At 40.9% G+C, this 72089-nt stretch overlaps 2 protein-coding genes across 2 annotated transcripts; both read right to left on the bottom strand.

Annotated features, from left to right (window-relative positions):
• Nucleotides 1-16224: 16224 nt before the first annotated feature.
• fgf4 (fibroblast growth factor 4) lies at nt 16225-31553 on the bottom strand. Its single transcript, XM_047362522.1, has 3 exons — nt 28135-31553; nt 27033-27136; nt 16225-21181 (listed from the first exon to the last, which is right to left on the bottom strand). Exons 1-3 carry the CDS (start codon nt 28418-28420, stop codon nt 21005-21007), a joined length of 567 nt encoding a protein of 188 aa, XP_047218478.1. The 5' UTR covers nt 28421-31553; the 3' UTR covers nt 16225-21004.
• A 6651-nt stretch (nt 31554-38204) lies between these two features.
• On the bottom strand, nt 38205-42045 carry fgf3 (fibroblast growth factor 3). Its single transcript, XM_047363778.1, has 3 exons — nt 41634-42045; nt 40892-40995; nt 38205-40407 (listed from the first exon to the last, which is right to left on the bottom strand). The coding sequence occupies exons 1-3, from the start codon at nt 41875-41877 to the stop codon at nt 40015-40017; spliced, it is 741 nt and encodes a 246-aa protein (XP_047219734.1). The 5' UTR covers nt 41878-42045; the 3' UTR covers nt 38205-40014.
• Between the last annotated feature and the right edge of the window lie 30044 nt (nt 42046-72089).

Raw genomic sequence — 72089 nt, 5'->3', positions numbered from 1 at the left:
AATGGCAACGTGTAGTCAGGGTGTGGCAAGTGCGCAGCTTGAGATAAGTTTGTTTTGAGAGTGATAAAAGCTTCTTCAGCTTCTGTGGTCCATTCCAAGGGGGCAGTGAGATTTCTCATGCCCTGTTTTTTCACTAGGTCTCTAAGGGGAGCTGTGAGATCAGTGTAGCCGGGGACAAATTATCTACTGTATCTTGTAAGGCCCAGAAATGACAACATGTCTTTCACAAAGAGTGGTTTTGGATGAGAAAGTACTACAGATTGATGCGCTGGGGACATACCGGTCCCTGGCTGGGAGATCACCCTGCCCAAGAAGTCCACCTGTCTTCTGCAGATTTGAAGTTTGGCCTTACTGACTTTGTAGCCTGTCTTGGCCAGATGTGAAAGAACTACATCAGTAGCCTCCAAACATTCAGTGACAGTGGGTGTGGCCAAGAGAATGTCATCAACATACTGGATGAGTGTAGTATATGGTGGGAGTGGGCAGTCCTGTAAGGAGTCTTTAAGAACTTGGTTAAAGATTTCTGGGGAGAGAGCAAAACCCTGTGGCAAACGAGTGTATCGGTACCTATGTGAACTATAGGTGAAAGCAAAAATGTCCCTGCATTCTTCAGCTAAAGGCAGGCAAAAGAAAGCATTGGCCATGTCAATGCATGTAAACCATGCATGTTCAGGATTAAGATTAGTGAGAGCAACATAAGGATTTGGAACAGAGACAGTAGGAGTGGACAGTGCTGCATTAACGGCCCTCAAATCGTGTGCCATTCTCCATTTCCCTGTTCCTTTTTTCTGAACTGGTAAAATAGGTGTATTCCACGGGGAGGAGTCAGCCGACTCTAATACACCGGCATTCCACAGACCCTCAATTGTGTCCTTAATGCCCAGTTCAGCAGGGGGTTTATGAGGGTATTAGGACCTCCACATATCTCCACATTGGTTGATCAGAAGTAAGCTGAAAAGTAATGGGAGTACATTGTATGAGGCCCAAGTCCGTGGGACCTTCTGCCCAGAGTTTGGAGGGCATTGCTCTGTACAACTGCAGCTGCCAGTGGGTGATCTGATTTTTCTCTACCATGTTGTCTGTCTAACTGTACATGTTCCAGGGTGCCTACATCTGTGGAATGATTAAGAATGCGATAAGTGTTCCGTTCGTTTGTTCGTTCGTTCGTTCGTCGTCTTCCGCTTATCCAGGACCGGGTCGCGGGGGCAGCAGACTCAGCAGAGACGCCCAGACGTCCCTCTCTCCAGACACCTCCTCCAGCTCCTCCAGGGGGAGCCCAAGGCGTTCCCAGGCCAGCCGAGAGACATAGTCCCTCCAGCGTGTCCTGGGCCGTCCCCTGGGCCTCCTCCCGGTGGGACTTGCCTGGAACACCTCCCGAGGAAGGCGTCCAGGAGGCATCCGGTATAGATGCCCGAGCCACCTCAACTGGCTCCTCTCGATGTGGAGGAGCAGCGGCTCTACTCCGAGCTCCTCCCGGATGGCCGAGCTCCTCACCCTATCTCTAAGGGAGTGCCCGGCCACCCTACGGAGGAAGCTCAATTCAGCCGCTTGTATCCGTGATCTCGTTCTTTCGGTCATGACCCAAAGTTCATGGCCATAGGTGAGGGTAGGAACGTAGACCGACCAGTAAATTGAGAGCTTTGCTTTTCGGCTCAGCTCTCTCTTCACCACAATGGACCGGCACAGCGCCCCCATTACTGTGGCAGCCGCACCGATCCGTCTGTCGATCTCCCGCTCCATTCTTCCCTCACTCGTGAACAAGACCCCGAGATACTTAAACTCCTCCACTTGAGGCAGGAACTCCCCTCCAACCTGAAGAGGACAAGCCACCCTTTTCCGGTCGAGTCCCATGGCCTCGGACTTGGAGGAGCTGATCCTCATCCCAGCCGCTTCACACTCGGCTGCGAACCGCCACAGCGCATGCTGTAGGTCTTGGCTAGAGGGGGCCAGCAGGACCACGTCATCCGCAAAAAGAAGAGACGAAATCCACTGGTCCCCAAACCAGACCCCCTCCGGCACTTGGCTGCGTCTAGAAATCCTGTCCATAAGTTAATAAGTCATAAGTTATGAACAGGACCGGCGACAAAGGGCAGCCCTGCCGGAGTCCAACATGCATTGGGAACAGGTCCGACTTAGTGCCGGCAATGCGGACCAAACTCCTGCTCCGCTCGTACAGGGACCGGATGGCCCCTAATAAAGGGCCCCCGATTCCATACTCCTGGAGCACCCCCCCACAGGGGTCCACAAAACACATGTGAACCGGTTGGGCAAACTCCCATGAACCCTCGAGCACCCTGTAGAGGGTATAGAGCTGGTCCAGTGTTCCACGGCTGGGACGAAAACCACACTGTTCCTCCTGAAGCCGAGGTTCGACTATCGGTCGGACTCTCCTCTCCAATACCCTGGCGTAGGCCTTACCAGGGAGGCTGAATAGTGTGATCCCCCTGTAGTTGGAACACACCCTCCGGTCCCCCTTCTTATAAAGGGGGACCACCACCCCAGTCTGCCAGTCCAGAGGCACTGTCCCCGACCGCCACGCAATGTTGAAGAGGCGTGTCAACCATGACAGCCCTACAACATCCAGACACTTGAGGTACTCAGGGCGGATCTCATCCACCCCCGAAGCCTTGCCACCGCGGAGCTTTTTAACCACCTCGGTGACTTCAGCCTGGGTGATGAAAGAGTCCAACCCCGAGTCCCCAGCCTCTGTTTCCACCACGGAATGCGTGATGGCAGGATTGAGGAGATCCTCGAAGTACTCCTTCCACCGCCCGATAATGTCCTCAGTCGAGGTCAGCAGTCTCCCACCCCCACTATAAACAGTGTTGGCGAAGCACTGCTTCCCCCTCCTGAGGCACCGGATGATTTGCCAGAATCGCTTCGAGGCCAACCGGTAGTCCTTCTCCATGGCCTCACCGAACTCTTCCCAGGCCCGAGTTTTTGCCTCTGCCACAGCCCGGGCCGCAGCACGCTTGGCCTCACGGTACCCATCAGCCGCCTCAGGAGTCCCACAAGCCAACCACAGCCGATAGGACTCCTTCTTCAGCTTAACAGCATCCCTTACTGCCGGTGTCCACCACCGGGTTCTGGGATTGCCGCCACGACAGGCACCGCAGACCTTACGGCCGCAGCTACGGGCGGACGCATCGACAATAGATGGGGAGAACATGGTCCACTCGGACTCTATGTCTCCAACATCCCTCGGAATCTGGTCAAAGCTCTCCCGGAGGTGAGAGTTGAATACATCCCTGGCCAAGGGGTCCGCCAGACGTTCCCAGCAGACCCTCACTATGCGCTTGGGACTGCCAAGTCTGCCCGGCTTTCTCCTCCCCCAGCGGATCCAACTCACCACCAGGTGGTGATCAGTGGACAGCTCAGCCCCTCTCTTCACCCGAGTGTCCAAAACATGCTGCCGAAGGTCTGATGATACGACAACAAGGTCGATCATTGACCTCCTGCCTAGGATATTGAAGGAGTTGTTCCCAGAAACTCCTGCGTGCTCGTTTGTTTTGGAAAAACTAAGTCATATGCTATACTGTTTTAGTAAAACTAAATAATAAAAGGAAACACACAGTTTCTTTCGCCCTGGCCGGGGAAGAGATTCCAGCTGAGTCACCAGAACACTTCTCTGCTTCTCTCCCCAGACAGGGTTTTTATTCAAAAGCAAGGCGTGTACAATTACAAAGAAAAAACACATATTTTTAGCTGAGTGTCAGTTGAACTCTTACACCTGGCATTCAGCTGTCTGTTCGACCTTCACAACATTCCTGTTATTCTACTTTAACAAAACACCGTTGGGATTCAGATCGGGGAGGCCATTCCTCACGATCACGCCTCTCCAGGTGTCTCTGTCATTTCCTACGTGGGCGTTGAAGTCCCCCAGCAGAATAATGGAGTCCCCAGGAGGGGCACTATCCAGCAGCCACGACAGGGACACCAAGAAGGCCGTGTACTCCGCACTACCACACGGCCCGTAGGCTGAAATGATAGTCAGAGACCTCTCCCCAACCCGAAGGCGCAGGGATGCGACCCTCTCATTGGTTTTTATTCAGCAAATCATTCTTTGAAATATTATTTTCTTAAAATAATGTTTTATCCACTCTTCTGATTTTGCATTGTGATTGGGTGTTTGGAGGTATTCAAATTATTAGTGTTAGTTAGTTCTAAGATTAATATAACCTCATTTCCAGGTTCCTCAAGATAAACCTTGGTTCTCAAACACTAATAACATTGAATGGTTATATTGCTTCATCTTATTGGTCATGGTATTTTAACCATTTCTTATTGATTCCTTTGTTCCATTATTTGTATACAATTCATTCATTTCTTTGTTCCTTTATGTTACTTGGTTTTAGTTTAATTGTTCTAGTATAGTAAAGAGTTTGTTAACTGAAATATGTTTAACTTTGAATTGAATTAGTTTTGGTAATGAATTCTTGTACTCTAAGATATTGTGTGGATTTATTCCATGTGTGCAGAGTTTTGCTGCTCAGTAATGCCAGAGCTCGAATCACCCTTTTATCTATTGTCCTAATACCACATCCATATTGGGCTGGTATTCACAGGAATAACAGACCAAATTATTATTTGAATAATATAAGCGTAACAATAATTACAACAGCTGCTTTTTGAGTTATTATAGCCTACTTCCTGTTGTCTGACAAGGTATATTTTAAGTGATTTCTGTAACCTAGTGGTCAGGCAGTAATCTTTTGGTGTACATAGGTAGTGAAATTTAACTCGACTCAAGAAATTATGGTTAATTGCAGATAATCCATGATTTAAATGGGGGATGGGGCACCAGTTGAAACTGGTTTTGTTACTTACTGTGGATGTTTGTCTGATATTAAAATTTTTCTAATGACTTGAAACACTGAACAAACAGCGAGACAAAAAAAGCAAAAACAACATTTTACCCCTTACAAAAAGTTGTAAGGGTCTCTAAAAATGCATCTGTGTCCCAAAGGCTTCTTCCTTGCTGAGTGGTCTTTTACCCTATTCCATTAAAGAACTTGTTTCACTGTGTGTAATGACAGTCTCTTGCCACCTTCAAGACAGCATCTTCACAAAGTATTTCGCTAGTGATACACACTGTCAAAATAAGGTGAGATCTTGCCATGTAATCCATGCTACACATAGTGAATGCTGATAATTAACCCCATGGAAGTTATAACAAAAATATCCTTGTGTGTGGTGTGTGCAATGTTTTATAATCAAGCTGAGAAACTGGAGAGGCCTGTATGGAGCCATGAATTATCTGTCTTATGTTTTCTCATGCAAACGTATAACCAATTATATCTAAGGAATGATGTATGATGATTCTATATTTGTGTATGTAATAAATAAAGGTTAGTTGATGATTATACCTTTTACATGTAATGAATAAAGTTAGTAGATTTTGATTAACAAATCAAAAGATGTATGATAGAAATGTGGTTAAGAACTGGAAAATGAAGTGATGTGATGATTTTGAAACAATGTTTTAAAAGCTAAATATTGAAAGCTGAAAGATGACATGTATAACACTGAACAAGGTTACAACTGAGCAGAATAGGGGAAGAACTGTAGCCGTGAGCCAGATGACTAAAATCCCCGTAGGAGTATACAACAACTCAGTTTCCTAATAAGGGCTTGACTGAGGGGGACTGCAGGCACACTAAAGTTTCCTAATAAGGGCTTGACTGAGGAGGACTCCAAGCACTATAAAAGCAAGGGGAAAAAGAGGGAACAGGGTTGTTTTCCTCGCAGAAGACCAGCAAACAAGATCGGAGAGATGCCACAGAGGAATCAGACCAGAGACACAGCCCAGCTGCTCGACTGCATTTAACAGAGGATCAACCCGTTGCCTTTGAAGGACTGTGCCTCACAATTAGGAATCTGATTTCATCTGAAAGCTTTTTTATCCAGACAACAGAAGTGAACTTGATCGGTGAACAGCTGATTGCTCCAAGATTCAGGCATCTGGAAGTCCTGACTCAAACTCATTTGCGTCTCCAGTTTTCCCTCAACTCTTCAGCCCCTGGAAACCACTACCTTTGGGGACAAAGAACGACAAAGATCCAGTTTAACCATCAAGGTTTGGAGCATCAGTACATGCCACTTAAAGGAAGAAAACTGAAGATTAAGTCATATTTCCTTCAAGAAACCATTCGTTGTCACCTGAAGAATTCTTCTCCATCAGGTTCATGGATAAGTCTCCGTCTTCAAAAGCCTCTTTAAATCCACTAGTTTCAGCATCAGGGAAAGACAGGTTGAGTTGATTGATTCATTATTATTTTTGTGATAATTAATTGTATTGTTGGATTTAAGCTGTTACTGACTCCTGCCAAAGCGTTACTAATTAAAGCAAGTATATAAAATTCTAGTTCATTCGTGGACATTCAATCATTTGAGTCACTATACTGTTGGTTTATCAGTGGTGGTAAAAAGTCTTGTTGCCTGGTTCAGAGATGTATTAGGAGGTTTTTATTGGTTTTTATTGGTTGCCTTAGCCAAAGTTTGACAAAACAACGCCCTTGAAGCTTGTTCCGAGCTACTAAAATTAACCTAGCCCATATACCAAGTGCCAGTTGTAAATTAGGGAATGAGCAGCCGTGAACAAAAGTGACTGTCGAAGGAGTGCATGACTGCGAGAGGCTACTTGGTCACCCAGACCTCCAGTTGAAGAAGGGTGAGACTTTTGGATGTAGGCTGTCAGAGGCTAGGCGAGTCATTTCCCGACACCAGAACTTTCAGTAAACCTATTTAGTAAGACCTCTCAGGTTTAGGGAAGTCCGGACCCGTTGGATAGAGAGCTGGATTGAGCCATCCCTTTTTAGAATTAAGGAAGTAGGAGGGAGGGGTTGGCTCAGCGGACAACGGAAACACATTTCACGCCAATGTACTTCCATCTCTGGGACACATAAGCTGTCTGCTTCCTGAATGGTATGATGGCTGAACATTCCAATGGTGCAAACAATTATACCTCTAGGCATCTGGAAATTGCACCCAGGCTGTAACTACAATCTTTATCATTGTTAAAGCTTTCAGCCTAAGGCTGAGAATTGTCATTTATTCTATTTAAAAACAAAAGTTTAGCAGTGCTGTGACCTTATGGGTGCAGCTAAAGGGTGGGACCATAATAAATATTTAAAGAAGCTATGTGGACACCTGTCGTGGTCGGGGTAAGGTCAATGTGACACAGTAATACCAACTAAGTGTTGCAGAGTTTCAGACATTGGAGGTTTGATGTCAAAAGGCAAATGTATGAAAGTTAATAATGTTCAAATAACACATATTTAACATTGTGCCCCATTAGAAAAACAGCATGAACAATGCATGTAATTTGTATTTTATATGCATTGAATTTTTAATGATCAGTAATGACTATTTAAATGAATGGTGCAATAGAAATACTTATGGGGGCCAATCATCAACATGCAACCTGCACAAAGGTTTACTTCTAAATGTTTTTCAAGCAGGGGCCGCACGGTGACGCTGTTGGTAGCACTGTTGCTTTGTCGCAAAAGGGTCCTGGGACTCCCGGCCGGGGGTCTTTCTGCATGGCTGTTGCATGTTCTCCCCATGCATGCGTGGGTTCTCTCTGGGTACTCTGGCTTCCTCCTTCCAAAAACATGACTGTTAGGTTAATTGGTCTCTCTAAAATGTCCTTAGGTGTGAATGGGTGTGTTCTTGGTTGTTTGTCCTGTGTGTCTCTGTGTTGCCCTGTGATGGGCTAGCGACCTGTCCAGAGTGTACCCCGCCTCTCGCCTGCAGACCGCTGGAGATAGCCAGCTCCCCCTCAATCCTGTCAGGAAGAATTAGGTATAGAAAATGGATGGATTGATGGATGGATGTTTATCAAGCAGCTCAAACTCACTCTGAAGGCCTCATTTTATGTTCCGAATCATGAAAACAGACCACTAGCAACTGGTCAAAGAAACAGGGTTCCACAGCACAATAACTAAAAAAAACTCTTGTATATCAATCAGCTTGAAGCTAAACATGGAACATTTATCAGCTTGGAGTACCATCTTCTGCTCATCTTACAGTGTGGACTTCTAATTTACTTTGTGTATATGTGGTTGTGAACAAGCTGTGATGCAAGTTCAGACATGGTCTGACAATAAAAGCATTAGCGTATCTTATTAATTCAGATAGCATCATACATGAGATGAGTAGCAAGTAGCAGCAGGCTTAGAATTTTAGTCAGGGTCCAAATACATATATGTTTCCATATGTAAAAAAAAAAATTGTTTAATGTAAAGTAAACCATTCTGAGGCAGCTTTACCCATACTTAGCCTGGTTTTCAATCCATGAAAAGGTTCTTCTGGAAGTTTCTCTGTGTTAAAGGGTTGTGATTATTTTCAACTGTGTTTCAACTGATCTTGTAATGAAGCATTTGTTTTTCTTCAGGTGATCACTGTTCTTCAAGGTATTATTCATTGTTATTGCCAAACTCCTGCAGGCCTCTCATTCTCACACAGAGAAGTTGGAGTTTCAAATATTTTTTCTTCATCATGGCAGAGATCCACTATTATATATTAAGTGTATTTTGTGTTACTAGGTTTACCTGTTCATTGCACTGCTGGAAGATTAATTAAAACATGATGGCTTGTTTGTTTGGAATTGAAAATGCCTTTTAAAACATGTCATGGGGTGGCAGAACATCTATGCTAAAAAAACAAACAAACACAAAAATATAGGCCCAATGCAACTTCTGTCAAGAGGCTGTCAGACGAGTCAATTCAGTAAATCACTTGACTCTGCTCTAACTGTTATGCTGCTAGATTTAAACCACTGCTCTGTTTCAAAACTGCATATTGTTTTGCACAGTAAAACTTAAAATTATTACACCCAGATTTTGGGTTACACAAACCCACTATGTTGCATGTGACTAGAAGCAATAATAATTAAAACTGCATGCAGCATTGTGCAGCCCTCGTACCTCAGCGCCACTCTGGCACGTGTCATGACCGCAGGCATCCCATGTTGCCGCCTCAGCCTCTCTGGCAAGCCAGTCCCTCAGTTCTGCACATTGCCACTAAGCGGTAATGATAGTAATGTCACTTCCTGTTTGGCGGTGAAGAATTAAGAAAGACTTCCTGTAGTATTATGAACACATCATTTGAAATTATATGTTATTAATGTTATTAATTGATTCAAATTCTAATGTAATCCATTTGAGCTGTTTGTAGACTGACAAAGATCACTCATTTCTAGTTTGGAGCAAATCACATCATGTATGTGTGATTTACAGCCAGCCATGTGCAAACAGGCACATACTGAAATTCGCCACTCCACCACACCCACAAGTTCCAGCCAACAGTCATAGCTGGATTCGACATCACCTTTCTTTGTGTCAACAGACACTGCATGAAACTAGTATGAGTTAGAGTGCAAAAGGAAGACATCCACTAGCAAAACAAGTTCCACCATGTTTTAAGTGGGTGGAGCTTAAGTGATGTAATCAATTTACCATACCAATGTGTTAAACAGTGGTCCATTATGACACACAATATTTGGCGTGAATCATATAATGAATCAGGGAGAAATACCTGTTTGAAATATTCCAGGGGGCTGGCGGTGATTAAAATTTCATTGTAATCCAACTGATCTGTTTGTAGGTTGAAAAAGAATATTCATATCTAGTTTGGAGCAAATAACATCATGAATGTGTGACATAGAATCAACCGTATGCAAATAGTAAGATATCGACATCTGCCTCTCCTCCACGCCCACACAGTCCAACCAACAATCCCAGTTCAGAGTAAGATTCAACATCACCTTGTTCCATGACATTAGACACAGCTTGAAACTTAAATAACCATCCATCTTGTTTTGTGAACAAATGATGGGATTACAGCTTTCTCCAGTCTTGAACAGTGGAGAATAAAATGGAGCTAAGTAAATTACATGAAAGGCTAGATAGCGTTTGCAGGAGGAGGGCAGAAGGGTCTAAAAGACAATGGTTGGAGAAAGGACAGCAAAACGTCTCTTAGTTTTTGAAGTCAGAAAAATAATCATGAAAAACTGAATACAATCACTCATTAAAAAATAGAACAAGTGTTAAAAAACACCACATTATTTTTACCCAACTAAGAGACTTTATTAATGTAAGTCATATTTTTTGTGAAGCTGATGGAGCTTGGTTCATTTATTCTGGTATTGCTTATTTACAAACCATCTTCGGAGCAGACTTCCATGTTTTATTTCTGGTCATGTTTATCCTCATTTTTTCTTATGCTGGAAGATTGTCTTGTTTGATTACACAAATATTGACAGTAAACTTAATTCACACTTTTGTTAATAACCTGCCACTTGTACTGTCCAAATTCTAGATTCATATATCCAATCCATTCTTCAATAGTAACACAAATTTCACTGAATTACTTTTGCATATAAAGCATTATATTTTCTCAATCATGGACAGCAAGAATAAAATAACCTTGAAAACGTGTACCTTTTTTTTTACATTTTAATAATCCTTAATCAGAATGGAGATCATATTGCTCCTATTTTAGCTTCCCTTCATTGGCTCCCTGTTAACTCTAGAATACAATTTCAAATTCTCCTTCTCACATACACTCACCGGCCACTTTTTTAGGTACACCTGTCCAACTGCTTGTTAACACAAATAGCTAATCAGCCAATCACATGGCCGCAACTCAGTGCATTTAGGCATGTAGACATGGTCAAGACAATCTGCTGCAGTTCAAACCGAGCATCAGAATGGGGAAGAAACGTGATTTAAGTGACTTTGAACGTGACATGGTTGTTGGTGCCAGACAGGCTGGTCTGAGTATTTCAGAATCTACTGATCTACCGGGATTTCCACGCACTACCATCTTTAGGGTTTACAGAGAAGGGTCCGAAAAAGAGACAATAACCAGTGAGCGGGAGTTCTATGCCACAAAGGATTAAGGCAGATCTGAAGGCAAAAGGGGGTCCAACCCGGTACTGGCAAGGTGTACCTACTAAAGTGGCCGAAGAGTGTATAAAGCCCTTAATGATCTAGCTCCATCATACATCAGAGATCTGATTGTTCCATATATTCCTAACAGAGGACTTCGTTCTCATACTGCAGGCTCACTGGTGGTTCCTAGAGTCTCCAGATGTAGAATGGGAGGCAGATCCTCTCCTGTAGAACCAGCTCCCAGTTTTAGTCCATGAGGCAGTCTATTTTTAAGGCTAGGCTTAAAACATTCCTCTTTGATAAAACTTAGAGTGGCTTAGGTTATCCTGAGCTATCTTTGTAGTTATGCTGCTACAGGCTTCGACTGCTGGAGTACATAATGGCATTTTCACTTTCTCTGTTACATTCTCATACTACTCTCCAATTTTTCATTTTTTTCTGTTATTTCAGGTTTTAACTCTATGCTTTCTCTCCATTATTTCTCTTTCTAGAAGCTACACCTGACCTGGTACTGTGTTTAGCTGTGGCACCCTCCTGGAGGGGAAATCGACCAAGCTGCTGCCAACCTCTACAGATGATACACTTGGATGCAATGGAAACAGAAGGCACACACATTCCATGAGATTCCTTTTACCTGGGCAAAACATATCCTGGGGATTTCTGGTGGAAAAGGGGAAAATTGGTTTTTTCTGTAAAAAGTGTACTTTATTATTTGCAGGCTTCAAATTAAGGATCTGCTCTGCTATAGTGGGACTGCAGCTGGATACCCAAATGAGCTGGTGGGATTAGGGTCTGGCTCTAAGTCAGTTGAGGGCAGAAAGGAGTTCTACTGTAAACATGCTGCATATTAGGCAAACGTATGAGTCAGAGTGCCAAAGAGAGACATCCACCAGGCAATGAGGTTACCTGTTGTAAGTGGGTTGAGCTAAAGTGATGTCAGCAAATGTTCTTGTGGATCTGTTGAGTGCTACACTCAACAGAAAATTTGGCTCAGAAAATTTGGTACAGCTCCGAGATTGTTTGTGGGAGTTATTGCACCTTTGTATGGCGAGAAGTCAGATTTTGAGGCTTGAGCATGTCCAAATGCTTTGTTGCAGCAAAACGCTTTTCATAACGTTTGATCTCCAAGACTGTACTGAGCCATTTTTAAGTGGAAAGCTGTAGGAGGAGTTCTTAGATAAAACAAGCGTAAAAGAAACATAATGGTGGGTTTGATCCAAAATGGCAGACTTCCTGTGGGATTTGGACAATGACTCCATGAGACGTTTTTGTTAGTCTTGAGAAGTTACATATGTGTACCAAATTTCATAATCCTCAATTAAAGCAGATTGTTTTAATGGTTTTTTTGTAGGAGCTTTTACCCAGAAAGATCATTGGTGCTTCTTACCTGCAATTCCTACATACATAATCATGGTCTTCTTTGTAAATAACCATCCAGTGCAAACAAGATGAAAGGTAATGAAAAAGTGCTCAGATAAACTACTATGTCATTTTGAGACTAGAGGAGTTTTAAGAGGATAGACGTCCGAAGTTAGAAGTCAAATTTGGTCTTGTGCCCTCTTGAACTAACTCCAGGACCAACAAACCTGGATTTGTTCTAATATACGAGGCCAAGAAAGCTATCTACTGCAGGTAAGATTCAAACAGCCTACAATGTTTAAACATAACCCTTTTTTAAACATTTCTGAAGCATCTCTTTAACTGATAAGAAAATAAACAGTCAACACTCCATTTTCAGCAAACGGAATTTACATCCTAAATTAGTGACATAAAAAGGTAAGTAATTCCCTCACCTAATTCGAGAAGAACACCTCCAAGGCAAAGTGGCTCATATGCTTTTGATATCAACTTTTATTTCAGTATTTCTTCTAGATTGTTTTTCAATTCAATTTTATTTTATTTATATAGCACCATTTCACAACACATGTTGTCTCAAGGCACTTCACAAAGTCAATTCAATCAAACCATACAGATTTCAAGTCGGGCACATACATTCCAATTAATCCTAACTATCGAACAGTGCAGTTAAATTCAGTTATTAATTCAAATTGGTTAAAAGGTTTTCTAACTAAGGAAACCCAGCAGATTGCATAGAGTCAGTGACTTGTAGCATTAACTCCTGGATGAGCATGTAGCGACATCCTCATCAGATAAAATATTTGCAGATAAGATATAAAAAAGTGTGATTATGAATTTTAAACACAGACAACCTGCATGTTACACTTTGTGAAAGACATGTAGGAAGACAAGTTTTAATTTGAAAGATTTTTATTTTTTTACCGCATTAGTACATTTGTGCATAACTTTGTCACTTTTCTTAACTCAAAGACAACATTCTGACTGAAGTACATAAACAATGAGACAAACTATTAAGAGGAATATGTTTTAATTTTAGCCATGTGCTCAGCACATAAATAAGTACAGTTGGAGACCTGTATAAAACTACAGGACAACTTGATAAAAATAGAACATACAAAATTGCCATAAGGCCACTTAAGATAAAGAATCAGTTATCACTTTCCCTGAATGAAGGTCTCCAGGCAGCAGTGTTTTAAAGGCATAGAGTAGGCTATATAAACATTTTACAGTTCACAGATGTGAGAAAAAACAACTTCAAAAGAGAAATGCAGCCATTTATAATGATTTACGCAATGCACCCCTGATTGAACAAAAAAAGTTCAATTTGAAGCATTTGTAAAATTTTGAATAAAATATTTTTTTTTCTTTAAACATTCCCCTCCTGTTGAATCCTACTGTCAAATCTTTCTCTAAAAACAGGATATAAGACCTGATATAGGAGGTCACCTGTTGTAAGTGGGTTGAGCTAAAGTGATGTCAGTGATCTCACATATAAAGCCCTTTGATGATCTAGCTCCATCATACGTCAGAGATCTGATTGTTCCATATATTCTTAACACAGCACGTCGTTCTCATACTGCAGGTTTACTGGTGGTTCCTAGAGTCTCCAGAAGTAGAATGGGAGGCAGATCCTTTAGTTATCAGACTCCTCTCCTGTGGAACCAGCTCCCAGTTTTAGTCCATGAGGCAGACGCCCTGTCTACTTTTAAGGCTAGGCTTAAAACATAGGCTTAGGTTATCCTGAGCTATCTTTGTAGTTATGCTGCTACAGGCTTCGACTGCTGGAGTACATAGTGGCATTTTCACTTTCTCTGCTACATTCTCATACTACTCTCCAATTTTGCGTTTTTGTTGTTATTTCAGCTTTTAACTCAATATTTTCTCTCCATTTTTTCTCTTTCTAGAAGCTACACCTGACCTGGTACTATGTTTAGCTGTGGCTCCCTCCTGGAGGGGAAATCGGCCAAGCTGCTGCCAACTTCTACAGATGATACACTTGGATGGAATAGAAAAAGAAGGTACACAAATTCCCTGAGATTCCTTCTACCTGGGCAAAACAAATCCTGGGGATTTCTGGTGGAAATGGCTTTTTCTGTAAAAAGTGTGCTTCATTATATGTAGGCTGCAAATTAAGGATCTGCTCTGCTATAGTGGGACTGCAGTTGGATAACCAAATGAGCAGGTGGGATTAGGGTCTGGCTCTAGGTTGTTTGAGGGCAGAAAGGTGTTCTACTGTAAACATGCTTCACATCATGCAAAGCAGGGAGAGTGCAGAGCAGAGAGCCCAGCTGTGAGCCTCATAAACACCATGCAAACATTTGTATCACAGATCCAAGGGAAAGGATCCTTGAAATCTGTGCTGTAGCAAAGGGTGCTTTAGGAGGTGCACATAGTAATCTTAGTACTTGTTTTGAAAGCTGAACTTATATTTCACGGTTAGCCTGCAGAGCTTGGATCGCTCTGGATATCCTCACTGGTTTGTAGATTTGGCCTTCAGCCACTAAAGAAAAAGTTAGTTTTGCATGAGATTTGTTTGAGCCATTTGCACCTGAATAGCTAGCATGTGCATGCAGGGTGGCTGGGCCCCAGCCTAATTTATCATCACTAGTACTAGAAGCACTGTGGCTGACAGGAGAGAACATTGTAGTCCCTTACAAGAGCAGGGCTGATACTATTAACACCATTATAATGGAATGTTGAGAGAAACATTCTAAATGCCTAGTCAAAAAAATGCATGAAACTGAGGTAAACTGTCAGAGCTGGTGAGGCGGAGGACCCCAGAATGCAGACGACTAGACATCTTAACTGTAAGTTAAAAAGGTTTATTTTTAGCAAGGCAAATTACTCACAAAAGGGAGTACAAAACAAGTACAGGCATGGATGACAACAAGGAGTAGTAGAAACTGGGGAACGCTATGCTCTGGAGGAAATTCGGGAGTAACCCAGAACCCATAACTCAAAGGCCTGGGCAGTCGGCAACATCGGCAAAGACGAAGACCTGCAGGCTGACAGAGGCGTGGAGACCTTGGCGGCTGGTGGTGAAGATGAAGACCTGGAGGCCGGCAGAGGTGTGGAGACCTTGGCGGCTGGTGGTGAAGATGAAGACCTGGAGGCTGGCAGAGGTGTGGAAACATGGGCGGCCTTCGGCGGCTGAGTAGGAGTGTGGGCGGCTTGCGGCGGTGGCGAAGGCAAGGACCTGCAGACAAGTTGTCCTCGATCCTCACTGAAACAGCGCCTGGCGAACCCCCGGAGGCAGAGACGGCACCTGGCAAACCCTTTGAGACAGAAGCAGAGCCTGGCAAACCCTGGGAGGCAGAAGCAGAGCCGGCAGAACCCCCAGTGGTGAGACCAGGAACAACTCATGGAGCAACTCCTCCTTGAACCCCACAAGAGCAGGATCAGGCAGAGGTTCGCCCTCAAGCCGCTCAGGAACAGGATCAGACAGCGGTTCGTCCTCAAACCCCTTATCTCTGAGTTCAGGAACAAGGATGAGGACTGGTTTCTCCATGAACCCCTGGAAGGCCTTGGGACCAAGAGTTGGGACGTCTTCCATTCTTCCAGGGGCTTCCAGCTGCCCCACAAATGCTGGAGCAGTAGCTGGGGCGTCGAGCCGACCAACAGCGGAGACTGTGGCTGGGGTGTCGTGGCGACCAACGGCGGAGACTGTGGCGTCGAGCTGACAAACAGCGGAGACTGTGGCTGGAGCATCGAGCCGCCCAACAGCTGAGACTGGAGCTGGAGTGTTGAGCCGACCAACAGAAGCACAGAGGAGCTCAGCAAAGAAGCCACTCAGAAACCCATGAAAGAGTTCAGGAGCACAGAGTAACTCATGATCCGGAGTAAGAGCTGAGGTGTCAAGAAGACCTTCAGTGGTGTGAGCAGGAGCTGAGGCGTCGCCGAGACCCTCAGTGGCAGGAGCAGGACCTGAGACATCGCAGAGACCCTCAGTGGCAGGAAGAGGACCTGAGGCGTTGCAGAAACCCTAAGTGGCAAGTGCAGGACCAGAGGCGTTGCAGAGACCCTAAATGGCAGGAGCAGGATCAGAGGCGTTGCAGAGACCCTCAGTGGCAGGAGCAGGACCAGAGGCGTCCCTCTTATGATGCCTTCTGCAGCGTCTGCGACATGTAAAAGTGAGGTCTACTTTGTCACTGTGCAGCAGTGTTCTCAAGACCTGGCATGAGCTGTGCAGCAGCGCACTGGAGGCATGTTATGGGCTAAGCTGCAGCTTCGCTCTGGAGATCTGAGATGGATGAAGGTGGCCGGCAGTAAAACTGCCATTACTGCTGTCCTGTAATTTTCCTCCATTTCTCTGACTTTCTCCTCTAACAAAGGAGAAGGGTGTAAAATAACAGTCCTTCTAAAAAGCTCGAGTTTGCAAGCATGCATCCACAGCTGATCCTCCAGCTTGTTGCCCAGTAATATGGACCGGTTACAGCAGAGGCAGAGTCGCAGCAGGCCTGGGAGATGGTGCTGAGGCAGACGAAGGCTTGGGAAACATTGCTGCAACAGTCTCAGCAGTGGAAATGGGAACCTCATCCTCACTGGCTGAAAGGATGGGAATTGCTCCACGTCGGCTTTTCTTGCGGTGGGAGGAAGATGACGGCTTTGCTGCCGGATGAAAGAAAGGAGAAGATGAAAGGCGACTAAGGGGACCTGTCCCCAGACATGGAATCGCCAGCCTGGAACCATCATAATCCGGCTGCGGCACAGACAGACCCGCACCACGGCATGGTGTCTTCTCTGCCTCCCGGGATAGGTAGTTGAATAGGTTCACCGTACTGCGGCCAGACCAAGGACTTGCAGGTTTGAGCTCTGGCGCTCAGTGGCAACAAGGAGACGCTGGATCAGACAGAGAAAACTGGGGCAGAGGCAGAAGAAGGGGAGCGTCTTCTTGGCCATCACAGCGCTGGGCCACCTCATGCTCCTTCTCCTCCAGCAGAAGTGGAGAGGGCAGAACCTCCAGATCTTCAGGAAGAAGCCTCTTTGCCTCCTCAATCTGGTGCTGAACCCAGCGATCCATGGCAGCGTCCTGTCTAGCGTCCACGAGGTCTAGGTTTGCCAGAAACATTTTGTCAGGGCTGGTGAGCCAGAGGACCCCAAAATGCAGACGACTAGACATCTTAACCGTAAGTTAAAACGGCTTATTTTTAGCAAGGCAAAAGCGAGTACAAAACAAGTACAGGCATGGATGACAACAAGGAGTAGTATGTTTCTGCAAAGAGTGACAGAGTGATAGAGTATAAATGGAGCGAGATACAGGTGCAATGAGGAGACTGGTTTCGTGATGAAGGTGGACCGAATGAAGCTGAGTGCTATGACTCACAGATGTGGGGAGTGAAAACGAAACATGACTGGGACAAAATAGAAATCCTATGATACAAACTAAGAGGAACATAACTTGCAAAATATGAACTAGAAAACAATAAACAGAAGCATGATCCAAAAAATATGACTGAGATTAAGAAAACAGAAACCCCAAAACCCCCTCAAATCATGACAAAAACGGGGAGCAAAGAATACTAACTCACTATCTAGTATCTCACTGCAGCTGCTGTCATTAAATATGGACTTTAAATATTGATCAAACAAAGGTGAGAAAATTAAGCACCTTATGCTTTCAGACAACTACTTCTAACCAGCTCTGTTCATCTGAAACTGCCAGACCCTTTTGCACCTTCAGTTACAAAATATATAAAGACAAATATACAGCATATAATACAGTTCAACAGCTGTCTGTAAATATTTCCTCCATGATTATCTTTTCTAAAAGTATATTGCAGGGTAAAGATAGCCGGAACATGACAAAAAAATAACTAGGACAACATAGCCACCAGAGCTGAGCTGCAAAAAACTTCTAGGCGCCAGAGAGATGGAGACAAATGCTAGAAAGATGGAGGGTAGATGATGCAAAGTTAAAGTAAACATAACTAGGTCAAGACAGCAGTCCACACCGTTAAACCAAAGACTGGGATGATGTGGTGGTTGCGTAAAATCCAACGTTTTACAAACACGACTGGAAATACGATGCCTTAAAACTTTGCCAAGGTTTGTATTTAACAAAGAATATATTTGTGAATGTGTTGTCACAAAAAGGACAATTAGGAAAAACATAGTTAATTTTTAGGAAAGAAATAACAGCAATAACCTTTCTAATAGGAAAACATGTAAATTCACAGAAAAATGTCACTTTGTCATTATAGATGGAAATGGGAAAAAGGCTATTCTGGTAGTGTAAACAATTTGTTGAAAATTGTTGAAACCTGAATGTGAACATGACGTTTGGTTCTCTTTGCTTATTTCCAGCTCTATAATATTGATCGACTAAAATTCACTGTGAGCATTAGAGATTCTCTTTCATCAATAACTCTTTCAAAAGACATTGACAAGCTGGGATGCATTCATTTCGTATGTTATGAAAGCATGTTAACATGAACCCACTGCTGTTACACCTCAGAGCCACCAATAGGAGCAGTTACAGAGTTAAACTGGTGAGCACGTGTGAAGGGGCGGGGGCAGCGATCAACAGCGCTGTTGCCATTTTCTTGTTTAGTGATACTAGCTTTGTTGGCTTTGTTTCGGAAAGCACACATAATTGTGCCAAGATGAAGCCTTGAGTAATATGTTTTAAAGACCAGGAGACCTGTAAATGAGATGTTATAGTGGGCTGAAGGAGGCTAATGTGAAGAACTAAGTAGTTTATAGTATAGTATAGACAGCTCTGACAGACAAAATTTTATCTGCTGGTGGGTGATATGCAAACACTGAGTCCTCAAGGCCACCGTGTAACTAATATGTACATATCTGAACAAATGAGATTGCCTCTTTCTTTGTGTTTGACAGCTGCCTGACAATGATGCAGTACTTTAAAATAAGAAAAGTCTTATCCCAGGTCAAGGCCATTGCTTAACTGTTGCATGTCAGATCGTTGACCTTGCCTACAAACTCCCAAATTCTCCACTTATTTAATTTCAACAGGGTTCTTCTCTCCTGTTGGACACAGAGCTCTAACTGCATCCAGCAGTCAGAGACTGACAGCAGAAAAGTTCAGAGTTCACCCCCTGGCAGTGCTATAAACAGACACAGTGGAGGCTGTGGGGTTAACTCTCCCCTCCTCCCCTCTTGTTCATTTCCCTCGTTCTCCTTCATCCCTCTCTCTCAGTAAAGTGATACAATTTCAATTAGGCTGCAGAGCCACGCATGCTCCTTTTTGCCCAACTTTAATCAGGTGGTGTTATGCTGGACAATCCTCAGAGATTGCTGTAAGATACTTTTCCATTTTCAGACCTTTAAGGATTGGGTTTACTGCTCCAAAGCTCAGAGTGACCACAGAGTCATGACATTTTATCGCTGTAAAAGGTTTCTCCAGCTCCTGTTTTATGATATTTGAATCTCTCACTAGGGTGTTCAAAGTTTGCTTAAAGAACCACAGTACATCAAGACTTACTGCTATTCCATCTCTGTATGCAGTAGATTTCAAATACTAGAACTGTACAAACTGCCAAAACAATTAGACATTTAAAAGAAAGGAAAATCTTAGACAAGAAAACTCATGTTCCTAAAAGGCTGCTTTTACTTTAACATACTTCAAACTTTTGACCCTGGACAAGCCAGAGTTTGCTGGTTATCAAAAGGTCTTATGCTACCTTATTAATCATTCGAATCAAGCCCCTGCTATCTGGCCAAAGAAGCTATTCCATGTCAACTATTAAATAAGTGGCGCTGCTCTTTATTTTTGGGAAAATTCAAAGGCTTGGTATATCCTTAAACATGATATCTAATTAGAGGCTCCAGTACAACAGCAGTTTTGGTTCTACATCTAAAGCAAGGCTAAATAAACTGTTTAAGTTTCAGTCAAAATACAGCAGCAAAGATTAGAAAGAAGCTACGTGGGAAAACTCAATACATTAATACTAAGAGATGTCTGCATGGGAAAACAAATTAAAGTAAGAACAAGAGTTGCAATTAGAATGCTGATTATTTTGGTAGCATTGTGAGCATGCCTATTTCAGTTATAGTGAGTAACATTTAGAATTCCTGTTATACACAGGCATTAGAGTACATACATATTAATAAGAGGAAACACTGTTGATATGCATTACTAGCATGGGGTTTCTTTCTGGGGAAGTGCCATACGAAAGTTAAGAATAAAAGGTGAATACAAGGAGATGCTGTATCCGATGCTTAAGCATGAATCCATCTAACATTTAAGTTATGGGTAATGGCTCCCAAATACCTCCAGATCCACCTCAGATAAAAAGGAGAAGCATAAGGTTTAAAGTGTTGGGCAATATGTGTCACATTCATTTCATTCACAGAAATGACACATCTTATTTATAACATTCTGACAAGTGTTTGTTGCAAACCAATCTCAGTTTAAAAGTATACTTTTAAGTCATTTAAATTATTAGTTAATAATCTTTCCATCTGTGCAAAGAATACATTGAAAGACAGGGTTTCATTCAGTAGCAGTCAATGTCTGATTAATAAGAAATGAAAACATAAATAAAATGTTTAGTATATTGATTTTCCATCAGTGAAAAGGCTTGGAGAGAATCCTACAAAAATACAAAACAGATGTTAAACCTAAATACAAAAACTCCAAAATGTACATAGTGAAATATCAAATATGACACACTAACAAAATGCTTGTAGTGAAAGTGCATCATAGCTTGGACAACCCCTCCCCTAACTCCTACCCTATCAGCTCCCTCCTTTTTTCCATATTGTCTTGAGGTACATTTATTAGTTCACTAGATTCTTGGCAAGAAATGTGTCACTGTCATAGCTGGTGACACTCTGTTTCCTCTTTTTGTTTTGCCATTCTTACTCAGGCCGATGAACATCCTTGGGTAGGCCACCGATTCATAGGCATTGTAGTTGTTGGCGAGAAGCTTCTCTCTGAACTTGCACTCGTTGCTGTAGTGTAACTGCAAGAGAAAAGAGACTCTTGAAAATGCTAATTGTTTAAAGGCAGAAATAAAACAAAGATGCCAGGACATTTTTGTGGGGGGATTTCAAATCTGTATTGTTCATTCTGATTTCAATCAAACAATTGTGTTATTTCTAACTGCAGGGTTATTATTGTGAATGAGCATTTTCAGCCCCACTTTGCACATAAAATACGATTGTAAAATGATAAATGATGCAAGTGGGGCTGAACACTGGATTCTAAGTCTACAGAGCTTTTTGTCCCCAGTTTGAACAACAATAGCTTTTTGACATGCATTCACCGAACATTATGAGACTAAATTTAGCTATTAATTAATCTCCAGCTATTGTGCTGTTGTCTTTATGAAAAAGGCTTTAAACATACCAAATCTTTCAGTATTGTAGAACTGGACAAAGATGTGTCTGATATTCTTGAATCTGTCTCTGTCGTGTTACCTTTCAGTAGCTTGTTACATAAAACAGGTATGTGAGTTCTTAAAAAGTTGTAAACACAGTGCTCTGTTTTATCTTTTTTCAGTTTTTTATCCAAATGCTCGTTTAAAGGTAGTTGCAACCATACTATCGTTGTGAATACAGAGCCTTGCCAAAGCACTAATACACCTAAAACGTTTTCACATTTCGAAACATTACAACCCAAAGTTCAATATATTTTTTATTTGGATTTTATGTAATAGATCAATACAGGACAACTCATCAAGGTGAGGTGAAGAAACAACTCGGTTAAGAATGGAACAAGTAGCCTCAGTATTCATATCTGCCATCGCTCATCCGAATCAAGCCTGCAGGATCTTGAATCTTGGTCTTAGGGATATGTCTCTACCAGCTTTGGACATCTTGAGAATGAAATATTTTGCATATTCTTTTTAACAAAATATTTCAAGCTTGGTTAGATTGGATGGAGGGAAGCAGTGAACAACAATGTTCAAAGTGTTGCCACAGATTTTTTGCTCCATATTTAGCACCATTCATCTTCTCATCAAGTTCTACTTAAGAACCATATCCCCACAGCATGATGCTGCTACCACCATGTTTTACTGTGGGGATGGTGTATTTCCAGTGACATGCATTGTCCCCATGGTTAAAAAAAATAGACCATACACAGACTTTTAAATGTGGGCTAAATTGTCTCATCTCACCATAGCAACATCTTCTTCATTTAATGTTGTGTAATGTTACAAAATATGGAAAAGTTCCATGGGTACGAAAATTTTGCAAAACACATTAAGATATATAGAAACTGTAGTTTCAGAAGACTATGCTTCCTGTAAAATTTCATCTAGTGCCATTTCTGCTGTGAAGCTGTCTTATTTTCTGCTTAACAATGCCAAATATGTAGGAGAGGTAACTGCTATGAGTGTATTGTGTCTCAAGAGTTGGTCGAAAGGGCGACTTCTAAATGTTGTAAAAAACTGTCAACTAAGAGCTTTATAAAATAAACTAAATCTGTCTTTTTGAAAAAGACAAATTTAATTTAGACCTTTACAAAAAAGGCATGTAGAGGGTATTCAAATAAAGAATGAGAATAACCTAGGCTGACTTGTTATGGCAAATATCCAGTGGTCCTGGGTGTCATGTTGAAAATCTCTTAACAATCCCTTTATGTGCTCAAAAAGACTGCCTTCAGTGTGTATTTAGTAGCATAAGAAAGACTGCTGGTCTGCTACATCCCTGCTCATCACTGGTAAGGCCAATGTGATTGCAGGCATATTTCTAACAAAAAAAATAAAAGATGTAAGGTAACCATTCTGTAACATTTAAACCTTATGTTTAAGTCATAATTTCAAACTATTTTTCATCAATTGTTCAGTGACTTTGATCTTTTGATTGAGTAAAAATTAAGAACTGGTTTGCATTTCTCTCTCTTTTCTCTTCCTAGAAGCTACACCTGGCCTGACTCTGTGTCTACCTGTGACACCTTTCTGGAGAGAGGCATCGTTCAAGCTTCTGCTAGCAACAACTTAATGCTCACCTTCTACAGATGATCCACTTGGCCCTGTCTTTCAGTGTTTAACCCTTTCTCTTTCCTAGATATAGCAATTGACTGAGCTTTTACTGTAGCTAATTATATGTGCTCTCTTCCAGACTCTATCCTTGAAAACTGGCTCAAAGTTTATCTGTTCTTTCTTTCTAGATGAAACGACTAAAGGAGCTTCATCCACTAACATTTACTTTTCCTTCCCATAGAAAGTACTCCTGGATCAGTGCTTCTGTGTTCTTTGTGTGTCTCTGCTCTGTTCTCTCAAACCCCCAGTCGGTCATGGCAGATGGCTGCTCACACTGAGCCTGGTTCTGGTTCTGCTGGAGGTTTCTTCCTGTTAAAAGGGAGTTTTTCCTCTCCACTGTCGCTACATGCATGCTCAGTATGAGGGATTGCTGCAAAGTCAATGCCAGTGACTGTCCACTGTCTCTACATGCTCATCCAGGAGGAGTTACTGCTGCAAGTCACTGACTTGATGCAATCTGCTGGGTTTCGTTAGATAGAAAAACTTTTTATCTTATTTGAATAAATAACTGAATCTGACTGCACTGTTCAATGGTTAGGATTAATTAGAATGTATGTACCTGACTTTATGAAGTGCCTTGAGACGACATGTGTTGTGAATTGGCGCAAAATAGATAAACTGAATTGAAATTTTAATTTCTAATCTTCAAATTAAGGCAAAAATCTGTTAGAAGCCATCTAAATTCCCCAAAATGACCAGTGTTGTGCCAGTTCATCCTTCATCCTAAAATGAACTGATTAATGTTCATAGTTTTCCCATTTGTAAAATCTGTCTTTACTGAGATAAACTGTATTTTTTTAATTGCTTAATTCCCAAAACAGCTGCAACATTTTTATTAACAGAAAAGAAAACTGTAATTTTGAAGGAAAAGCTCTCCATTTCAACTAAGTTGTTACTATTAAGGATGCCCAATCAGGATTTTTTTTGCCATTTGAACTATTATTGTACAAGTGAAAACCCATGGTAATAATGAATAACTGTCAAATACTGGATGTTGAACTACACTTGTACAACAATATAATCAAGATAAATTCAGGTGGTCCATGTATAGTTTTGGTCATAGGGCAGTAAACCACCATGATGTTTCTCTTTAATGAAATCTTGCTTCTGTTTTACCATATGAGCTGACAAACATCTCTGGTGTTATCTCAGCTACTTACCTGCAGGATGGTCGCAGAGAGGAGTTCAAAGTTGCAGCTTCTCTGTGCGTCTTTGCTCCATCTCCCGTCAATAAAAAAAAAAATTAAAATCAGGCAGCAAAAAACTCTTAGTTTACCCTGGTAGTTTTAAGGGTTAGAGTTCGAGCCTTCAGTTAATATCCTTATGTATAATGTGAAGCTGAATGCAGCATAGTCAAGTTTAAAGCAATATATTTGTTCATCCCCAAATGGAGTGGCAGTAAATATCGTCAAAATGATCTGCGTTACCGTCATGTTTACCATTAAAAAAACGCATCGTTCAGTTTAAAATTCTTTAAAATGTGAGTGCCACTAGTAAATGCATTAATATAAACTCGTTCATGCACAACACTGAAAATCACCATAAACTAAGGAGGCAGTAATACAGTTTACATGGGTATAAAGAACTGGCACCCTAGCCTGCTTCCAAGTTAACCCAGCAACATTTTGTCAACATATCCCACAATTATCCTCAGTTTTGCACAGTTCTCCCTCTTTTCTCTTCCTAGAAGCTACACCTGGCCTGACTCTGTGTCTACCTGTGACACCTTTCTGGAGAGGGGCATCGTCCAAGCTTCTGCTGGCAACAACTTAATGCTCACCCTCTACCGATGATCCACATGGCCTGTCTTTCAGTGTTTAACCCTTTCTTTCTCCTAGATATGGCAATTGACCGAGCTTTTATTGTGACTAACTCTATGTGCTCTCTTTCAGACTCTAACCTTGAAAACCGGGTCAGTGTTTATCTGTTCATTCTTTCTAGGTGAAATGACTAAAGGAGCTACATCCATTAACATCTACTTTTCCTTCCCATAGAAAGGACTCCTGGATCAGTGCTTCTTTGTTCTCTTTGTGTCTCTGCTCTGTTCTCTCAAACCCCCAGTCAGTCGTGGCAGATGGCCGCTCACACTGTGCCTGGTTCTGCTGGAGGTTTCTTCCTTTTAAAAGGGAGTTTTTCCTCTCCGCTGTCGCTACATGCATGCTCAGTATGAGGGATTGCTGCAAAGTCAATGCCAGTGACTGTCCACTGTCTCTATATGCTCATCCAGGAGGAGTGAATGCTGCAAGTCACTGACTGGATGCAATCTTCTGGGTTTCCTTAGACAGAAAAACGTTTTATCCAATTTGAATAAATAACTGTATCTGACTGCACTGTTAAATGGTTAGGATTAATTGGAATGTATGTACCTGACTTTTGGGAAGTGCCTTGAGACAACATGTGTTGTGAATTGGCGCTATATAAATAAAACTGAATTGAATTGAATTATCCTCAAAATAAAAACAACATTTTAGTCTTATGTTTGCATTTTATTAGAGTTAACCAAGTTTAACAGTGGCTCTGTGCTATTTATCTGACAGGGGAGTTGGTGACATTCATGTTTCCAACATGGAAATATAAACTGTTGTCTTTCTACCTATAGTCATAGTAAAGCTATAAGCTATGAATTCTTTAAATTCTTATAATTTACAGATCATTACAAATTAAACACATCTGAAATTGTGAAATCTGTTGTGTGTTTTCTATATGTTGTTATTTAATTCTGTACAAGTTTGAAACTGATTAGAACAAATTATATTAGAACCTTGGGAAGGAAGAAGGGTTTCTTTTTTCTTTCTTTCTTTCTTTCTTTCTTTCATGTAGAAGAGTGGATATGACAGAGCCCATGTTGCTGGAGGTCCAGTACACGGTCAGCACGGCAATCTACGAGGAAATCTTAGAGCATGACCATGTGCCATCTAATTACTCTGCTTGATTAACTGACCAACTAGCCTGACCTAAACCCCCTAAAGAATCTATTGTGCATTGTCAAGAGGAAGATGAGGGGACACCGGAGAAAAGTTTGTGCACACAAACTAGAAATTTGATTTTGGTTCCACAAAGTAAATATGTATATATACAGTGTTGTTACAAAAGGAGAAGACAAGGTTTAATCAGTGCATTTATGCATAGCATTGATTCCTAGCAGAGTAGCTGGGCATTTTGTTCAACAGGTGTTTATCAGAGAGACAGCCTGGGCCACTTAGATGGGGCAAGGCAGGAATGTGGCTGACTAGAAAATCACTTTATATGTGCAGTCTATTTACCTTAAGGCAACTTAAGCTTCCTTAACACCTCAGCAGAGGTGTTGAAAAATATTTCTGGGAAATTCTAATATATTGAGATGCACCTTCTGGAATTAAATGGGTAGTGTAACTGTTCACCTGAATGCACTTGTAAGTCTTCCCGGTCTACTACTTCAGCATACAACAAAACTTGTTATATGCTGCAAGTAACCACCGTTGAGATTTTGGGGAAAAAAAATTTATTCCGCAAGTGTAATTTGACACATTACAGTTTGGTTTATGACTGAGTTGTTCTTTCTGTGGTTGCATGTTTGCTCTTGATTGTAATGCACCCCTTTTATTAACTAAAAGATTAACTTCACATTTTCACTGGCATCTTAACAAAATAGCAGTTTTGTGGGGACATTGTGGGGACAACTTCTGAGAACAGTCTGGGAAACTAACATTACATACATACGCAGCTGGTTGTTATACAATTAACAATATATATGTTACAGAGTTCCACATAGCATTTAATAATTGTTGTATTCTTAAAATCTGTGTCCATGAAATGAGCACTCAATAAATACATTAGGTACACTCACTGATCCATAAAGTTTTCCTCGTCGGTTCATGGCCACAAAGAGCCCACTGCGAACGCCAAGCAGAGTAACCACCCCTCTCTCCACGGGAGAGATCTGCAAGAGACCTTTAGAAATATAAAAAACACATACTGAAACCTAATGATTAGAAAACATTTCTCTTCTCACAATTCTATTTTTATTTGTCAGCGCTATATCTTACATGAAATACAATGTTGATCTGTGTGTGTTTCTTTTTAAATAAAATACAACTATAACGTGTCTTCAGTTCAGAAACCAATTAAGCAAAGTGCCAGTCCCAGTTCCATTTTTCAGAATAGCCTAGAAAGCAGTCCTAATTTATTGAAAGACCTCCAAAGTAACATAAATGTTTTTCTCTTTTTTATGCTTGGTTATGAGAATGTCAAAAATTACCGCGTTGACTAAATAAAACATTCTAGCTAGTAATTCTTTGCAGAATGTGGAGATAAATTGCACTGTAAATAAAGGAATGTTAGGTTTAACAAGTATGCATAAATCGCTTCTGCTAACCCTGCCTTAGAGTCGTCTCTGAGCTTTTGTATCATATGCTTTTTTTGAGTTTGTTTGTCTTGCCTTTAAATATGTTGTGATAACCTGACAATAATTTAAATGTGCGTTAGTAATCTGCGCAGGGCTCAATCTGTCCTCAGAGCAGAGCCTGTCCTAACTTTAGGGCTCTGGCTGGCTGCAGGCCCGGATTACAGCAAGGTCTGGTTACACGTCAGGCGCAAAAGTTTGCGCATATCTGTGTTGGTATGCGGAACCGAAGTGGGACTCCTGGTGTTTTCAAGTGGCGTGGAACAATATGAGCAGAGCAGCATCACCTCTTAGGGTTGTTGGGGCATTGATCAGGAGTAAAGTGGAGCTGAGGTTTTTTTTTTTTTTTTAATCAAACCTGAATAGGACGGGTTTGTGGTGAGTTAGTTCCTAAATTATATTTTATTAACTTAAAGCCGATTTAAAACACTTCAATATGCGTTATTTAGCAAAAAGCTAAACTTCTCTATTAGAAAACTAAATGAAGATCTCAGAATTGTTCAAGCCATTTTAACAATCGTCGCCAGTGAATGATAAGGCTACTTACTGTAACGATTCTCGCTGTGTACTCCTGTTATTCTACCATCGGTTAACACTTGTATATGAAACCCAATCCCTACGTTGCAGTAGAGCCGCCGCAACCGTTTAATGCCTAGGAGGTAGTCGCCGTCCCGACTGATCTCCTCCCGTTTCTCCCCCGGGATCCGTGCCAGAGAGCGGGAGTAGAGGGCCTCCCAGCGCTCCACTGTCCCGTTGAAACCGGGGGCGCATCCCACAATGGCCGTAACTAGGCTCAAGACTAGGAAGGTCCTTTGGGCCGACAAATAACCCATGTCAGGTTTGACTCGGAAAGCAGCCTCCGGTGTACACTTTCCCAGTGAGGTGACAGTAAAAGATAGTCGAAGCAGCAGCGCGACAGAGAGAAGCGTGTAAAAGTTGCGCTCATTCCCAGACCGACAGGCGCACTGACTTCAGCGCCGGGGCGACATTGATCTGCACAGACTCTGAGGAACCATGCCTCTATATTTATACCTGCAGACACATTACATCACAGCTCGACACTTATAAGAAATCTACAAACTAATACACTCACTGCACCAAAGCGTTACTGTGTTCAAATAATAGAGAACTTATCTCGGGGAAAAGTTCAGCTTTTCTCGGAAAATATACTAATAAAGGTTTTATTATTATAGAGAACAAATCTTTGTGTGCGACTTACATTATCAGCGACAGAATATCCTAATTTATGTATTGAAGGATGTAAAGGAAACAGCCAAGTTAACAGACTGTGCTGCCGAGACAAGAGACAGTTCTATAAATGAACAATAACAGGAAAAAACACACGTCCAATTTAGCTAAATAAAAAAAAAAGCGCACACTTAAGACTGGTGGAAGGGAAATCATGTCCCAGGCCCTTCCACAAAACAATGGTAAGACTAAATAGAGACTGTCAAACATGTCAAGTATTGTCACTGTCACCAAGCTTTCCTATAGTCCTTAGCTGTGTATTAATAAGATACACTTGTCATAATAAAATTAACATAGGTAATTGTTTTAGCACAAAAGAATTAATCTCAGTCCTAAAAATTAAAGTTAGACTTTTTTTGTTCTTTGAAATCCTCCTTATTGCCTGGTGATGTTCAACAGGTAATTAGTTGTTGGTTTAGTTGGTTCATAGTTGGTTCATTATCGAGGTTAGCTCTTTCTATCCATTTAACATTCGATGAAACTCATCCGAAACATTTTGGCTTGTATTATCATCACGGTTAGTTCAGGGATGAGTTCTTTCACAGCATCTCTGTAGTGTTTCATCCTCACCAGTCTTTCAACTTCATTGAACTGATGTGCCACTCTGAAAGACAGTTTATATTGTTTCACTGTTTCATTTAAGCCGTTAGAGTTGCTGGCTCTAATGGCTGCTTGATATCTACAGTCGTATTCAACAAATTAGAATATTACTGAAAGATTAATTTATTTCAGTAACTCAGTTCAATAAGTGAAATGCATTAATTATTATGATGATTTTCCACTTACAGCTAATAAAAACAGGACATTTAAGATTAGAATATTATATCAGACCCCATTTTTTAAATACAGATGTGTTGGCTTAATAAAAAGTATGTTTAATTACTGGTACTTTAAATATAACATACGAGCCATATCGGAACGTGTGTTTTAATTTATTGAATATGACTGTGGGGCTGAGTGCTGCCTTTTTTATATCTATGGTTTCAGCAACAGTCTGAGCAAGGCTTTACTTTCTGGTTTGGCTCTGTTCTGCTTCTCGTTTACCATACTGGAACTGTTTTCTCCAGGTTACAATTGACTGCTCCGAAAGGTATAAATGCACTGTTCTTTTGTGTGCTGCAAAATTGCTGTGTGTCTGACCTTGTGTTCTATGATGGCCTAGAAGTACCAGTAAACCAACCAGTACCCAGTATAGAGGACCAAAAGAAGTTTCAGGCTTTTACTTTTCTTGCTAGCACTAATGCAAAGGCTTGATCCTCCAGGTAACCTTCAGAACTGAAACCATTGCAATTCCATAACATGGACCACTTGACAACTAGAAGAGCTGATGGAGAGCTAAATCTCAAAAACAAGCATTTGGCCAATCTCCTGAGCTGCTCCAGTACCTGAAGGGTTGTTTGACCATTGCACCGAACATACAAACTTAATGATCTATCCCTCCAGGATAGCTGATGGAGTGCTTGACCCTTAGGACTGTGTGAGATGATTGGACAGATCTTTGGACAACAGAGCACTAGAATAGTCGCATAGCTACTGGACTATGTCATGTCAAGGAAAGCAAATGACATGTCATAAATCTCCCTGGAAAAGTTTTGGATCCACCGTCTGCTGCAACACCTGGCTAAAAAATCCATCAGGCCTCTGAGGGGTCCTGCATGTCAGATATTGAATCAATCATAAATGCCTCCTTGGTAAATGATGGAGTCCTGGCTGTATAAGAGTAATGTGTATTGATCTACTTCCAGAACTATGAAGACATTTTTCAGCCGTATCTACAAGCAGATATTTTGCAGTCGCTGTCCATGGTTCTGTAAGCTCTTTTATTAATGATGAAACAAAGTAGGTCAAGATATTGGCCTTTCAGCCATGCAAAGATTTGTAAATTATATCCAGCTTTGTTTTTTGTTCCTGTTGCACTAAAGTCATTGTGGTTTCAGATTGCAGGTACGCTATGAATTATGCTAGGGGTTAGTGGTTTTGAATTTCACAGGGTGGCAGCTGCAATTTGGAGCTTAAAATGTCTCAGCATTCAACGCATGCATTCATTCATTCTCTTGTTTGTTCATCACAAAAAGGAAGCTTGTACAAGGCAGATTTATGACAACTGGCTTCGGAATTTATATTTGTTCAAAAGTAAATATTTTGGAATAGCAGCTGTGCTTGGAATGACCAAAAGCATTCTTTTCCAAATCTTGGTTTGGATGTATTTAAATTATGTAATGTGTTAATTTTGGAAAAATAATCCATTACTGCATTGGTGGCCCAGATAGCCCTGCTGCATTTCAAGTTCCTATGTTCAAATTCTGGCCACGGTCATTCTGCTTGAAGGTTAAATGTTCACTTATATGTAAAATATTAGTGTTTTGTGTCTTCAATTAGATTAGTAAATTTTGTTCAAATTCACTGTTACTTGTGTAAAAACAAACGGTTTCTGCCTGTAGAGGTCAGTATTGACAAATCAATATTTCCATACTCAACTGCTGTACAGCATTTCTGATCACCAGGATAAGGTTATGTGTTTAAAATCGTTTTTTGATCATACATTTGAAAACAATCAGCATTTGAAAACAAACCCATTGTTATGGATCTAAAATAATAATAATGATGAAGTTGAAACTATGTTGTTCATGTTCACTATACAGTTGCCTAAAAGCTATTTTAATCAGAATCAGAATAAAAATCAACTTTATTGCCAAATTTGTACAGACAAACAATGAATTTGACTCCGGTGCACTTTGCTCTCAATAATAAAAAATATATTTTTAAATGTACATATATACACAATTGACTTTACGATAGAAGATAACGAGAGATCAGTCCAAGTATGCATGGTGTTGTTCTGGAACTCTGACTATCAAGTGTTCATCAGAGAAACACCCTGGAGGAAGAAACTGTCTCTGTGGCGGCTGGTTTTAGCAGACAACACTCTGTAGCGCCAACCTGGAGGTACACACGTGGACAAAATTGTCGGTACCCCTCTTTTAATGAAAGAAAAACCCACAATGGTCACAGAAATAACTTGAATCTGACAAATGTAATAATGAATAAAAATCATATGAAAATCAACACATGAAAATCAGACATTGCTTTTCAAACATGCTTCAACAGACATATTTAAAAAAATAAACTCATGAAACAGGCCTGGACAAAAATGATGGTACTCTTAATTTAATATTTTGTTGCACAACCTTTTGAGGCAATCACGGCAATCAAACTATTCCTATAACTGCCAATGAGACTTCTGCACCTCTCAGCAGGTATTTTGGCCCACTCCTCATGAGCAAACTGCTCCAGTTGTCTCAGGTTTGAAGGGTGCCTTTTCCATACGGCATGTTTCAGCTCCTTCCATGATGCTCAATAGGATTTAGGTCAGGGATCATAGAAGGCCACTTCAGAATAGTCATATGTTTTTCTCTTAGCCATTCTTGGGTGTTTTTAGCTATGTGTTTTGGGTCATTATCCTGTTGCAAGACCCATGACCTGTGACTGAGACCAAGCTTTCTGACACTAGGCAGCACATTCCTCTCTAGAATCCGTTGATAGTCTTGAGATTTCATTATACCCTGCAGAGATTCAAGACACCCTGTGCCAGATGCAGCAGAGCAGCCCCAGAACATTACAGAGCCTCCTCCATGTTTCACAGTAGGGACAGTGTTCTTTACATCATATGGTTCATTTTTCTGTCTACGAACATAGAACTGATGTGCCTTGCCAAAAAATTCAGTTTTTGTCTCATCTGTCGATAGGACATTCTCCCAGAAGCTTTGTGGCTTGTCAACATGTAGTTTTGTAAATTTCAGTCTGGCTTTTTTATTATTTGTTTTCAACAACGGTGTTCTCCTTGGCCGTCTCCCATTAAGTCCACTTTGCCTCAAACAATGTCGGATGGTGCGATCTGACACTGATGTTCCTTGAGCTTGAAATTTACCTTTAATCTCTTTAGAAGTTTTTCTGGGCTCTTTTGTTACCGTTTGTATTATCCATCTCTTTTTTTGGTCATCAATTTTCCTCCTGCGGCCACGTCCAGGGAGGTTGGCTACAGTCCCATGGATCTTAAATTTGAAATTAAAGTGAAAATTGAAGATGGTCTTATAACCTTTACCTTTATCATGCTTATCTATAATTTTCTTTCTAATCTCCTGAGACAACTCTTTCCTTCGCTTCCTCTGGTCCATTTTGAATGTGTTACACACCATATCACCAAACAGCACAGTGACTACCTGTAGCCCTATATTTAGGCCCACTGACTGATTACAAGAACGAAGACACCTGTGATGCTAATTAATGGACACACCTTGATTTAACATGTCCCTTTGGTCACATTATTTTCAGGGGTACCATCATTTTTGTCCAGGCCTGTTTCATGAGTTTATTTTTTTAAATAATTCTGTTGAAGCATGTTTGAAAAGCAATGTCTGACTTTCATTTGTTCATTTACAGAATTTTTATTCATTATTACCTTTGTCAGATTCAAGTTATTTCTGTGACCATTGTGGGTTTTTCTTTCATTAACAGAGGGGTACCGACAATTTTGTCCACGTGTGTACCTCCAGGTTGGCGCTACAGAGTGTTGTCTGCTAAAACCAGCCGCCACAGAGACAGTTTCTTCCTCCAGGGTGTTTCTCTGATGAACACTTGATAGTCAGAGTTCCAGAACAACACCATGCATACTTGGACTGATCTCTCGTTATCTTCTATTGTAAAGTCAATTGTGTATATACAGGTCCTTCTCAAAATATTAGCATATTGTGATAAAGTTCATTATTTTCCATAATGTAATGATGAAAATTTAACATTCATATATTTTAGATTCATTGCACACTAACTGAAATATTTCAGGTCTTTTATTGTCTTAATACGGATGATTTTGGCATACAGCTCATGAAAACCCAAAATCCCTATCTCACAAAATTAGCATATTTCATCCGACCAATAAAAGAAAAGTGTTTTTAATACAAAAAACGTCAACCTTCAAATAATCATGTACAGTTATGCACTCAATACTTGGTCGGGAATCCTTTTGCAGAAATGACTGCTTCAATGCGGCGTGGCATGGAGGCAATCAGCCTGTGGCACTGCTGAGGTCTTATGGAGGCCCAGGATGCTTCGATAGCGGCCTTTAGCTCATCCAGAGTGTTGGGTCTTGAGTCTCTCAACGTTCTCTTCACAATATCCCACAGATTCTCTATGAGGTTCAGGTCAGGAGAGTTGGCAGGCCAATTGAGCACAGTGATACCATGGTCAGTAAACCATTTACCAGTGGTTTTGGCACTGTGAGCAGGTGCCAGGTCGTGCTGAAAAATGAAATCTTCATCTCCATAATTTTCAGCAGATGGAAGCATGAAGTGCTCCAAAATCTCCTGATAGCTAGCTGCATTGACCCTGCCCTTGATAAAACACAGTGGACCAACACCAGCAGCTGACACGGCACCCCAGACCATCACTGACTGTGGGTACTTGACACTGGACTTCTGGCATTTTGGCATTTCCTTCTCCCCAGTCTTCCTCCAGACTCTAGTACCTTGATTTCCGAATGACATGCAGAATTTGCTTTCATCCGAAAAAAGTACTTTGGACCACTGAGCAACAGTCCAGTGCTGCTTCTCTGTAGCCCAGGTCAGGCACGTCTGCTGATGTTTCTGGTTCAAAAGTGGCTTGACCTGGGGAATGCGGCACCTGCAGCCCATTTCCTGCACACGCCTGTGCACGGTGGCTCTGGATGTTTCTACTCCAGACTCAGTCCACTGCTTCCGCAGGTCCCCCAAGGTCTGGAATCAGCCCTTCTCCATAGTCTTCCTCAGGGTCCGGTCACCTCTTCTCGTTGTGCAGCGTTTTCTGCCACACTTTTTCCTTCCCACAGACTTCCCACTGAGGTGCCTTGATACAGCACTCTGGGAACAGCCTATTCGTTCAGAAATTTCTTTCTGTGTCTTACCCTCTTGCTTGAGGGTGTCAATAGTGGCCTTCTGGACAGCAGTCAGGTCGGCATGGTATCACTGTGCTCAATTGGCCTGCCAACTCTCCTGACCTGAACCTCATAGAGAATCTGTGGGATATTGTGAAGAGAACGTTGAGAGACTCAAGACCCAACACTCTGGATGAGCTAAAGGCCGCTATCGAAGCATCCTGGGCCTCCATAAGACCTCAGCAGTGCCACAGGCTGATTGCCTCCATGCCACGCCGCATTGAAGCAGTCATTTCTGCAAAAGGATTCCCGACCAAGTATTGAGTGCATAACTGTACATGATTATTTGAAGGTTGACGTTTTTTGTATTAAAAACACTTTTCTTTTATTGGTCGGATGAAATATGCTAATTTTGTGAGATAGGGATTTTGGGTTTTCATGAGCTGTATGCCAAAATCATCCGTATTAAGACAATAAAAGACCTGAAATATTTCAGTTAGTGTGCAATGAATCTAAAATATATGAATGTTAAATTTTCATCATGACATTATGGAAAATAATGAACTTTATCACAATATGCTAATATTTTGAGAAGGACCTGTATGTACATTTAAAAACAGTCTAAACAGTTTATGTGCAGGATGTGTGGGGTCAGCAGAGATTTTAGCTGCCCTTTTCCAGACCCTAGACCTGTATAAGTCCTGGATGGAGGGAAGGTCAGCCCTGATGATTCTCTCTACAGACCTGATTGTTCGTTGTAGTCTGGACGTGTCCTGTTTTTTGGATGAGCCAAACCACACTGAGATGGACGAAGACAGGACAGACTGAATGATGGAAGTATAGAAGATGACCAGCAGCTCCTGTGGAAGTTGTACTTCTTGAGTTGCCTCAGGAAGTACAGTCTCTGCTGGTCCTTCTTCCAAACGTTGACCATGTGTGAAGACCATCTCAGGTTTCGACAAAGTGTGGTTCCAAGTAACCGGAAGTGGTCCGGAGCAGACGCAGTGTTGTTGAAGATGGGGCGGTGTTCTTAGAATGTCCACCATCATCTCCACTGTGGGTTAAGTTCCAGGTGGTTCTGACCACACCAGTAGACCATCCGATCCACCTCCTGTCTGTATACAGCCTCATCACTGTCCTGGAGCAGTCCAATTACAGTGGTGTCATCTGCAAACTTCAGGAGTTGCACAAACAGGCCTGCTACGGGGCAGTCATTTGTGTATAGGGAGAAGAGGAGTGGAGAGAGAACACACCCCTGGGGGCCTGCCGGTCCTTCAGGAAGCTGGTGATCCACTGACAGGTGGAGGCCAGGACTTTGAACTGGGTGAGCTTCTGGTGGAGGATTTCTGGGTTGAAGGCTGAGCCGAAGTCCACAAAAAGGATCCTGGCGTACATCCCTGGGTGGTCAAGGTGTTGCAGGGTGAAGTGTAGGCCTAAGTTGACTGCATTATCTGCCCACCTGTTTGCCCGGTAAGTAAACTGCAGGGGGTCCAGCAGGGGGCCTGTGATGTTCTGTGATGTCGCTCAAAGGATTTCATGACCATAGTTGTCAGGGCGACAAGCCTGTAGTCATTTAATCCTGTGATGGTGGGTTTCTTGGGTACTCGGATGATGGTAGAGCATTTGAAGCAGGAGGGAACCTCACGCAGCTCCAGTGACTTGTTGAAGATCTCAGTGAAGATGGGTGCCAGTGGGGAGACATTATTAGGTCCTGAGGCCTTCTTTGTTTTCAGGCGTTGAAAGATACTATTTACATCTTCCTCTGAGAACCTAAGTGCAGAGGAAGGTGTAAATAGGATCTTTCAGTGGCTGAAAACATAGAAGGCGCTGTCAGTGATCTATTTGACATTTTATTATGAACTTAAAAAGCATTATATTTATAAACCCACAGAATATAAAATAATTTAAGGAATTGTTTAAGTTTGCTTGTCTCAGAGCCTGGTCAAATAAAGAAATTCATTGAAGCTCCTGAAAAGCTTCTGCAAATACAAGGGTTGGACAATGAAACTGAAACACCTGGTTTTAGACCACAATAATTTATTAATATGGTGTAGGGTCTCCTTTTGCGGCCAATACAGCATCAATTCGTCTTGGGAATGACATATACAAGTCCTGCACAGTGGTCAGAGGGATTTTAAGCCATTCTTCTTGCAGGATAGTGGCCAGGTCACTAAGTGATACTGGTGGAGGAAAGTGTTTCCTGACTCGCTCCTCCAAAACACCCCAAAGTGGCTCAATCATATTTAGATCTGGTGACTGTGCAGGCCATGGGAGATGTTCAACTTCACTTTCATGTTCATCAAACCAATCTTTCACCAGTCTTGCTGTGTGTATTGGTGCAATGTCATCCTGATACATGGCACCGCCTTCAGGATACAATGTTTGAACCATTGGATGCACATGGTCCTCAAGAATGGTTCGGTAGTCCTTGGCCAATCTAGCACAAGTATTGGGCCAAGGGAATGCCATGATATGGCAGCCCAAACCATCATTGATCCACCCCCATGCTTCACTCTGGGCATGCAACAGTCTGGGTGGTACGCTTCTTTGGGGCTTCTCCACATCGTAACTCTCCCGGATGTGGGGAAAACAGTAAAGGGGGACTCATCAGAGAACAATATATGTTTCACATTGTCCACAGCCCAAGATTTGCGCTCCTTGCACCACTGAAACCGACGTTTGGCATTGGCATGAGTGACCAAAGGATTGGCTATAGCAGCCCGGCCGTGTATATTGACCCTGTGGAGCTCCCGACGGACAGTTCTGGTGGAAACAGGAGAGTTGAGGTGCACATTTAATTCTGCCGTGATTTGGGCAGCCGTGGTTTTATGTTTTTTGGATACAATCCGGGTTAGCACCCTAACATCCCTTTCAGACAGCTTCTTCTTGCGTCCACAGTTAATCCTGTTGGATGTGGTTCGTCCTTCTTGGTGGTATGCTGACATTACCCTGGATACCGTGGCTCTTGATACTTCACAAAGACTTGCTGTCTTGGTCACAGATGCGCCAGCAAAACGTGCACCAACAATTTGTCCTCTTTTGAACTCTGGTATGTCACCCATAATGTTGTGTGCATTTTAATATTTTGAGCAAAACTGTGCTCTTACCCTGCTAATTGAACCTTCACACTCTGCTCCTACTGGTGCAATGTGCAATCAATGAAGACTGGCTACCAGGCTGGTCCAATTTAGCCATGAAACCACCCACACTAAAATGACAAGTGTTTCAGTTTCATTGTCCAACCCCTCTATGTTCCACTAATTTCCTGCTTAGTGAAACAATGGCTTCATTTAATTCATTTTATGTCAATTCATTACTCTCTGAGATCTCTCTCAGCTCAAATAATAATACAGATGATTTTTATTTTATTGCATATTTATTGATGAATCTTAGTACGACAAATCACTCCTAATATGATAAATTAAGATTATTGCAGGAAGAGATTCAAAAGATAAATGTAACTGAAACAGATGGCTTTCGGACAGAGGCCACAAAAGGCCCTAACCTCTCTCAAATACTGCATTCCTGCTGAGTAATACTAGAGTGTGGCATTCATAACAAGGTGCAGCAAGGTGTAACACTTTGTATGATACCGTTTCTGCTTTCAGGAGGGCCAGCCTTGTTTATCAACTGCAGCTTTTGGTCGGCTTTTCAAAAAACTGCCTTAGTCTCAGACGGCATCGCTTCCCAGGCCCCCCTTGGGAGGAACTTTTGTTCTGGCCAGGAAGCCTCCCCTGCCTGCAGGTATAGGATGACAAGGCTTTATATGCTGCTACCTATAGATGGGAAAGAGGCAGGGTAAAACCTGAACTTCCAAATGCGTTGTGCTCCTGGTTGTGGTGGATTTCACACTGATGACCATCCCTACAGTTTGTGCTGAGCTGTCCTACAGCGACAGATTGGCTGTTGGAGGAGCTGGATGTTTGAATGAAGAAACTGAAAGAAAGTTGGGTGTCATCCTCATTATGCCCCATAACAGCAACAGATTTGTCCATTAGACAAAATTGATTATTTAGCACTACAGCTATTAATTGGTTTTCATATGCAGTTAAAAATGCATTAACATTGTGAATGATAATTCTAACAGATCAACAAACTTTTGCTTTCTGAATGTGTATACGTTTCATCAACTTTAAAGCTTAAGAAAGATGTAAAAGCACTAGTAGAAACTCTGCCTTTCACCAAAACCACAATAAACTATGAATGACTTATCAATTCAACATAAGTATAAATCAGAACCAGTGCTCTCGACAAACATTTAAAATACTTGAGGAAGACCACATACAGACACACACACACACACACACACGCACAAAAATTGTGTAAACAGTTGCATTCGTTCTGCTTTTAAAGAAAAAAGATTCATTCATTATGAAGACAAGTATGTGTAAGAGGACAGAGAAGTTGAAATAAAACACCCAGTGTTTCTTTTTTCTTTTTTGGGCAAGTACCATTAAGTTATTTATGTTGGAACCAAGTACCATTAAGTTATTTATGTTGGAACCAGGCAGAAGGAAAAACTGAAACAACATCCACACCGGAAAAATGCAGAAATTGTCTTATTAATAACTTACAACTCAGACAGCAAATAAATATTCATATCATTAGTGAAATATACAAAGTACTTATTTCAGTTTACACACAGTGGACTATCACATTATAAGAACATTGCAGATACTCCTGTCTCACTCTGATGTCCGTATGCTTCTTAATGTGAACCGACAAAAAGTGTCTTTTCATGTACAGCCGTCTCTTCAGCATCAAAAATGATTAATAGCACTCAACAATAGCAAAATATTACTTTAATGCTGACAGACGTAAAGCTTTGATGCTGCTGTGCAGGCCAACTAAATAATTGCTCTGTGGGTAGTTGATGGAAAATGCATATAAAGTGTGATGGACATTACAGCAATCTTAATACCATTGTTTACACGACAGTTGCATTTGTAAGAAATTGGACGTCAGTTAACAGAGGATTATACAGCTGTAGAGTTTTTTGTCTAAAGTCTCCAAAAGGTGGCAGGTTTTATAAAGGCGTAAATACCAAAAACACTTTGGTGGCCTTCCCTTCCTTATGTTTCCCTTCATGAAGTTTCTCTTCCTTAGTGGATTGAATCTCTGTCTATCTCTGTACACCAACAAAATCTTCCATCAATCCAGAATTTATGATCAAAGCCATATTCCCACATCCTCCATTGCAGTCAAGCCGCAGTATGTGCCAAGATCAAGGATCCATGTAGATAAGTCATAGCAGTGGGAGATTAAATCCAAACTCTAAATGTCAGCTGTGTCATCAGTCTGTCGACCTCGACTTTTTCTACCACGATGCCGGCGTCTACGGCGTTCACCACGCCACCCCTGCTGATGCACGTGCTGTGCACCTTGCGTGTCCCTCAGTTTCCTCACCATCTCATGGTCCTTGTTGCCCAGCACCCGAGGCAAAAAGAGTGAGGCTTTATCAGTGCTCCGGGTTTTAAAGCCTCGCCGCGGCCGCCCTTTGCCATTGATGGAAATGTACCACTGCCTCCTGATGGTGGCTCGACGCTTGCTGATGCTGCCTGTTCCCGGTGGCAAAGGTTGCTCTGTGAAGTGTTGTCGTGATGCATAGGTGTTATACCCTAACTCATGGATACGCTCCACAAATTCGCACTCTTTGTTGAAAAGCTCCTGGGGAAAGGAAGAGGAAAGAAGAAGTGACCAAGATATAATTTTTTTGAGGACACTAAAAGTGGTTTTGGCTTTTCTTCCTTTGTTTACGTTTCCTGTTACATACCAGACCTAACCCAAAATAAAATGAACTAGTTTGATTTTAACTTTATTACCGGTAACGTTTTAACTTGTGTGACAATGTTCTTTGAAATGTTATCCTAAATGTGTTCAAGTGAAGGTGAGATGATGGACTCAATGACTGGTGTGATAGAAAACTGAACAGGATGATTATGTGTACCGCATATCTAGATCTTTATTAATCGGAGGTAATCAAAAGGGCAATTAGAGCTGTGGTAACTTTCAGTTTTTAGTTATTTTTGTACAGCAGATGTAATTCAACCAGCTACATTGGGTGCAAAACATTGCGCATAAAGTTCTGGTGTATGGTCTCTGACAAAAAGAACATGAACAGTATGAATACAGGCTGTAATTGCTTACTGACCGAGGCGTACAGCCTTCCCTTTTCGTTCATGGCTAGATATTTGCCGGAGAAAAGCCCTTTTATGGCCACGACACCCACGTCCACTGCTGTGATTTCCATGATGCCTGTAGAGAAACAGTTATTTAAGGAAAACTTAAGATAATATTTTTCGATACCTAAAAGTGCACATCTACCGGGATAAATAGACAAATACGTACTAACTAGAGCCATAAATGTTTTTATTCTATGTTATAGAGGATTAAAATTGATTTTGCAGCCTATACAAAGAGGTCAGCTTATTTATTGCCTGTTTTGATCGCAGAGAGGATTTAACAGTCTCTCGTTGGATAAATACAATATATCCGCGCCCGGGTGTTGATGCTCCTGCTTGATACTCGGAGACTACTTTGCGTGTCGGCAGATTTCAGACAAGGAGGCTTCAGCTTGCCAATCAAGTCCTGACCAAAGAGATCCGAGGGGCACATACATACTCAATCACACTAATAATTTGAGTAAATAATGCAACTAGAAGCTTAAAATCAGTAAATAATAAACTAACAAACAAAAACAGCATAAGCAGGCGTCTATTATAGCCCAAAGAAAATGTGATTCTTAATTTGCCCCAAATCTAACACTGCGCGTTTTAAAACACATTTTCTAAAGTTCTTTTTACACATGAACCCAGGTCCCCTTGGGTTTGTATTTCCATACAAGTTTCCTAAATGTTCTGTTTATTTTCTAAAAACAGAAAGTAGCTACTCACTGAACGGGTTGTTTTCCTCCAGTGATCCATCTATTTTCCCATTAGGATGGATCTGTAAATGATATTTAGTTGCGCAGTACAATTTTCTGCGCCGAGGTGCTCCACCGAGGTGCTCATACACTCCTCCGCGACCCCCGGCATCCCTCCGCAGCCGGGGGTCGCAAGCCTGGCTCAGCGAGCAACGGGCCCGGGGCCAAACGGGATCCAACAGGCTCGCCAATACCAGCAGAGGAATTATCAGCATTGTGGCATGGTCGGCGGGGAACAATTGTTGCAAAATTTCGGATAATACCCGGCCACGGCTCCGGGTCCCATGAAAGTTTCGGGCCCCTAAAGCTGGAGAGCTCCAGCCCCAGTGTAAATCCAATCCCCACGGGCAGCTCTGACAGCACAGCCGGCCACCGGTTTGGGATCCGCCTCTCTAGCAGGAAAGACCTCCTGTGAAGCTGACTGAGAGCCTCCTCAGAGTGAGCGGAGATATAAAAGAAGCTTGTGGTGACAATAGGCTGAACTTCGACCAATTGATACAAAGAAGAGGGGAGGCAAATGGTATTAGCCCCGTGTGAAGTGAGACACAGCGGCATGGATAAAATTACATAGTGGCAAAGTGCGGAACAGCTCTCCTCTCTGAACTCCCCTTCTGAAATATCCTAAAAGAGCAAATTAGACATCCCAAATTATACAGGCGGTCAGAGCCTGCGCCAGCCACCGCAGCAGGTGAGGAATAACACTGCTGCTTGAATCTTCTTTCATCTTAAAACTCAGGAAACTGAAAATATACTTTTTTTTTTTTTTTTTTGTATTTCCTGGTTGTTCTTTCACTAAGCCTCAATTCTAACTTCTTTATTTCAGAATGTTAAACATTCTAAAATCTAGCAATTGTTCATCCTAAGCAAGCATTTATCAGTTGCTCATTAAGCAAGCAGAATAAAAGCATCATTACAGGTTGAGCTACACTGAGTTTCTGTTTGTTATAATTTTCCTTACACGTGGGCTCTTGCTGGCAGTTGGTGCAGAGATCCTTAGTGAGCTTCCAGACTTGAAGAGCTGACAGCTTTGTAAAGTTTTCAGCCTTCTTTTCTCCTTAATATGTATAGGCTCCTCCTGATCTGTTACCTTTTATTGGCATTACTAAAGACTGTTTTCGTGAAGACAAATTCTTTTTGTGTCACAGGGTTCCCAGTCTGCTCTTCACTGTGCAGAACCTCTTCCCCAAGCATTATTCGTTATCCTTTACCAACAGCATCTCACAGACGTTTCCCAACTTAATGCCCCAGCTATGGCTAGGCAGCAGCCGGTGGGCGGAAGAGCAGCAGGCTAAATGACTACTGCCTAAATTGCTTCCATCTTGGTCACATTATGGTTTGCATTCTGGTAATTAGCACCATCTACTACAAATCTCTCTGCCCCTTGGCGCTACTCCACTGCTGCTATGAAGGCCTTTGCTGAGAATCCCCCAGAGAGTCGACTGTTAATTTGTCTTCCCCTCCCATATATCACCCAGCCAGTTGCCTCTGTCACTTAATTTATCCCAGTGATGAGTAAAAATTTCAACTCTTTTAATTTCAAATGGGCTTTATGCCTCCAAAACCCCTCACAAGTCAGACAACACACCAAAACATCAACCAGGCAGTGTGTATCGGTGGTTGTTCTGGTGGCCATTTCTAAGCGAGATGCCCTTGATGTGGCCAAATGCTGAAAAGGGAGGAACCTCAGATGTGGTGTGCTGTTTCTCTCAAAAACTATGTTAATTATGCTCCCCTCCACACCGCCCACAAAGCCTCCCAGCAATAAGCAAGGCAAGTGCTCTCAATTTGTGAAGCACACACTCACGTGTATATCTTTCTTTTTACATCAGGAAGAGTGTGTGTGTTAGAAAAAACTCAGTAGTAGGCTAAGGCCTTAAATACCTCTTGTAATCAGATTTACAGCAACAAAACAGCAAATTAAGCACAACTTTTTAACATCCGCCGTCATACATTGAAAAAAAGCATGGAATAAAAGCCAAATCCTTAAGGCTAGGACATTAGATTTTCTCACTTTTTGTCAGGCCTTTGCATATGGACCACCATGCAATATGAGTGTGGTGCTGACCAGGGGGGCATGAGAAACCTAACAGACAGGAAATTATAAAATCGGCAGAGCAAAGGGACCTGAAGCCTACAGCCTGAGTTGCTGGTTAATTTCTCAGGTAATTGAAGTTGATCCTCTATCACTCCCTCCTGTTGGAATTATTTTATATATATCGACAAAATTTGTTCCAAATTATAAATATCACCATTTTATTGAAACACATGATAATTCAGGAAAGGGGCTAGGTAAATATTAGGGCTTACAAGTACAAGTAGAACAACATTTTGCAAATATATCTTTGCTACTAGATGCACATCTGAGGAGAGAAAAATAAAATCATCACACTCCCCCAGGGTATGAAAAGGAATGGGGCAGATGTTTGATTCCTTGACCTCTGCACAGATTTCCCAACCTTTAAAATTGTTTGCCAAAGACTAATTGGCCCTTTGTTAATGCCGGGACCCATTCGACTTCATATTACACTGCATACTTGCATTCCAGACCACCTCCCAACGACAGATCATATCCCAGCACATCATCAATGCATTTGATGTGCTTTTACACCTCTGTTCAGTAGAAAGATAAATACAAATATTCTAAAACCTCCAAAATATCCAGCTGAAATGTTTCCAACCACTTCCTTTGCCATTGCACAGTAAAAACATTAATCAAGGGTGGAGTGATGATGGTGCAGGGGGTTAAGCGTGCAACCCATATTCTGGGGCTTTAGTCCTCGATGCAGTTGTCCTGGGTTCCCGGCCCTGGCGACATTTGCAGCGTGTCTTCCCCTCTCTCTCTGCTCCCATATCCTGTCTAGCTACTGTCAAAAAAGTAATGGAAAAACTAAAGGCCACTAGTGGTGCAAAAAAAATCTTAAAAAGAAAAAAAAAAATATATATATATATAAATCAAAACTAAGTCACACAAAGTACTTCATCACAAAAGCATACATTTCAACTTTTCCTCCTTTTTTTCTCTAACCATGAATGGAAGCAAGGACTTTAAAGGTCTCCATTTTTAATTGACCTCCCTAAAATTCTCCTCTACCGCCACCTCTCAAAATCCCTCTTAGCACAAAAGGGTTTCTTTTCAGCAATAATACAAATGTTATTAGCCAAGTCCTTTTCGTGGCTCCTTCCTTTAACGGAGGGAAAAGTGGCTACCAGTAATCCAGAGCAAATCAAAATGACCTTTGAACCCTTTCTGCTGTACTTTTTCTCATGGGCAGATTTCTTTAGTGAAGCAGTGATCAGAGCCGCTGCCTCCTGTCTCCTGACAAATCGCTGCTGAGCCTCTTTTGTCGCTAGGACTTTGATCTCACCTGCTTGTCAGACGCTTTAGAAAGAAGTCTAGTACAGTTCCAGCACATAGCAAACAAATTGGCAACTATCTAAGTTACCCTCCTCTCTTTCTCCCTCGGTTTTATTTAGGCTCTCCTTTCCTCAGTTTGTAAAACTAGCATGTTGGTTTTCTCGTAATTCTACCTGTTTTAAACAATCAGAATTTGTTTTCTACAGTTTTAGTTTGGGGGTCTGGACAGTGGGTTAGTGGTTGGCACTGTGACACTACAATAAAAGGACTGCGGACTGAATCTCAGCTGGGGGCTTTTCTTTGTAGAGTTAACATGTTCTCCCTGTGTATGTGAGGGTTTTATAAAGGAAATCCATCTTTTTCCACACGGTTCAATAGCAAGCATGTTAGGTTAATTTGTGATTCTAAATTGCCCTTAGGACAGAGTGTGTGCTTGCAAGGATGTTGTTCTCATGTGTCTTTAGATAGGCTCTTTAACAGACTACCCTTTAATCCTGCAAGTTCATGAATATCTTTGAAAGGCTGATAAATGTTGGCCAGTCCTTGTCTTCATTAAGCCCAGTAAGATATGTTGAAAATCTGACCATTGAAGCCAAAAGGTTCTGTTGAACTTCATCCTAAAAGTGAGGCACAGTTTGCCTGTTTGTTCAACCCCAACCACCTCTTAACCACATATAGGCATTAATAGAAGCTTTATTTTTTACCCACATTTAGGTAGAAAGCAATGCTATCTTATTATGTCTGTTCAGTGAGTGTGGGGTACTTTTCCAAGGGTGATGCCGATGCTGACAACCAGAAAGAAAAATTGTTGCAGTTTCATGCAGGCACGTGTTGATCTGATTGCACGACATCACCTAAGCAGGCCTCTCAGTTAGACCTTGATAAAAAGCAGCACCAAATATCGAAATGAGAGGTTATGCGCCCAATGGAGAGGGCAGGGCTATCATAATGATAACAAGATGACTATAAATGCTGACAACAATCAAGACAAAACGGGTAGTTTGAACTTTTAATTGAAACTCAAATGATTTGAGAATTGTAGAACTCAGGCTGCCTATCTGTAGAAGATCTTTAGGTGAAAAGTTGGGAAGGTCTAAGGTTCTGGGGAAGGTGGTCCAAGACCTGAGACAGTGGAGAGTGGGCATGAGTAAGGTGGATCTGGCTCAGCATGACGACCAGAAATTTCTATGTCCCTTTGGTTGATTGTGAGCCTGTGAGAGGGAAGGTTCTAGCAGTCAGAATTTCAAGTGGGTTTTCTGGGAGCGTAGATACAGAAGAAAATTTTAGGAAAGTAGTAAACATTTACTTGGATTTTCCTGACGTCTAAAAACCAAAGTTTCCCCAGTGGTGATTATGAGAATCTGATGATGAAACTTTGTGAAGGCTGATCTTAAATAACAAACAACTGACAAGTAATTATAATCAGGTGTGAAAGCCGAACCCAGAAGCACAGAGAAAAGTTCCTGCCTTCAGCTATACCTAACATCCAACTGCGCCCAGATCCTCACAAGAGCTTTCTGAAACTGCTGCAGTCTCATTGGCCTTGACAAGCATAGGATAATAATGTATTTAGGTTGATATTGAGGGGGTATACTCTTGTAAGTACCTTGTTTCCCTCCTTCGAGTAATATCTATATGCATAATACGGTTTTGCATCTCTGGTCAGTGGCTGATACAATACGTATCTAAATACACCACAAACAATTAGATTTATTTTAGTTACATAAATGGGGGATAAAAAAAAACACACAATACAACATAATGCGATTCACCCCTCTATCCACATGCGGTTCAATTCCCTTATTTTAGGGGACACATTGTGATTCAATGCGATTCGGTTTGATTCAGTACAAGACAAAGCAAAAAATAGAATGATTCAGTTTAATATACCTAATTAATTACCTTAATAAAACAACAACTTTTCAAAACCAGGTTTTGTCAACCACTTTTATTGCAATTTTAAAAAACCTGACTTACAAGGAACAAAAACAGTTAAGCACATTTGCAGCCTTACAGGTTTTAGAATTCTTTAGTAACTCAGCGGTGAGCAAAAATATGCATTTTCTACATCATGAAAAATAAACCACAAAGCTAGTTTAATAAAATACATAACTTCTTGCTATGATCTATTAAACATTCAATGTTGCTTCAAACTAGCACCATAATCACTAATAAAAAGTAATTTTAATGACAGTTTGGAAGACCCATTTTAATTAAGTGGCCTGGTGTGAGCATTTTTATTGCCACTGCCATCTTTACCGTGTTGTTTGTGACACGCACCTTACTCAGACTCCGTCTTCTTAGCAGTGCCAATTACGGTCTACTTTCTGACAAAGAGTATACATTAGTTTGAGAATTAACCTCTCAAAATCCCAAAATGTTCTGCTTTCTCGTAAAGATTATACAGGTACAGTACTGTGCAAATGTTTTAGGTAGGTGTGAAAAAATGTTGTAAACAAAGAATGCTTTCAGAAATATAAATGATGATTGTTTATTTTTTATCAATTTACAAAATGTTAAGTGAGCGAAGCCAAACATACAGCCAAGTCTTTAAGAACTATCTTCAGGGTAAAGAAGAACAAGACTTACTGGAAGTGATGGTCTGGCCCCACAGAGCCCTGATCTCAACATCATGGAGTGTGTCTGGGATTTCATGAAGAGACAGAAGGATGTGAGAAAGCCTATATCCACAGAAGATCTGTGGTTTGTTCTCCAAGATGTTTGGAACAACCTACCAGCCGAGTTCCTTCAAACACTGTGTGCAAGTGTACCTAGAAGAATTGATGCTGTTTTGAAGGCAAAACCACCAAATATTGATTTGATTTAGATTTCTCTTTTGTTCATTCACTGCATTTTGTTGATTGATGAAAATAAATGATTAACACTTCCTTTTTTGAAAACATTCTTAGTTTGCAGCATGTTTTCACACCTGCCTAAACCTTTTGCACAGTACTGTAAATCTACGTAAATTAGAATATTATTGAAAAGTTCAATTATTTCATTTACTTGGTTCACCAAGTGAAATACCTTATATAGATTAATTAAATGCAGACTGATGTTTTGTATGGAAGCCAATCATTAGCATATTTCAAATGAAAAAGCATTTCCAGAAATGCTTTTTCATTTTAAGAATGTGGCTGCATTGTTTGACTCATAAATGAAATTAGTAAACAATAATCCTATTAGCATTTTAATTTTCGTCTTCAAAACTGCTCATTCTTTCACTTAATTAAAATGAAAAAGAAAGACATTTGAGATTTATTTTTCAAAATGTTCCCCAGCAAATAGATACCAAAATTCAATTTGAAATGTAAAATTTGAAAATGAAAAAGCATTTCCAGAAATGCTTTTTCATTTTAAGAATGTGGCTGCATTATTTGACCCATAAATAAAATTAGTAATCAATCATCCTATTTGCATTTGTATTTTCTTCTTCACGACTGCACATTTTATGCCATAATCAAAAAGAAAACAAAGCAGACATTGCTTTTACGTTTTCGTGGTCTGCCCGCAAAGTACTGCCCAGAACTCGAAAACGAAAAAGCATTCCGAGCGGCAGGCGCAGCAGACTGACGTCATTGCAGCAGGGCCAAGCTCAATATGTGGCAGTGGCAGGCAGAACTGGTAGTTCAGTGGCAGGCTGTGGCAGTTCCGCCACAGCCTGATACCGAAGCTGCCACCGGAACTGCCACAGCCTGCCGCAGGGTGGCAGGGGATTCCGCGAGGATGCCAGAAGGTGCCAGACCGGCCGTAAAAGCTTGCCAATGCGGTTGCGCTGTTTTTGTGGAAGCTAATGTTGATTATCGGCAAACGGGATGTCATTGTTGTTATAGCCTGTTACCGATGGACTGGCGATGTGTCCAGGGTGTACCCTGCCTCTCGCCCATAGACTGCTGGAGATAGGCACCAGCTCCCCCGCGACCCACTATGGAATAAGCGGTAGAAAATGACTGACTGACTGACCTTTAAATAATGATTTCATTATTGATTATTATTTAATAAACAGCTTTAGTCCCATAACATAAGGTGATTGTATTTACTTGACATGGAAAATAAATAGCACTATGTGTATGTATGAAGTGTTGAAAGGATGATGAAGATTTATTGCACAAACAGCCGGTTTATTATAGAGCACGAGCGGCTATTCTGAATTGTCACTCACAGAAAATTATAAATAAATGCTTAAAAACACGCTGGATGTCTCAGGCCATAAGGATGCCACAAGGATGCCACAGTCTGCCACCGAAACTACCAGTTCTGCCTGCCACTGCCACAAATTGAGCTCGGCCCTGCTGCAATTCAATCAATTTCTCGGCACGTTTGCAATGTAATGACATGCAGACGTGCACAGCGCCCCCTACCGAACAAGATGGGTAGCTCAGTCAGCAGGGAGCTGAGGAACAGCGGCTGCTGACGTCACTCTGCTGCGCCCGCCGCTCGGAATGCTTTTTCGTTTTCGAGTTCTGGGTAGTACTTTGCGGGCAGTCCACGAAAACGAAAAAGCAATGTCTGCTTTGTTTTCTTTTTGATTATGGCGTAAAATGTGCAGTCGTGAAGAAGAAAATGCAAATAGGATGATTGATTACTAGTTTTATTTATGGGTGAAATAATGCAGCCACATTCTTAAAATGAAAAAGCATTTCTGGAAATGCTTTTTCATTTTCAAATTTTACATTTCAAATTGAATTTTGGTATCTATTTGCTGGGATACATTTTGAAAAATAAATCTCAAATGTCTTTTTCTTTTTCATTTTAATTAAGTGAAAGAATGAGCAGTCTTGAAGAAGAAAATTAAAATGCAAATAGGATTATTGATTACTAATTTCATTTATGAGTCAAACAATGCAGCCACATTCTTAAAATGAAAAAGCATTTCTGGAAATGCTTTTTCATTTTCAAATTTTACATTTCAAATTGAATTTTGGTATCTATTTGCTGGGGCATATTTTGAACAATAAATCTCAAATGTCTTTTTCATTTTCATTTTAATTTAGTGAAAGAATGAGCAGTCTTGAAGAAGAAAATTAAAATGCAAATAGGATTATTGATTACTAATTTCATTTATGAGTCAAACAATGTAGCCACATTCTTAAAATGAAAAAGCATTTCTGAAAATGCTTTTTCATTTGAAATATGGTAACGATTTGCTTCCATAGTTTTGAAGCTTTTATTTCTGTTCTGAAAACACAACATTAAATTTCTTAGAAGTTCTAGGAAAATTATTATCAATTATTGTCCCTCAGTAGGGAAATTCATGTTGAAAGAGCATCACTTTTCTGACTCCAGTCCAATTTATTGTTTAGGTGAGAATCCAGGTACTTAAAAGAGTCCACTTTCTCAATGTCAGTTCCCTGGGTGTTCACCAGTGTCGGCGTGGTGAAACTGCAGCTGGAGAGATTCTCCACCAGCTCCTCGGTTTTCGCTGCATTGATCAGGAGGTGGTTTTGATTGCACCAGTCGATAAAGTCATGCGTCCACCATCTGTACTCTTAGTCGTCCTTACCTGTGATGAGGCCAACTGTTGTGGAGTCATCAGAGCACTAGAGAAATCAAAGAACACGATCCTTACAGTGCTTCCAGGCTTCTCCAGGTTGGTCAGAGTTTGGTGCAGGAGGTAGATGATGGCATCATACACATCGATGCCAGGCTGGTAGGCGGATACAACATAGTCATCACCAGGGAGTGAAGATGGTTGAGGACCAGCCTCTCAAGGGTCTTCATCAGTTAGTGCTACTGGCCTTTAGCTGCTGAGGTCCTTCGGATGTGTGGTCTTTGGCACCGGGACCACACAGGATGTCTTCCACAGCTGTGGTACTTTCTCCAGCTTCAGGCTCATGATGAACATTTGTATTTGCATGGATTGTCATGATATCAAGATTAGAATTTTACATCAGACAAAATAAAAAAAAAAACAGTTTTAAAACAAAAATGTGCGCTTAATGAAAAATATGTGTAATAGCTGCCCAAAGGTTGTTAGACAGACCGGACTCAGAATGCCATACCATTCGTTCTGGTAATAATTTCCAGAAACACACTTAATTTGGTGGACTATTTTTAAAGTGCATACCTTATTTCCCTGTGGTCAAACTGTATCAGTGCAGAAAGACAGTCTAGTATTTTCAAAAGATTGTTTTGGGAGGAGCTTTTCTGAAGTTGCATTTCACAGTCCAGTTATCACACCTTTTTAACAGTCAACACAGAAGTATTTAAAGAGCAGCAGCTTAAGAAACTACAATCATGGTTTTTCCTGTCACCTGCAATGGTTGTCGTCCTTCTGAGTATGGGGGTCAGAAAACAAAGCACAGGGTTTAACTATTTTTTCTTTGTATTCATTGTGGTTGAAATTGGTTCTCATGCAGGAAAGAGGAAATGTGAGTGAGAGGACAAACAGTGACTGAAATGAAAGATGGCTTGAGGGCCAAAGTATCGTAAGAAGTTGATTCCCCTTTTCTCTTTAAAAAGAAACTATATATTCCATCAGAAGTTGGATGAAAATGATCTCTGTAGTGTTTTTGTCCATTCCTCTTTCTTATATGCTTTCTCTTTCTTGCCACTCTCTCTTTTTCGCACTGTCACTCTTTGTCTCTCTTTCACTTGCTTTCTCTCTGTAACCAGATAGGTCTGTCCTATACTTTTACAGCTCTTTGATTGTTAGCTGCAGGTTTCAGATGCCTGCAGTCGTGCACCTTCCAACAGGCAAATGATTGTGGAAGGATGAAACTTTAGAGGCCATCAATGGCTGTGGCAGAAACACACAGTTCTCCCTCTCTCTCTCTCTCTCTCTCACACACACACACACACACACACATACATACACACACACACAAGGCTCTGACATTGTAAGCAGCCTTAAAAAACATACACACAAATGTGTAGATATAAGTATAAGCTCTACTCACAAGCGCCACACCAAGGTTTTGGTGTTTTTTTTTTTTGTGTTGTGGTCCTTTTCTTTCAATATTCAGTTCATTTCTCTGTGTTCATCATTGTTTTATAGGTCGTGCCATGTCAGTTTATTCTTTTGTGTTTAATTTCTTACCTATTGTTATTGTTTTCTGTTATCTGTGCATTTGATAACCTTTTGTTACCTTTTGATTTGTGGATCGTTTGTGTTTCAGTTAAGTCCATTCTGTGTGTGCTGTGTTAATTCATCTTCTTCCCTAAGTCTACCTGTTCAGCTCTCTCCCCCAGCTGTTCTTCATTCTCCAACTAACTACACATCAGACATATGATAACAAAACCCACCCACTCAGAGCAATGATATGATTGGCAGGTTTTACTGTCATTCATGAGACATTTCCTAAAGAGTTTGCATTGCCTGCTATATGATTCCAGAGGACATAACAATCACTAAGCAAACACTCTTTTATCTGCTTAGCAACAGAGAAGAGTGAATTATGTTTAAAGGTGACCTATTATACTTCCTTTTAAACATAAAACATGTTAATTACATTTTTCCAACAAAATCATTTTCAGGTAATGAGATTTCACCTCCTCAGTTTCCCCTTTTTAGAGCTCCTTTCAGAATGAGCTGTTTTAGGGCTCTGTGACTTTCACGCAAATTATCTGTATCTGGCCGCACCCCCAACCACCACTTTGTATATGTGAAAACAAAACCGAAACTTATGAGACACTACAATAAGTACTTACATTTCTGTCATCTGCAGATTTGCCACCAACAGTAGGGACTGAATTTTTCCTCAGTCTAAAGGGCAAAATATAGTTCCATTTACTTGACTCCACGGACGCGGATATGTCCGCGCAAAGCTCAATTTTTACGACTGCATACGCAGTGCCACATAATAAACTGTTCAGTGGGGAAAAGTCTCCAGATTGAACTGTTTTATATGTGATACACTGCTCCGAGCAGCAGACCATGTGTACGCAGCATCACTGCCACTCTCTGCCTTGCACTGAGAGGTGTATTCCTCTTCTTCATCCCTAGTCTGATTTAATGCCCTTTAACACCACCTTTCTTTCTTTTTGTTTTTCCAAAGCTACAGGGCTGATTAGTTCTGCCCCCGTGGCCGATAACGCCATGGCAGCAAGTGTGGGAAATTGTAGGAATTTGTCACCAGAAATATAGGAAATTGGTAAGTACTGGTATGAAGCCATGGACACAGCGCGTGGAGTCCGCTCTGCTCACAGGATACCCGTCCATGTTCTGCCCTTAAGTCTTTCTGCAAATACTGATGTGAGTTCTCAAAGCAGTCTGTGGTGAAGTGATTCACGCAAACTAGTACTGTCTTCGGCAATGTGACTGGAACATTGCCCTTAAAAATAAAATGAAGCCAAGAATCTCTGTCATCTGACAGCAGGAGCATGTTCATGGACACATGCCCAAGGTTTTTTCAGCCAACAGCAAAACATCTGCCTTTGAGAGTAGCCATTGTAAAGCATGTGTAAGGTAAATTTGTGATCCTCTACTGAAAATCAAGTAGGTGGAGCTCCGCTTCAGTTACTCTGGTAACGTTGCTAGGTGCCAGTGTAATTGTGACGTTACAATTACACAGCTTTTGAGAACCGTGTGTTGGGATCCACAGCCATGGAAACAACATTAAAACTCCGGGACAAACTTTTCTGGAACTGTCAAAATAAATTGCATTTAACTGACTTCCAGCAACTGAGGAAAGGGGGGTAGCAGCAGACTTCCCATGATGCCACTGGCTGTATAAAAGCACCCCCTTTCCAATGGTCCTATCTCTTTCCAATGCTCCTCTGCGGGACCAGGATAGGGGAGGCCCAGCGCGCTAATTTCTCTTTGCTGGCAAACAGACATAAACTCTTCAACTGGATCCAAGGGTGTCATAAGATCATGCGATCATATGCACAAGATAAGTAGAAATGAATCACTGTCTGCGTATCCAGTTATTTTCATTCATGAATGGGGTAGTCAAGGTACAAACATTGCTTGACTGTTCTCTCTGAGATCTGCAGAAGTGAACTGTTTCCAGAGAGTTCCCAGCACGACGCCGAGTGCAGCAGGTGTTGTCCTTTCCCAAGGAAGGACAACGGAGGCCGGATCACCGTGGTAACGTGCAGTTTGGTGGGCCCAACAGAGCAGCTGCACCTTCAAACCCCTCCGCAGCTAAGGAGGTTAGCTGTAGCTAACCATTGTTCACTGTGGATGCTTTCTTCAAACTTCGCCGCCCCGGACAGCTTTTCCTCAGCATGGTCAGAGGTTAGGTTTGGGCAGAACAATAATAGAAATGTTTAGATTGAAATGATCAAAACGATTTTCATTTTATGAAGTTTGGTTTTGTTTGTATTGAACTCAGCTATCTGGGTGCTAGCAGAATATTTGCAGCACACGTGTTCAGGTTGTGTTCTTTGTTTGTGTGTTTTTAAAATTAAGACAAACTTTATTTAAAGGGTGATTTTAAACAGAAAGTTGATCATAACGCACCTTTTATTAACCCTGGTATTTTAAAGGTATGTGTTTGATTCTGGTGCTAAGCTATCAGCTTCTTTTGTTAGCTCAACTACGAACCGTTCAGAAAACATGCTTGCTACTAAAGAGTATTTAACAGAAACATTGTTAGTTTTCAAGCTAGTGAATAATAGTCCGTAAACATCATTTTACTAAATTTGATAACTAAGTAAACACCACTAAGCCCCATTTTTCCAGAAAGATTTGGCTGTTTTCCAAAATACTCCCTTAATAATATTTCTTTAAATATTATTTTAATAAATAAAGGCAGCTAATTAGACACCATTGAGAAATTGTCATCCAGAAGGTTGGTTTTATTCAGCAGATCATTATTTAAAACATTATATTATTGAAATAATATTTTATCTGATCTTGCATTGTGAATGGTTGTCTAAACGTTTGCTGATTATTGCCTTAGTTGGTTCCAAGACTAACTTAACTTCATTTCCAGATTCTTCAAGATAATCCATGGTCCTCAAACATAAATAACATTGAAGGAGTAATGTCGCATCACTCCTTCAGTCATGGTTCTCAATAATCTTTAATCAACTTGTTTATATTGTACATAGCCCATTAGTCTTCCCTATTCTTTAATTTTGCTTGGGAGTTTAGTTGGATTGTTTTAGCATAGTAAAGAGTTTGTTGATTGAAATATGTTTGACTTTGAGTTGACTTATTTTTGTTAATAAATTCTTGTATTTTAAGAAATTGTGTGAATTCATTCCATGTGTGTGCAGAGTTTTTGCTGTTCAATAATGTCAGAGCTCGTCTCACACCTTTCTATTTTGTCCTAATACCATCACCTTACTGGACTGGTATTCACAGGATAACCCTTAACAGACCGAAATATTATTTGATAAAATATTAAAATATTAATATTAAATAATATTATCAGATTAATAATCCTAACACGTGCGTTTTCTAGAAAAAACATTCATTTATAGCCAAAAAACCGCTGAATGTTTTTTTTGCACTTGGACTGTTTGTAGAAGCATTAGAGACCCAAATGGCAGTACTAACATGATTAAAAAGTAAATTTTGAATAATAGGTCCCCTTTTAATTATAAATATAATTTGCACATTTTAGAATGAATTACAAATTGTGACCTGCATTGTGGAGTGGTTGGTAGCACTGTTACAAGAAGTTCATGATTTCAAATTCCAGCCTGGGGTATGTATGTAGTTTGAATGCTCTGCCCCAGCATGAGTTGGTGCTCTTCAGGTACTTGGCTCCCTTACACTCTCTCACAATCCACAAATCTGGATGTTAGATTAATTGGTCTCTATAATGCCTTAGGTTGTGTGTGTGTCTTCAAGGTTGTTTGTCTTGTGTGTGTCAGTGTTGCTTGCCGACGGACTACCAAACTGTCTAAATCTTTTGATAAGTGGTTCTAATGGTTCTAGAATGCTATTTTTACTTCATGAGACCAAGCTGTATCTATTGATCATTGGTTGTTGCTGGTAGTTTTGCCAAAATAAAAGTATTTTTTTACCCCATGCATCACATTTAAAATACTGAGATCATTGTGAAAGTCAAAAGAACTTAGTTAGATGTAGGGAGATGTGTAGATTTACACCAGCTGAGATAAACCCTTAAGGAGCCATTTCAAAACAGCTCTACATTTCAAAATCACAAGTTCTAATGATTCTAATTATAGGCATGTTATTTGTATGTTATTTAGATGTTTCGGGACTCTGAAAGAAGTCCCAGACAAAAATGTAAAGTCTGTCATGACATGGAAATGGCTGAAACAGCATCATCACTGTACACAGCAATGCCAGTTACACATTGCCTTGACCTGAGTGAATGCTTACCAAGATAGAAGCAGGTGCTCCAAACCCAGTCTGCAACAAATCGCATCAGGTTTTTGACAACAATGATAAGAAGTATGTTTATAGGAGTCAAACACTATGCCCCTTATCAAGCATGCTGGTGGTAGCATCATGCTGTGGGGATGTTTTGCTGCTAGTGGTGCTGATACTGGTACATTGCAAAAGGAGATCTTTAGCCTCACCTCAAACAAATACCTGGATTGTTAAAACCTTATACTAACCGATTGTTCCAAGAGGACAATGATCCCAAAAGCTTATCAGAATTGTTTGGGGTCTGGGGTTTTAGAATAGTTAGGCTAACATTAAGCCTACGGAACGACCTTCCTAAAATGTTCAATCCTGAAGAAAATACATGCATGTATAAGTATGTTTAAAAGTTTTGTTAATCCACAGTAAATTGCAACTTGCTGACTGTAGGATCATTCCACCATTAAAGAAAATAGGTCTTTAAATAGATCATTAAAATTAATAGGATATCCATGCCCACGATACGTTTATATTAATTTGGGGCCAGAACTGTTTGAAGGTGTTATAAAAAATTAGACTGCAGAAAAGAAACACTTTAGAGGTTGGTGGACATTTCAACTCAAAATACAAGATGCTTCAAGCCACTAAAGGCAAACAGTGCCTCATGGTCTGTGTCTTTCTTTTCATCAGTATGAAACTGTACCAACATCTGGAATGTTTGATGGATAGGTGGAAGCTCCCTCTGTGTGACAGTGATGTAGTGGCTGCCACAAGAACCTAATTTGAAACTCAATGTTGTTCCATTTCCCTGTTTACCTCTTGATTATTGACAGACTCTGGGTGCTCCACAGGGGGCACTGTGTGAAAAAGCTCTGGCTGAAGGACAGGAAGATGGATGACATGGCTCTGTTAAATACTTTAGTGGTGAACAATTGACACTGTCCCTGTAGGTAAGTGTAAGTTTTAAATCCTGGTCTAGATGTATTTAGGAATGAACACAACTGATTTACTGAAAAAGGATTTGATTTCAACAAATGATTTTTGCTGACTCAATGCCTGTGACCACTCCTATTACTGACTGAGCTAGTTGACCAGATGACAGAGATCTGTCTTGTAGACACTTCTGTTTTCTTTAGTCCTTCATGGTGCAGCATTGTTAATGGGCTAAAGGGATCTGCTCTACAAGCAATCTCCCACAGCTTGTATTTTACTTGCAAAGTGATCACACTTCCATAGAATAGTTTACGAATCTGGCTAAAGAAAATGCTGACATCCAAAATTTACCTTTCACCTTTGTAGTGATGAAAGTTTAAAAAACTATAAACTGGGAACGCATTATTTTTTAGTATATTTTTAGTTATATGTGCAGGTTTTCAACCAGTAACCTAAGTTCCTGGAAGGGAAGAATAAAGGAAAACAGGTTGCAAAAGAGGTACATAAGAGAGTTTGAGGTCAGTGAAGGCTGAGGGGGATTCAAAGGAGTTGGGCGGAAAGGGGGAAACAATGAGTCTGCAGAGAGGAGGGAGCTAGCGTGGGAAGCAAGAACTAATCGCCCGCATGGTTGGAACAGGTTTTTATATCCCCTGGACCAAAGCTCCTAATAGCCACATGATCTTTTCTAAAATGTACCATTTGAAGAAAGGCTTTCATTTAGCTAGACAATTATTAAAAAGAAAAGTCCCATGGTTTTAGTTTGTAACAAAAATAGTTAATTGTTTCCTGTCTTATCTTAATTTCTCAGATTGATGCTTGAAGTGGGATCAGAAGCTAGGATGCCAATTTTGTCAGAAAAAAAACAACTTTGCCTGACATTTATTAAGTACTAGGTGTTTCTGTGTAAATATCTTATTCTTAGGCATTCATGGAATTGCTCCAGTTTTTTTAATAACGTTTATATCCCTTCTATAGTTGTCGCTAAGCAATTATTACTTCTGTTTTTTATGCCTTTCATTGTGAGCATTGTGTTAAACACCTGTAACTACTGGTATGCTCTCAACTGCTTATGCTTACTTGGGTTGCAGCACATATATTTCCATCTTAAATCCTATAGAAGCAGCAAGTGTACTTGATTTTTCTTAGTTGTATTCATTAATATATTATTCATATTTTATAAAGTGAGTTGCATTATATTGCAACTACCCATAACTAATTTAATTTTGTGTGGATCAGTCTATACAGATACTTGTCTGGATGTTTTGTATCTGAAGGTTCTAAGGTTCCAAACTAACTAAAAAAGTTTCACAATGGTTAAAATCAAAAGTTGTTTAAAATAAATTCCAGAATTTTCAGGCCTGTGCCAGGAATTAAACTAAAGTCAGTCAGTCATTTTCTATGCCACTTCTTCCAGTAAGTAAAAAAGACTAATCTTTTTACCCTGTGGTTCAAACCAAAAACGGAAGATAGAAATGGGTTTCCGTCAGGGTAGATAAGCTTAAAAACACTATTTCATTTCAACTGTGTGACCATGTAAGTTAAATTGTCAATTTTGCCACAAGATATGTGTGTGTTGTTGGCAAACATGATGTACAATTATCACAGAGATGTGTCAGCAGATAGATGCCACACTCATGTTAATGAGGTCTACATGCACTGTGCAGCATGGTGGGCGTCTTAATGAAAAGCAGACCAGTGTGTGTGTCTTTGTGTGCATTCAGTGAGTTGCATACTTCAGAGAGGAGGTGTGAAACACTATAATGGGTTAGGGTTAGTGCTTTTCATGCTTTTAATACTTTTCAAGTTTGGCACTTCCTGTTGCCAAACTTGCTCCTAATAGGAAGCTTTAGGTAGAAATTGAATGTGGTGCTCTGATTATTTGAGGATTAATAGTGTGGGTTAACACAATTAAACTGAGCATCTCAAGGGGGGAAATGTGATTGTGTTTCCCTACGCTGATTCTGGGTTATTTGGTTACACTAACACTGCAGTTTTAAACCTTTACTTGTTCTGCACAGCTGGAAGAACATTTCAGTTTTCATTTCTGTATCTAGAAATTCACCTTTTCTATTATATATCTCATATAAGACTAATAGATATTAAAGTTTACTTGTTTAATCTTTCTACCTATTTATTTAAATGATCTATCTGAGACACACAAAAAATTCATCTCAAGACGAATGTTTTGCAAATATCATCCTGATCTTTGGAAAGCTTTGGTTTTTACAGTCTTTATCAGAAATGATTTAAGATATCTCAAATAGTTTTAGATTATAATTATTAGATTATATTTACTCCCTGTGCTGTTGTTGCAAAACCTTGTCACAAATATAAAGATTAGAGGCGAAAGAAGTAACTAAGAGGACGGCACTTAATTTTGACATATATGGAAATCCTCTAATCAGATAAACAGAACAATAAAACATTTCTTGTTTTGCATATTAAACAAGACTGACTAAGGTTTTGCAACAGATCCTACATTCAGACTGATGTTTGCATGAAATGCAAGATAATGTCAAACTGGGTTTGTTCACTTCCTATATGAACAAACTAAAGTGATGTCCATGCAGTGGTTAGAGAGTAAAAAGATAGAATGTGATATGAATTATTCTACATTAAAAAGAGACAAAACCATCAAGAATATTGATTGAACCCCCCACTAAATGTGACCACTTATCTAGTCAGATTTCAAGGTGGATTTTAGGATTCGAATACAGCAAACACAAGCTTCAAAATGTTTCCTATGAGATCAGCTTGACAGCAAATTTTTGGTTCCAAATGTTTCATAACAGCAGTGTGCAACAAGCAGAGGTATAAACAAGATGAAAAGGAAACAATCTTAAACTGCAAGACAGAAAACGTAATGAAATGCAACAGTATAATTGTGTGGAGAAATAGATATGTCCTCAGTTAAAGCATGTTTTCTAATCATTATGGGATGTCCTCCAGCAACCTGGGCCTTTAGTAGCAGAAATAAAGTATGGTTCATGGTCACCTGAGCCAGCTCTAATTTTAAGGCTTAACAAAAATAGAGAAAGTAATCTGGCCCAAAACTAAAGTTGTGAACTTCTTCACTGCAACAATTTGGATCAGTTGGATGTTTTTCACGCTGTTTTGAGAGATATGGATTGGGGAAAGTTGTAATTTTCCAGCAAGGAAATGATATACAGTACTGTGCAAAAGGTTTAGGCAGGTGTGAAAAAATGCTGTAAACAAAGAATGCTTTCAAAAATGGAAGTGTTAATTATTTATTTTCATCAATCAACAAAATGCAGTGAATGAACAAAAGAGAAATCTAAATCAAATCAATATTTGGTGTGACCACCCTTTGCCTTCTAAACAGCATAAATTCTTCTAGGTACACTTGCACACAGTTTTTGAAGGAACTCAGCTGGTAGGTTGTTCCAAACATCTTGGAGAACTAACCATCTTCTGTGGATGAAGGCTTTCTCACATCCTTCTGTCTCTTCATGTAATCCCAGACACACTCCATGATGTTGAGATGAGGGCTCTGTGGGGGCCATACCATCACTTCCAGTAAGTCTTGTTCTTCTTTACGATGAAGATTATTCTTAATGACTTTGGCTGTATGTTTGGGTTGCCTCTTTTGCTGTGTTACCTACTCCAAATATTGAAACAGACAGGGCTTTCAATGAGACTTGTGAAGACTAAGAAAGCCTGGTTTTATGAGTCCATGCAGGGCAATCCAACATTCCCGCCCCGATCGGCATGCCATTCATACTCTCTCCATCTCTGTTTTGCTTTTGATTGCTTAATCTGTGCAAGTATCCACAGTTGCAAAAAGGAGGGCTTAGGGTGTGACAATGACAGCTTGACATGTTTGGGAGCAGAACAATAAGTGGAGTCTCAAAAATCAAAGGCTTTAAAGACACAGGAACCAGGTCTAAGACATTGTCCTGCAATCTATGTGTGTGAGGTGTTGGTGACTGTGTGTGTTCTAGCATTTGTTACAGTGTAGGGCCCATTTTTCCAACATATACTACATTGTCAAGACCTGCTGATCATCATGGCTATCTGACATAATATGTGTGTGTGCACATGTGTTTGTGTGCGCGCGTGTGTGCATTAGTGATTGTCTTTGAGATGCTTGTGTGTCTCTGCTCTCACAGAGTACTTATATGCTCCAGATCTTCCTAACAATTTCCTCTGCAAGTGATTAGACTAAGCACAAACAGCCTCACAAAAACTGCCCTGTGTGGACTGGTGTTTACCATGTGAGCTAGGCCTTTTATATACAACTGATAGGAAAGGGATTATTAATTACTTGAGGCTATTCGTATAGCAAAGCTGACATAAATTAACACTGAAATGTATGCATGTTTAAAAGTGTGTAAGAGCTTCTGTAGCATATCTGATTATGTTGTTATCTTGTCTTTTCTCCATTTGAAATTCTGTTCATCCGTTGGGCCACACAAACACTGCACTTTATCAAAGTCACACATTGTTAAATGTTTTTTTTTATACTGTTATAATTTGGATTTTTTGGTATTTCTCAAACCCTGCCCTATACAATGACTTCTTAGCCATAAAGATAGCCATAAAGAAGATAGCCATAAAGATAATACTGCATATAACTGTGAGATCATGACAAGTACTCTGCAGTTAGAAAATGTATCGCAATCTACAAGCCACTTCATCACATTTTGTTATGTGACACAAGACTCTACCATCCATCACCAATTTGTGCCTAACTTTGTGGAAGGCATTGCTCTTGGAAGACGGTTTGATCTTGGACAAAATTGTTTGCAAGCCTACTCTTTCAGATGTGACACACACCCCACACATCCAACCCCACAAATGCACTCTCTCCCATCTTCTACCAATGTTGAGCAGGCTCTGCAGTGGTGGCAAAACAGTTATTTAGCACATTGCTTTTTAAAAGGATATTGTGGTACCTGGACAGTTTTCGATATCCTAAAACCTTGTTAACTGTAACTGATCCTCTCAACCTGAAACTGCCAGTGATCCAGCAACCTGTTGCTTTCAGGTGCAAAATTCTTAGCAGCACTTTTCTGGACGGTACAAAACAACAAACAGAAGTGGTTTTAGTGCTTTGCAATTTGGATGAGGAAAACTAAGGATTAAATATTCAAAAGTGATGTAGCTATTGATTGGTCTGGGATTAATCAATAAATCGGACTGAAAGATGGTTGCTACTCCTCCTCACCCAGTATTTCAAGGAATGTGAAAATTTTAATAATTAGTAGGAGTTGACTCATTTATAGTAACATAATCCTCTTGCTGCAGTCAGGTTTCTGTGAGGCAACATAAATCAATCTGATTGTCACAAATCAGGTCACTAACTAGCAAAGTCTTTGAAGAGAGAGATCTTATGTTCAGTAAGCAACATTTAATTGTTTTATTTTCCTTTTCGGTCTGAGTTGTGTTTTTTTTTTATGAGATTTTCCTGATTTCCTCCTTTTAGATTATTTTTTAATCTATTCAATTTTGGCCATTGGCGACACACTGTCTTAATAGGGTAATGGGTGGGTAGCAGTACAGAAGCTGAAGAGAGGAGTATTAAACTACGACCCTGCTTCCTGGTCTGAACCCTGGGTTGTCAGAGTTTTGGACTACCATTCCAATGGGGTTGTTTTTGTCTTCTTGACAACATTGAAGAGGAATGTAAGCTGTGATAGACCAATAAACAGAGCCATCAGCATCACGGAGCAAATCCTGTCCATTGCTGATTCCCTAATATCGGACACCTCTAAAGTACCTCAGTGACATCTGCCACGGTGATGGACATGACTTCCTAAACGTCCTCAGGCTCTGCGTATCTGTGGAGAACATGGTGACCAGATTGAGAAGATCCCTGTAATGCTCCTTCCACAACCCAACAATATCCTCAGTCTGGGTGTGCATTTCTCCTCCCAAATTATACACAGTCTGCTGGGATGGTCCCTGTTTTCTCTTTCTGAGTTGTCAAAAACAATGATAATGCAGAGTCCCTGCTTCTTAAACCACATGAGTTCCAGTTCTTCTGGTAGCCTGGTACCTGTCAGTAATCCACAAAGACAGAAACGTCTTTACGGCCTTCTCCTTCAGCTTCATGGTTGCATATTTTATTCCAGTTTACCTGGTAATTTAATTATATGAACTGAAAAAGGAAATTTGGATATTAGATTTGTGTTTCCAGTGAGTAAACTAACACAATATCCTGCAAGAACATCAGTTTACCTCAGTAGAGTTCTAATGGTACTCATTAGAGAAGTTTTTCAGTTCAGAGTAAACAATTAGAATGTTCACTCTGAACAACCTAGGGTCTTCCAAGGGAGCCATGTTTGCAAAAACAAATCACTACTTTTAAAATAGTTTTAAGTAACTTTTTGAAACAGATTTTGACTAATTCGTCAAAATCTGTTTCCACCACAAGCTATAGTTTTATGACTCTGAACTATGTTAAAGTAATCAGAAAATATCTGCAACTTTAGGTATGTAAATATTGTTTCTTAAAGATTCATAAAATCTTTTTTAAAACTTAATGTCAAACATCTTCAGACAAAACCAACAGAAACTTGACCTCGCCTGCTACACCAACCACATTGTGTGTGTGTGTGTGTGTGTGTTCCTGTCTTGGCATCACAGTGAGAACCATTTTCCTGATTTCACCATCAAATTGAGGACCGTTTGTACCAAAGTGAGGACATTTTGCTGGTCCTCACGACCTATTTCACTAACGGTTAGGTTTAGGACTAAGGTGTGAACTGAGTCTAGGTTAAGGTTAGGGTTAGGCATGCACTGGTAATGATTAGGTTTAGGGTTATTGTCAGGGCTAGGGCATAGAAAGGGTTGAAAATGACTGAAAATCAATGGAAGTCAATGGGAGTCAACACATGGTCCTCACTACATATAGCAAAACAAGAGTGTGTGTGTGTGCGTGTATGCGTGTGTGCGTGTGTGTGTGTGTGTGTGTGTGTGTGTGCGTGTGTGCGTGTGTGCGTGTGTGTGTGTGTGTGCGTGTGTGTGTGTGTGTGTGTGTGTGTGTGTGTGTGTGTGTGTGTGTGTGTGTGTGTGTGCTCATGCATGTGTGCATGCACAACATCTGTATTGGTGTATAATTGTGCATCTTTTTGTGGGTGTGGTGGTTTGTTTGAAGTGCTTGCTTGTTGCGTCTGTGTGTGGTCAGACAGAAAGGCAGGGATGGACGGATAGACTGCAACAGGCCAAACAACAGGTGTGTCTTTTGAACGTAACCTGCTGCCATGCAAACGCCCTCTTTACCTTTTGCCTTGCTGATTCTTGTTTTCATCAGCAAAAGAAAAGCCTACTCCTCCTACGTGTCAGTGTCTTTCATCTATGGGAGAGACAGACTACCCCTCACTTTGTGCTTTCATGTCTCTGTGCTGTCTGACATTCATTGATGCTCTTATTTCTTTACTAAGCTATGACTTAGTCTAAGTTAAACTCTTTTACTTAGCCTCCAAGTAGCCATGAGAGTACTCCTATTTGGACTTTGTTTCAATCAATGGGATCAATATATGATACTTTCATGCCATTAAACTGAGTAAAGAACATAAATTAATGTTTTTTCATCATGTGTACAGAATTATGTATGCAATGTTCAGTAACAAAATAATCAGAAATAAAAAATATCTTCACATTAAACAGTAATGTACAGAACATAATGAAAAGATGCTTTAATTCATATGATGTAGAGTTAAGAAAATCTTTGTCAAGAAACAAAAACAGACAATAAATCATCCCTTAAACAAATATTTCATTTTATTTTGAATTTTATTATGAAATCAAAAGAAGGACATTTTAAAATCCCCAATTACCCTAACATCCATGCTTTTGGTCCTGTGGAAGTTGAAGTACTCAAATACAACATCAATCCAGGTGTAGGAGTCATGGTAATTTAGGACTGGTTGGAGGTTAAAAAGAGGGTCCACACATAAAGTGATGTGTGCTTTCCCTTGTGTCAAAGCTTAGTTTGCAGATCTGGAAGATACTTGTCTGCCATGCCAACCTAAACCTAGATCAGCCAAGGGCAAATGGAAGTCCAAAGGAACAGAAATACAGGGGTTGGACAATTAAACTGAAACACCTGTCATTTTAGTGTGGGAGGTTTCATGGCTAAATTGGACCAGCTTGGTAGCCAGTCTTCATTGATTGCACATTGCACCAGTAAGAGCAGAGTGTGAAGGTTTAATTAGCAGGGTAAGAGCACAGTTTTGCTCAAAATATTGAAATGCACACAACATTATGGGTAACATACCAGAGTTCAAAAGAGGACAAATTGTTGGTGCACATCTTGCTGGCGCATCTGTGACCAAGACAGCAAGTCTTTGTGATGTATCAAGAGCCACGGTATCCAAGGTAATGTCAGCATACCACCAAGAAGGACGAACCACATGTTTCCACCAGAACTGTCTGTCGGGAGCTCCACAGGGTCAATATACACGGCCGGGCTGCTATAGCCAAACCCTTGGTCAATCATGCCATTGCCAAACGTCGGTTTCAATGGTGCAAGGAGCGCAAATCTTGGGTGTGGACAATGTGAAACATGTATTGTTCTCTGATGAGTCCACCTTTACTGTTTTTCCCACATCCAGGAGAGTTACGGTGTGGAGAAGCTGCAAAGAAGCGTACCATCCAGACTGTTGCATGCCCAGAGCGAAGCATGGGGGTGGATCAGTGATGGTTTGGACTGCCATATCATGGCATTCCCTTGGCCTTGGCCCAATACTTGTGCTAGATGGGCGCGTCACTGCCAAGGACTACCGAACCATTCTTGAGGACCATGTGCATCTAGTGGTTCAAACATTGTATCCTGAAGGCGGTGCCATATATCAGGATGACAATGCACCAATACACACAGCAAGACTGGTGATAGATTGGTTTGATGAACATGGAAGTGAAGTTGAACATCTCCCATGGCCTGCACAGTCACCAGATCTAAATATCATTGAGCCACTTTGGGGTGTTTTGGAGGAGCGAGTCAGCCACCTGGCCACTATCCTGCAAGAAGAATGGCTTAAAATCCCTCTGACCACTGTGCAGGACTTGTATATGTCATTCCCAAGAAGAATTGACGCTGTATTGGCCGCAAAAGGAGGCCCTACACCAGACCTATAAATTATTGTGGTCTAAAACCAGGTGTTTCAGTTTCATTGTCCAACCCCTGTATGCTTTCTGATGGGATGATTTTATCAGTTCCCCTGATAAAGCTCAATTGTACTTCTGTGATGGCAGTAATTATTTAGAAAGTCAAACAGAATTTTCTGAGTAACATTCTGCCTTCAGTACATGTTTCAAAAACATTATCTTAATCTTAAATATGTTTTAAACCCTTGACTAAAAGAACAATAACAGATACATTTTGTTAATGCATCCTCATGATTTACCATAGCTAATTTTTGAGTTTCTTTTTTTGACATTTTCTTAGTTATTCTTCTTAGAAGTAATATGAACCACTGAATATACCACTGAAGGTCAGCTTTATCTTTTCTGAAAGTGGTAAAAACTCATACACTATGGATTTTAAAAATAATTAAAAATAACATTATTATTTCACTTCATACTGATCAGGTTAATTCAATATCATTGTGCCTCACCCTAAAAAAACAATCACTATTCAATTGTTGTGGTTACTTATGATGGGTGTATAGCTGAACCAAAACGCTGCCTCTAGAGTAGTGGTAGGTACTACCAAGAAAAATCATGATTCTGCATTTTGATGCAGTTGATAGCACTGTTGCAAAGCAACAGGAAGTTCTGGAGAATGAATCCTGGCCTGGGGACTTTCTGCGTGGAGTTTGCATGTTCTCCATGTGTCCCTCCCACATTCCACTAATGATTGTTAGGTTAATCGCTCTCTTTAGTGTGTGTGTGTGTGTGTGTGTGTGTGTGTGTGTGTGTGTGTGCCCATTATTGCCTGACCTCTGTGTTGCCCTGTGTTGGACTGCCAACCTGTCCAGGGTGTATTCCATCTTTTGCCCAATAACCACTGGAGATGAGCACATGCATGTAGCAGCAGTGGAAAGGCAAACTCCTCTTTAACAGGAAGAAATCTCCAGCAGAGCCAGGCTCAGTGTGAGCAGCCATCAGTCATAACTGACTAGGGGTTTGAGAGAACAGAGCAGAGACACAAAAAGAACACAGAAGCACTGATCCTAGAGGACTTTCTATGTGAAAGAAAAGTGCAACGTTAAAGACAGTAGTAGAAAAACATAAATTCTGAGTCAGTTTTCAAGTCTAGAGCACATACAGTTAGTCACAGTAAAAGCTTAACCAATAGCTATGTATAGGAGAGACAGGGTTAAGCACTGAAAGACAGGGCAAAGTGTATCATCTGCAGAAAAAGAAAATTAAGTTGTTGCAGGAGCAGCTCAGCCGATGTCCCCCTCCAGGACGGTGCCACAACTAAACACAGAGCCAAGTCAGGTGTAGCATCTATGAAGAGCAAAAACAGAGAGATAACAAAGTTAAAAGCTGAAATAACAGCAAATAACGCAAAATTGGAGAGTAGTATGAGAATGTAGCAAAGAGTGCAAGTGGTCATTATGTCCTTCAGCACCCTAAACCTATAACAGTATAACAACAGAGATAGCCCAGGATAACCTAAGCCACTCTATAAGCTTTATCAAAAAGAAAAGTTTTAAGCTTAGCCTTAAACGTAGACAGGGTGTCTGCCTCACGGACTAAAACTGGGAGCTGGTTCCACAGGAGAAGAGCCTGATAACTAAAAGATCTGCCTCCCATTCTACTTCTAGAGACTAGGAACCACCAGTAAACCTGCAGTCTGAGAAAGAAGTGCTCTGTTAGGAATATATTGAAAGATAAGATCAAGGATGTATGATGAAGCTTGCTTATTAAGGGATTTATAAGTCAGAAGGAGAATTATAAATTCTATTCTGGTTTTAACAGGGAGCCAATGAAGGGAAGCTAAAATAGGACAAATGGGATATCTTATTTTAATTTTCAATAGAACTCTTGCTTCAGCATTTTGGATTAACTGAAGGCTGTTAACAGCATTTTGTTGTCATCCTGATTGTAAAGAATTACAATATTTCAACCTTGAAATAACCAGGGCAGCTCTGTGGGTTTTGCAGCACCTCTTTAACCTTAGCCTGACCCACTAGAAGGTTACAGTGTTATGGAAGACCTCCTGTCTCCAAAGAAAACTCACCCATCAGTCCTCAATGACTATAGACCTGTTGCCCTGACATCCCACATCATGAAAGTCATAGAGAGACTCCTGTTGGCCCACCTCAGTAAGCAAACAATAAACTATCAGGTTTATTGCTTATCATTGTGGAGTTGGAGTTGAAGATGCCATCATACACCTGCTTCAACAAAGCCACTTACATCTGGACAAAGCCTGCAGCACATGTTCTTTGATTTCTCCAGTGCATTTTATACAATTCAATCTGATTCAATCAGAAACAACCAGAAGACTCAGGTGGAGGCCTCAACAATCTCCTAGATCAAAGACTACCTGACAAACAGACCACAGTTTGTGAGATTGAAGGGTTGTGTGTCTAACCAGCCGCCCGGGAGCACTACAGGGGACTGTGCTCTCACCATCCTTTTTACGCTGTACAGCTCAGACTTCCAGGATAAGACAGACTCTTGTCTTCTAAAGAAATACTTGGATCACTCTGCAGTCGTAGGGTGGATCAGAGATGGACAAGAAGTACAGGGAGCTGGTGGACCGTTTTGTGGCATGGTGTAGAAACAGTCATCTCCTCTTGAACGTAAATAATACAAAGCAGATGACTGTAGATTTTGAGAGAAACAAGAATACCTCAAACACTATTTCCATCATTTAAGAAGAATTGTTCACCTGGACAACAGACTGGAATGGAGATGCAACTGTGAAGCAGTCTACAAGAATGGACAGAGCAGACTGTGCTCCACAAGGAAGCTTAGGTACTTTCGATGTTTGCAGCAAAATGCTGCATACCTTCTTTAAATCTGTTGTGGAGAGTGTGATTTATTCTGCCATCATCTGCTTGGGTAGCAGCATCAGAGTCAGGGACTTTAAAAAGCTCAACAAACAAATAAAGAAGGCTGGTTCTGATCTGGGAACTTCTCTGGAATCTCTGGAGATCATTGTTCAGAGAAGGCTTCTTCATAAAATGAAGAACATTATGGAGAACTGAGCATCCTCTTCATGTTGTACAACAACAGTGTCTTCAGTCAGAGGCTTCTTCAGATCTGCTGTAAGACAGACTGCTACAGGAGATCCTTCCTGCCCACAGTTATCAGCATCTACAATGGCTCTTTGAAGAAACCTACATAATATGAGCTACAAATGGACTGAACTCATATAGTGCTTTTCCACTCATGCAGACCACTCAAATAACTTTACACTACAGCCACATTCATCCAATTGCACTCATTAACACATTCATACACCGATCAGTAGGCAACTTGAGGTTAAGTGCCTTGCCCAGGGGCACATCAACATATGGCAGGAGGAAGCTGGAATTGAACCCACAACCTTCTGATTGCAAGACAACTACTCCTCCTACTGAGCCACAGTTGCCTGAACAACATTTAATATCTCTTTGGGATTAATAATGACTTTCTGAAATGAATTTGAATTTAATTGAATAAAAATTATTAAAATGTACAACTCTGAATTAAACCAGGGAGCCAGCCTCCTATGAATAAATACCATATTTTTCAAGGGAGATACATTGTCTTATTAACCACACAATGAGGATGTAACAATATGAACAAGAAAATCAATTTGTGAAAGGGCAGAAACAAAATTATTCCCCTCCACTGTGTTTGTCTGATAAAAAGGAAACTAAAAATGAACACATTCCTTAAAAGGTTGTCAAAGCATTTTTGAATAATTATCTACTATACTGAAATTTTCTTTCTGTTGTACCGTACTTGCCTAAATTTAACAAAGGTTATTAAAAATGGTCAAACAGGCAAGGGTTATGAGGAAATACTCTTGTGCAAGATGTGCAGAATTTTGAGTGAAGTTAACAGTGACAAACTTTTTTGTTTTTTTTACTTTGCAGAATAGTTCCCCGCGACCCACTATGGAATAAGCGGTAGAAAATGACTGATGACTTTGCAGAATATTTATAATAAAACACGATTCCTCATTGGCTAAACAAATTCTTCACATATTTTGGAAGAAATACTTGTCAGTCACGTTGGTTGATAATGCCCTTCTGGTTTGAAAAAGAGAAATTAATAAGTTCCCCACATGAATGTGTGCATAAAGTCCTGCGGTAGTTTAGCTGCCATTCCAATTGGAGCTCGGAGCAGAGAGGGTGTTTCACCATCTCTCGCCTATGGTTTGGAAAAAATGATATTTTGGTGAGTTTGGGGAAGTTAAAAACTAATGTGAAATGAAAGATATTAGTGCGACAGATAAAGATTCATCCATCCATCCATCCATCTTCTATATCCACTCTTTCCATACAAAGTCGTAGAGGAGCAGGTGCCTATCTCCAGCAGTCTACATGCGAGAGGCAGGGTATACCCTGGACAGGCCGCCAGTAAATAATCATAAACTCATGGTAAATATGAAAGAATGAACAATTATATAATAATAAGAATTAATATTGTTTATATACATGGAAAACACTATATGTATATAAAAATTATTTTGAGTAAAAAAACGAACAGGCTCCCTTTGCTGCCACCTTAACGTGGTTTGAGTGTCCCAGTGATCCTAGGAGCTATGTTGTCAGGGGACGCAGTGTTCCCTCGCTCGGACACGGGTCACCGGGGCCACTTTCTGGAGCCAGGTGTGGCATGCTGGCGAGTGCCTAGTGGCCGGGCTTTCAACCATGGAGCCCGGCCGGGCATAGCCCGAAGAGGAAACATGGGTCCCCCTTCCGATGGGCTCACCACGCGTGGAAGGGGCCAAAGGGGTCAGGTGCAATGTGTTATGGGTGGCGGCCAAAAGCAGAAACCTTGGCGGTCTGATCCTCGGCTGCAGAGGCTGGCTCTTGGGATGTGGAATGTCACCTCTCTGGTGGGAAAAGAAAGAGCCTGAGTTGGTGTGCAAGGTAGAGAGATTCCGGCTTGAAATAGTCGGGCTCACCACGACACATGGCTCTGGCTCTGGAACCAGTCTCCTTTAGAGGGGTTGGACACTCTTCCACTGTGAAATTGCCCCTGGTGAGAGGCGCCGGGCTAGGGTGGGCATACTTGTTGCCCCCATCTCGGTGCCTGTTGTCCGATGAGCTAACCCTTCCCTCCTACTTCCATATTTCTAAGGGGATTGCTCATTCCAGCTCTCCATCCAACGGGTCCAGACTTCCCTAAACCTGGAAGGTCTTACTAAGCAGGGTTACTGGAAAATCTGTTTAAGCTGGTGTCGGGAAATGACATGCCTAACCTCTAACCGCCTGCATCCAAAAGTCTCGCCCTTCTTCAACTGGTGGTCTGGACGACCGAGTAGCCCACAGCAGTCATACACTCCTCGACAGTCACTTCTGTTAACGGCTGCTCATTCCCTATTTTACAACTTGCAATTGGTATATGGGTTAGGTTGATTTTAGTGGCTCGGCACAAGCCCCAAGGGCATTGTTTTAACAAGTTTGGCTTAAGGCAACCTATTAAAACCTCCTAAAATGATTTAGAACCAGGCAACAAGACGTTTTACCACCAACAAAAAACTCAAAAATAAGGTGATTGAAATAATTGACTGTCCAGAATCTAGAATTTTATATGCTTTCTTTAATTAGCAATACTTTTGCAGGGGTCAGTAATAGCTTAAAAATCAGCAAAATAATAATAATAATAATAATAATTTGAATAATAGAAATAAATCAATCAACCTAACCTACCTTTCCCTAATGCTGAAACTGGTAAGGCTGAAGAAGCTTTGGAGACGCTCACCATGGAGCCTCCGTGTGCCCTTTTCCGTGTGCCCTAAGAAGGGCACACTGGTTGATCCTCTTTAC

The sequence above is a fragment of the Girardinichthys multiradiatus genome, chromosome 4, assembly GCF_021462225.1.
Source record: "Girardinichthys multiradiatus isolate DD_20200921_A chromosome 4, DD_fGirMul_XY1, whole genome shotgun sequence".
Taxonomy (NCBI): Eukaryota; Metazoa; Chordata; class Actinopteri; order Cyprinodontiformes; family Goodeidae; genus Girardinichthys; species Girardinichthys multiradiatus.
Note: the sequence above shows the minus strand (reverse complement) of the source record. Positions and strands in the feature narration are given on the sequence as shown.

What these genes read in the sequence shown, in the direction of transcription:
- fgf3 (XM_047363778.1), bottom strand. Translation starts at nt 41,877, where the DNA reads ATGCTGATAATTCCTCTGCTGGTATTGGCGAGCCTGTTGGATCCCGTT. An exon ending in GGAGGAAAACAACCCGTTCA is followed by an intron (nt 40,996 to 41,633) that starts GTGAGTAGCTAC and finishes GTTTCTCTACAG; the next exon opens with GCATCATGGAAATCACAGCA. An exon ending in AGGGAAGGCTGTACGCCTCG is followed by an intron (nt 40,408 to 40,891) that starts GTCAGTAAGCAA and finishes TCCTTTCCCCAG; the next exon opens with GAGCTTTTCAACAAAGAGTG.
- fgf4 (XM_047362522.1), bottom strand. Translation starts at nt 28,420, where the DNA reads ATGGGTTATTTGTCGGCCCAAAGGACCTTCCTAGTCTTGAGCCTAGTT. An exon ending in ACACAGCGAGAATCGTTACA is followed by an intron (nt 27,137 to 28,134) that starts GTAAGTAGCCTT and finishes ATATTTCTAAAG; the next exon opens with GTCTCTTGCAGATCTCTCCC. An exon ending in GAGGAAAACTTTATGGATCA is followed by an intron (nt 21,182 to 27,032) that starts GTGAGTGTACCT and finishes TTTCTCTTGCAG; the next exon opens with TTACACTACAGCAACGAGTG.